The 70,099-nt window shown below is 41.6% G+C and overlaps 7 protein-coding genes and 2 pseudogenes across 19 annotated transcripts; 3 read left to right on the top strand and 6 right to left on the bottom strand.

Moving 5' to 3' along the window:
- Nucleotides 1-7,675: 7,675 nt before the first annotated feature.
- Nucleotides 7,676-10,093, bottom strand: LOC133906754 (transcription factor WRKY45-2-like). Of its 2 annotated transcripts, none has more exons than XM_062348744.1 (3): nt 9,486-10,093; nt 9,148-9,252; nt 7,676-8,396 (listed from the first exon to the last, which is right to left on the bottom strand). In XM_062348744.1, exons 1-3 carry the CDS (start codon nt 9,824-9,826, stop codon nt 7,823-7,825), a joined length of 1,020 nt encoding a protein of 339 aa, XP_062204728.1. In that variant the 5' UTR covers nt 9,827-10,093; the 3' UTR covers nt 7,676-7,822. The 2 variants fall into 2 exon arrangements, with proteins under 2 accessions (XP_062204728.1, XP_062204727.1); XM_062348743.1 differs by having other exon boundaries at nt 9,148-9,255; nt 9,486-10,091.
- A 6,394-nt stretch (nt 10,094-16,487) lies between these two features.
- LOC133906833 (protein CHLORORESPIRATORY REDUCTION 6, chloroplastic-like) lies at nt 16,488-19,904 on the top strand (annotated as a pseudogene).
- On the bottom strand, nt 19,340-27,740 carry LOC133906434 (mannan endo-1,4-beta-mannosidase 8-like). 11 transcript variants are annotated; one of them, XM_062348336.1, is made up of 10 exons: nt 27,341-27,740; nt 27,000-27,194; nt 26,715-26,837; nt 26,414-26,625; nt 24,784-26,337; nt 22,131-24,446; nt 21,379-21,600; nt 21,223-21,262; nt 20,349-20,502; nt 19,340-19,906 (listed from the first exon to the last, which is right to left on the bottom strand). In XM_062348336.1, the coding sequence occupies exons 1-5, from the start codon at nt 27,713-27,715 to the stop codon at nt 25,989-25,991; spliced, it is 1,254 nt and encodes a 417-aa protein (XP_062204320.1). In that variant the 5' UTR covers nt 27,716-27,740; the 3' UTR covers nt 19,340-19,906; nt 20,349-20,502; nt 21,223-21,262; nt 21,379-21,600; nt 22,131-24,446; nt 24,784-25,988. The 11 variants fall into 11 exon arrangements, with proteins under 11 accessions (XP_062204320.1, XP_062204322.1, XP_062204318.1 ...); XM_062348334.1 differs by lacking the exons at nt 19,340-19,906; nt 20,349-20,502 and having other exon boundaries at nt 20,525-21,262; nt 22,131-22,238; nt 22,336-24,446; XM_062348342.1 differs by lacking the exons at nt 19,340-19,906; nt 20,349-20,502 and having other exon boundaries at nt 20,525-21,262; nt 21,379-21,597; nt 22,131-22,238; nt 22,336-24,446.
- Nucleotides 21,522-22,504, top strand: LOC133906832 (methylesterase 17-like). Its single transcript, XM_062348843.1, has 3 exons — nt 21,522-21,554; nt 22,124-22,262; nt 22,353-22,504. The coding sequence occupies exons 1-3, from the start codon at nt 21,522-21,524 to the stop codon at nt 22,502-22,504; spliced, it is 324 nt and encodes a 107-aa protein (XP_062204827.1).
- Nucleotides 23,087-25,054, top strand: LOC133906436 (methylesterase 17-like). Its single transcript, XM_062348345.1, has 4 exons — nt 23,087-23,311; nt 23,726-23,866; nt 24,326-24,454; nt 24,791-25,054. The coding sequence occupies exons 1-4, from the start codon at nt 23,087-23,089 to the stop codon at nt 25,052-25,054; spliced, it is 759 nt and encodes a 252-aa protein (XP_062204329.1).
- A 6,327-nt stretch (nt 27,741-34,067) lies between the features above and the next one.
- Nucleotides 34,068-38,178, bottom strand: LOC133905766 (putative BTB/POZ domain-containing protein At3g08660; annotated as a pseudogene).
- Nucleotides 38,179-46,827: 8,649 nt separating this feature from the next.
- LOC133905685 (uncharacterized) lies at nt 46,828-49,723 on the bottom strand. Its single transcript, XM_062347448.1, has 2 exons — nt 47,847-49,723; nt 46,828-47,414 (listed from the first exon to the last, which is right to left on the bottom strand). The coding sequence occupies exon 1, from the start codon at nt 49,162-49,164 to the stop codon at nt 48,208-48,210; it is 957 nt and encodes a 318-aa protein (XP_062203432.1). The 5' UTR covers nt 49,165-49,723; the 3' UTR covers nt 46,828-47,414; nt 47,847-48,207.
- An 11,091-nt stretch (nt 49,724-60,814) lies between these two features.
- Nucleotides 60,815-64,173, bottom strand: LOC133905716 (cyclin-dependent kinase B1-1-like). The gene is made up of 7 exons (XM_062347478.1): nt 63,627-64,173; nt 63,147-63,208; nt 62,926-63,037; nt 62,725-62,818; nt 62,187-62,256; nt 61,578-61,716; nt 60,815-61,219 (listed from the first exon to the last, which is right to left on the bottom strand). Exons 1-7 carry the CDS (start codon nt 63,966-63,968, stop codon nt 61,127-61,129), a joined length of 912 nt encoding a protein of 303 aa, XP_062203462.1. The 5' UTR covers nt 63,969-64,173; the 3' UTR covers nt 60,815-61,126.
- Nucleotides 64,174-65,366: 1,193 nt separating this feature from the next.
- Nucleotides 65,367-69,058, bottom strand: LOC133905796 (uncharacterized). Of its 2 annotated transcripts, none has more exons than XM_062347561.1 (4): nt 67,800-69,058; nt 66,615-66,830; nt 66,436-66,527; nt 65,367-66,334 (listed from the first exon to the last, which is right to left on the bottom strand). In XM_062347561.1, exons 1-4 carry the CDS (start codon nt 68,901-68,903, stop codon nt 65,632-65,634), a joined length of 2,115 nt encoding a protein of 704 aa, XP_062203545.1. In that variant the 5' UTR covers nt 68,904-69,058; the 3' UTR covers nt 65,367-65,631. The 2 variants fall into 2 exon arrangements, with proteins under 2 accessions (XP_062203545.1, XP_062203546.1); XM_062347562.1 differs by having other exon boundaries at nt 67,830-69,058.
- Between the last annotated feature and the right edge of the window lie 1,041 nt (nt 69,059-70,099).

Below are 70,099 nucleotides of genomic sequence, written 5' to 3'. Positions count from 1 at the left end.
TTAAAAATCGGTACTAAAAAGGACTATCAATGCCGGTTCGTGACTGGAAACGATACCGGAGTATTAGTGCCGATTCCAGCCAAAAACCGGCACTAATAGTCCTTTTCAGTGCTGCTTGGAGCCACCAACCGGCACTGATATGTTCGAACGTGAATTTGGTCTTCAATACAATTTTGGCTCCGTCAACTCGATCCTCGCATCCAGAACCTTATCTCTTTGCTCATGAGTCACATCCAAAGAGCGAGCCTTATCTCTTCCTCACCGATCAATCCCATCCTCTCTCTCCCCCCCCCCCTCTCTCTCTCTCTCTGTCGATCTGGCAGGCTTCGTGAGCATCGACTGCGGTAGGTCTGCAAACTACACGGACGAGCTCAGGCTGGTGTGGACAGGCAACGCTGACTGGTTCCCCTTTGGCGCCACGGCTACCATCTCGGTGCCGTCGGAGAAGCGCACGCAGTACTCCATGGTGTGCTACTTCCCCTAGACGGCGGACGGCGGCACCAACAAGTACTGCTACATGCTGGGCATCAAGACGAGGACCCGCTACCTGATCCGAGCCAGCTTCCTGTACGCAACTTCGACAGCAGCAACGTCTTCCTAGAATTCAACCTTTACCTGGGGGCCTCCCGCTAGTCCACCATTATCATCTACGACGAGACCAAGGTGGTCATCAGAGAGCTGGTCATGCTGGCCTCATCGCCCACCCTCAGCGTCTGCCTCTCCAACGCCACCACGAGCTAGCCCTTCATCTCCATGCGTGAGATCCGCCAGCTCAACGGCTCCCTCTACTACATCGATTATGAGGCCGACACAACAGAGTGACGGCGGCAGTGGCGGCGGAGCGACGGTGGCTGTGGCGGCAGTGGACGCGACTGAGCACCGACGGTAGTGGCAGCGGTAGAGCGACGGCGGCAGGGGAGCGGCGGCGGGGCAGCGGTGGCAGGGGAGCGGCGGTTAGCCAGCTCGAATGCACGCTCTCAAATACGTATACGTACGTACGCATATATATATATATATATATATATATAATATATATATATATATATATATACTATATAGCTATACATGTATATATATACATACATATATTATATACGTATATATACATACATATGTAATTTTTTTTTCAAAAATTCTAGAAAAATATTGAAATAAATATTAGTTACATTAATAAATCAGCTAAAAAATCTAAAATGCAAAGAAAAATATCTAAAACTCAAAAAACTATGAAACAATTTTTTGAGGTTATATATGTATACGTATACATGTATACATATATATACATGTATATACATATATATACATACATATGTAATTTTCTTTTCCAAAAAATTCTAGAATATTGAAATGAATATTAGTTACATTAATAAATCAGCTGAAAAAATCTAAAATGCAAAGAAAAATATCTAAAACTCAAAAAAATATGAAACAAATTTTTTTTTGGTTAGTATTACTTTCACCTACATGTTAAAACTATGTACATGCATAAAAGTACTATTGTTTTCTCTATAATTAATTTAATGTGTTTAACATTAATAATTTTATAAATAAATATTAAAATGTACAAAATTTGTGAACTTAATTTTTTAGTCTTCTTTTGTCGTGCTCTACACAGTAAAATAAAAATGAGCGCGGCATACATGTGCCAATCAGACTAGTAGTCCATATGAATGGTAACTTATGTGATTTATGGTAGATTGAAAATAGCAATTTTAATCTTATTAAAATACTATTAACCCGAATGATAACTGTCATATTACTATATGATTGAAACACTTGTTTAATCGCATTAAAAAGATAAGGATAATTGACCAATTGGCTACTATATACATGTCACAAGTCACCGATTTTCACACGTAAAATATGCAAAATGCGCGCGTGTATAGTCAAAGTCTCTCTCTTCTTCTCATATATTTTCATTTTAATAAGAAAGAGAGCTAACTATTTAAACATATCCAACTCTCCTTAGACTAGTAATATAGATTAAACTGTGTGTGCTTTAAAATTTCATTAATGTGCCATATATGAACCAATTCCAACACACGGTTGGTCTAACGGATCTTGCCAAAATAGTAAATCTCAGCACAACACCATTTGAGCTCAAATGATGAAAAATCCATCAAACGATATCTAGAATTCCATATCACATGAAATTTGAATCATAGCCTAATCTTGACATGGTGAACCTAATCAAATAGAAAGCGCACAAAAATATTAAAAAACAATTGAGCTTTATTTTTTCAAACTTGATGATTCGAAGACAAACCACCGAAAACATGATATTTTGGGGAGCTCATGGGAGGGACGAAAGTACTAGATCTCATAAGACATATATGTTCTCACTGATCGTGGCGCCAAAAATCATAGAAAAAACACCAAGAAAATCAAGAGAACAAGATAAGTCAACAAACCAACACAGAGAAGGCGAAACTGGCCAAACAAGGGAAAAACAACAAACTAAATGACTACGTCAGCACCAACTACTATGCATACGGATGGCAAATCACCAGCAAGACAACACAATGCAAAAACACAAAGAGACACACGGTGTCGAGAACTATAAGATCAGATTGGTAGCGAATCGATCTCAAGCTTCATGCAACTCAATTAGCTACACTACTAAAAAAATCGTAATCACTGCCGGTTTTAAACTGTCATCACTTCCGGTTTTGCTTCCAGCAGTAAATACTCGTGTAAGGATCGATGACGTCCTAAGAGAAATGGGTGAATTAGGACACTTAAAACTATTTTGGCTCTAAAAACAATACAAGATAAACCTATATCAATTTCTATCTAAATATGCTCTAGTTTTATCTAGTGTGTCTACTATATCGATTAAATCGCTTCCAACATATCTAAGAAGGTAAATTGCAAGTAAGTAAATGCGGAAACGTAAATAAGGTAGAGAGAATAAACTCAGCACAAAGATTTTTTCCCGTGGTATCGATGGCATGAATGTCACCCCTAGCCTACGTTGGAGCTCCACAAAGGATATGCTCCCGATCGACACCCGGTCACGACTTTTGAGCCACCAAATTACAAAGATAAGGCCTCCACCCGGATAAGCCATCAAGCCTCCAAGACAAGTTCTTACCATTAGCCTCTCTTCCGGTTTCTTTCCGTCGTGATCACTTCAGAGCTTGAGCCACAAAGGCAAGGGTCTTCGCGTCCCTGCACAATCGCTGTCGGTGATATGGGATCCGGGGGTTCCCGAGGCCAGGACAGCAAAGTGCCACGTGGCGCCTTCCCTCAGAGACCACCTCCCTGAGGACCCGAGGAAAGCAAGGTCCGGGAGTGGGTTCTCGGGGACGAGGACAGTTGGTCCCCGAGTACCCCGAAAGCCCTGAGGACCCGAGGGAAGCCAGGTCCGGGAGTGGGTGCTCGGGGCCAAGAACAGTTAGTCCCCGAGTATCCAAAAAGCCTCGAGGAAAACAAGGTCCGGGAGTGGGCGCTCGGGGCCAAGAACAGTTGGTCCCCGAGCACCCAGAAAGCCCCAAGCACCCATCAAGCCCCATGCCGGTGAACCCCGCAGGGACTCCACGATGAGGTGTCGGTCGGTGGGAGGCCCGATGTCGCATTTAATGGGGAGCGTGGACGGTCACATCCATCCACTTTCCCCCCACGCCTGCCGTACTGAATACGCTAGTCCCTGCTGCCGCCTAGTAGGAAGACGTGGGCACAATTAATGCGGCGGGTCTCATCGCATGTCCCCTCGCGGGGCCCATGAAGGAAGACGGTTTGAAGATATCTTTGATGGGTACGAGGCTTATCACCCTGTCACATCAAACCGCAACAGACCTTCTCTTCCCAAACGGGCATGAGAGAGTACTCAGAGGCTGGACGGTGGGCGCCCCTGCGCCTGCTAAAGCTGGAACACGAAGACCAATGAAATCGTCCGAGAGATATTTTTTCAAACCTTTGTAATATCAACTATAGACCAATGATGATCACTTTCCATTTATGTTTATGGGAACTTATGCCCTCGTTCTGGGCACTTCCTGAAGGGCCACCCCCCTTAAGATAAAAGCAGGGGAGGGAGCACCTTGTAACAGGATCCAGATCGACATCCACGGCCGATAGAACAGCCGAAGCTAGAGATAGAAAAAAGGATCCGGAGATCGATAGAGATCCAGAGAAAGGCATTCGAAGAGCATTGATAACATACTAGACACACGGGAGTAGGGTATTACGCCTCCGTGCGGTCTAAACCTGTCTAAACCCTTGGTGCATTTATTTCCACTAACAGCTGACGATCCATTCCGCCTAAGTCCCATACACTCGTATTAACCCCACGTACGAGGTAGTTCCAGGACCAGCCCCCTGGTCGAATCTCGAAAGGTATCCCTCAGGATCCCTGTTCGCGGTGTTCATCCACCGACAATCGCCTTGCCGCCGCTCCACACCAAGTTAGAGGGTCAACAAGCTTGCCGGTGAGTCACCAAGACTCCAAGGTGTCAGCATACCAAGAGGTACACTGTTGGATCACTCCTTATTCCACTCTCTAGGCAGCAATCACCTAACAACTCACTCTCTAGGCCTATAAGCACTAATCACTCACTAATCTTGTGCTTAATCGCCTTGGATGATCACTTTAAGCACTTTAGTGGCTTGGATGTCTTCTCAGGTGTACATGAACTTCTCTGGACTTCAGCACACTCAAGTGACTGAGTTGAGGAGTATTTATAGCCTCAAACTCGCGCACTAGCCGTTAACCTAACGGTTCTAAAAAGCTGTTAACACCGAATGATCCGGTGAGAACAGTAGTACTATCACCAGACCATCCCGTGAGTACATCCTTAAAAACTAGCCATTGAAACCCCACTCAAACTTCTGTGAACACTGAATACTCCGGTGTATACTCCACCTTCATCACCGGATTTTCCGGTGAGTATACCTTAGCTATCCAAGCCAACATCTTCTCTGTGTAAATTGCTCCGGTGTATTCTTCGGTGCACATAACTTCATCACCGGACTATCCGGTGGGTTAATCTTCCTTCTTTAGCACTTGAAACCTTCTCGACTCAAATTACTCCGGTGTGTATCTCCTCTGGTCACCGGACCATCCGGTGGGTTCAACTTTCTCTGTTCTGCTGCAAAGCTCACCGAACTATGAACAGTGCCAAACATCGGACTATACGGTGAGTTCATCTTCATTTTCCAGCACTTGAATTCTTCTCTGCATGAATTAGTCTGGTGAGCACATTTGCTTATCACTGGACCATCTGGTGAGGTCTTCAACCCTCTGCCCCCCTTTATTAGAAATGCTCTGGTGAGTTCAACACAGTGAACACCGGACCATCCGGTAAAGTTATTTTTCCTGGGACTTCTTCAATTCAACCAAACTTTTTCCCAGCTTCGATGGCTTCTTTATGTATTGCATCCACGAGACCTACTAATATATATGCTTGATAAACATGTTAGTCCCATCGACTATATTGTCATTAATCACCAAAATCACAATCATACCCCCTGATCCAGCCGTCGTCACTGCTCATGGATCCAGCCACCGCCGCCCAAGGATCCCCCCACGCCAGATAGTGGCGAAGCCACAAACGGGGGAGCCCGAGAGGATGGCGGCTCCGGCCCCCTCTGCACATGGTGAAGGGGACGGTGGCTTTGGCCTCCTCTACTCATGGTGAAGGGGACAGCAGCTCCAACCTCCGGCCTCCTCACGATGAAGGGGACGAGGCTGGTGGGGAGGTCGAGGCGGAGGAGGATCTCGCGAGGACATGGTGGCCAACGGCAGCAGTGGGGAAGCCTTGTGGAGGACATGGCGGCCAGTGGCGGTGTCGGATCCGGCCTCCTGTGGAAGCCTCGCTAGATCACCGTGCTCCTCGACCTCCACACGCCGTCGTCACAAAGAAAGAGAGGGCAGCGGCTGTGAGGAGGGTAGTGAGGACAGCGGTCGTGAGGAGGTTGCCGAGGACGAGGCTGGTGGGGAGACCGAGTAGGAGGAGGATCTCGTGAACATGGCAGTCGGTAGTGGGCGGTGGGGTTGGGACCGAGAGGGAGGAGAAGGAGAGAGAGAGAAAGAGAGAGAGAGAGAGAGAGAGAGAGAGAGAGAGGATCGAAGAACACCTTATCTCTTGCGTCGTACTTAGAAAAAGTCAGTCGGATCCCGAGGGTTGCGACAAAAAAACCAATTGAATACTCCCTCCGTTCCGCAATGTTTGTCCATGACCTCGGGAGTATCTATCTTAAATTGTTTATCCATTGCGGTAACCAAGGATGTTTTATAGTTTATTTTCCTGCTATACCCTTGAGTGCATGTATGCGTTTATTCCAACACTAGTGAGTTACTTGCTCTCATCCTTGCATTGATTAGGATAGCATGATCATCTCACTGCATTATTTCACTCGATTTCAGTATTCCTTGATTTGTACATAATGGTGGACGTGGACAAACATTATTGCGAAACAGAGGGAGTAGAAATTTTGGGTCAGGGCTTACCTTTAGTGGCGGTTTGTACCTGAAACCGGCAACAATACTGACTATTAGTGCCGGTTTGTAACACGAACCAGTATTGATAGTCGGTCTCAATGCCGATTCTTAACGGCTCAATCACTGTTTAGGTGCGAGAGGTTAAGAACCGGCAGTGATATATTTTCAGTGACGGTTTTTATACAACCAGTACTGATGAGCCGCTATTTATAACATGTTCTGTAATGGTGCTAGAGCAAACAGTATGATACTCCAAAGCTTTACTTGTTATCTATTTGTCGTATGGAGTCCATTTTACTACTCAGAACAATTCATGACTTTGTTCGTTTGACCCACTCCCCCCCCCCCCCCCCTCCAAAAAAAACAAAAAATTGACTCATTTTACCCCTAATGAAAATAGGTGCCATGAGAGATAGCATGTATGCATCAACGAGCAAGTGGTAGCTCTTGCGGTACGCTGCAGACGGCAACCGGGTGACGTCGCGGAGGTGATGTCATGGGCAAGATCGTGCAACTCGTGTGAGCTAAGATGGACCACCTGATGATCAAGTTGACTGGAATTAATTAGCTACATTGGCACATTATTCCGGATTTACTCCCTCGGTCACAAATACTTAATGTTTTAGATAAGATTACCGTCAAATTTATAAAACTTCAACTATCAACAACGTTTAAATTTCTTGTTTGGAAACATGAAAACCCTATATGTATATTTGTCTTAAAATATATTTTCACAATAAAAATATATTTTAATAGAAAATAGTGGTTGCAGTAAAAACTATGTCGTTATCTAACCCATTAAGTATTTGTGACTTGAGGAAGTAGCTATAGGTGATCGAGAGAGAGAGAGAGTGATGCATGCATGAAATTAAAGGTGAGGCCACTGGTGGTGGTATTTTGTTTAGTTTGATCATTAGGGTTGTTTAGTTGGGCTGAGGTTTTTTCAAAATCTATTTATAGAAAAGCTATTTTAAAATTGAAAATTAACAGGCGGCCAATAATAATTTCCTCCAACAATAGCATAAAAACATCTGTCAGTTGTAATTAACATGCGGCCATCCCATTTGAGGGTTTTTTTACCGGTAAGTAAACTTACCAGATGTCATCGGTAAACATGATTTATCGGATATATCGAATAAAATTTAAGTAGATTTAAATAAAATATTAGTAAATATGATAATTTTTTTATCAGATCCACCGGTAGACCTAGTAAACCGGCTATATCAGATATACTGGGCTAAAAAAAAAATTCCCTTACTTATGGTTAACGAAGGCTCTTGTGAGTCGTTGTGACTCAGTTTGATCAGTAGCAGTTGGCGTTGATCTGATCAGAGCCACGGTACTGTACTGAGAACTCATCACAATGTACACACCATGTAGCTAGAAAGAGAAACCGGCTGAGAAATGGCTAATAGGCTCATTAGCGAGGTGCCGGTAGTGATCCATCGTCCAACCACCAGCCGCGATGTGCACCGGTGACCGGATTGGTCCGGTGAAGTCCTCCATCTCCTGGAGCAACGACGCAGCCGGTGTCACGACCCAGCAGCTGTCATGGACGGCGAACAACCCGCTGTAGTCATCGACGTGCCCGCCGGTACTGCTCCATGTGATTTCCGAGGTCGTCGGAGATTCTGTCCCGGTAGTCAGAGTGATAGGACTAGAGCTAGATGCTGGAGCGTCGTCGGCGTCATGACGAGCCGCATGCATGAATGCTGCTGCAATACTGTTATTTGTATCATAGTCATCAGGTCGCCTGGTGCTAGGGACGACGGCGGTGGTCTCGAGGATGACCGGCGCCTCGAGGGAATCGTTGGCCTTGCAAGTGTGCTCCGCCATGTACACCACCGTGTACTTCGGGGCATCACTGCCGTCGTCGCCGCCGTCGTCGCTGCGTTGCACCGTGCGCTTGGCGGGGCACCCTTGCTCTGCACTTCGTGTACACCTGTAGTAGCTCCTGCATGTGGGGTCCGAATTAGTCAGTGCAAGTTTTTTCTCTGGAGCAGAACTTAGGTATGTTTGTTTGAGACTGTTTCTGTTTTTGTTTCTGTCAAAAGCTAGAAGATAAAAGCTCAAATAAATGAGTTTATTACAAAGTGATTTCTGTATAAGTCAAAAGTCTATTTTTAAAGAAATAAAATAAAAGCTGAGAAGCTAATTAAGAGTAGTTTTTTTAAATTAGTGTACTGAGAAGTTAAAAAATTATTGTAAAATTCAATAGGTAAAATTCAAAAACAGTTTTTTCAAAAAACCAAAAATACACCTTTTCAGAAGTCAGAATAAAAACTCAAACAAACATGCTAGTAACAGTAAACACTAAGCAGCTTCACTAATAATTCTGCAAGCTTGATTGTCTCGATCAATCACTCGTGTCTACATGCGATCGATGTGACAGCGCCCAACGTGTATCACGACAGACTTAATTTGTAAGGACACGCACTAACACTAGCTAGTGTCACTGTCCAAATATTGATGGAGCACCTGCAAATCCTAGATCGAGAGAGGGTGCGAATTGTCTGGATACGATGACGAAATGGCATCCTATATATAGGGCAGCCTTTTTTTTTCTACATCTCTTTTCTAAGTCGAGAAACGCACGCATCAGTACAAGTGAACTACAGGTGGATCAATCAGTTAACTGAAAGTCTGAAACGTAGCTTATAGACCGATCTATCTATTATATGGAGTATTATCGAGCATTGAATTACCTGAGGTACATGGCACCCTCAATATGCTTTTGGCCATACTTCCTCCATTGGTACCCGTCGAAATCGGGCACTGATGTTACAAGTGACGTGGTTCCTTGCTTCATCCTGCTGTTTAAGCGAGATCAGTACGTTAAAATCATGACACAAATCAGTGCGTGCACGCCAAATTAATCTAATTGACTAAGCCAAGGTCATCACTCGTCATAACAAAATGTATAGACATATATACTACATAGCTAGGATCGTGAAAGATCGATCGGTCGAGGGGAGTCCATCGAGGGAGGAATCATGCTGCATATTGCTTGGACCATAAAAATCGAAGCGGGAAATTGAAGTACCTTATTTTCCTGTAATGAGGCTGTGCATTTGCGCCAGCCGATTCATCGTGTTGTTCATCCTTGGCCTTGTCATCCCGGGCTCTCTTGCTCCCCCGGCGGCGGCGCGTCCCGCTCCCGCCGCACACCGCGTCGGCCGTAGTCGACGCACGGGCGGCATGGCTGGTGTTCGGCACTCCGCCGGAGTACTCCCCCTTAAACGAGCATTCTTCGACGCTGCCGACCGGCTCGGCAACGATACTCCACGGCCATGCACCGTCGTCGCTCCGATTCGGAGTCGAGGGTGACGGCAGTAGAAGCTCGTGGAGCTGCGCTACGAGCTCCTGTTCCCGCCCAAACGTCATCGCCGCCGAGCTAGCTAGCTGGCTTGTATACTAGCTAGTGTGTGTGCCTGAGTGACTCCGGCTGCTTCTAAAGATCGATGTCAAGCTTGTCTCTGGAGGAGATCGCAGCTCGCTTGTTTATAAAGGCCAGCAGCTCTCTCAGCTATGGTAGGGCAAATCAAACCTCTAGCACTGACGCCTCCTCCGATCCAGCGAGCATGCACACATCACACGGCATGGTCCACACACGCTCACGTCGCAACCTTTCCACGGTATGGAATTGACTAAACCAAGGTCATCACTCATCACAACAAAATGTATAGATCTGTGGTGTAGGCCTGCGGCTCGCCAATAAGAATTGTGTCGCCAGGAATCTTGGATGAATGGTGGTCCACATTCAAGTAAGCTTGTGTACGTGTTGCACGTGGACCTTTATATATACACTTTATTCTCGATCACCTCAAAAGAAAATATATGCCTATATATAGAGATATATATATATATCACTTTGATAGTTTCATTATTAATTCTACCTGACTATATATATGCCCCATAGATATGTGAGCAAAGGAAAGGTGAGCTTTTAATTCAGTGGTTAACCATGGGGACGATTACATATATTGTTCTTGACGGTTTTCAGCTGTTAGTAAAATTCGTGATTCGGGTGGTGGTAGCGGGAGAGAAAGAATGGTATATATACAAGGTGTCCATAACTAGAACTTGCTTTTACTATGGACATGCACAATTTTTATGTTTTCTCTATTAGCATCTGTTAAGGGGGGAAATGGCAATACATATACCCGCGATGTCTATTGGAAAACTAATTAATTAATATAAGATATTTTAGAGCGTCTGCAATAAATCTTCTCCGAGTTTGAAAATGTTACTGTTAGCTCCATCCTGGAAAAAAATTCGACTCATTTTTTCCAAAATGATATTCATATTGTTGTACTAAATGTATTTTTAAGGTGAAGCCATCTAAACTAAGTAAAACCGTGGAACTGATAATATCCAAGGCGTCACATATTTTTCGGTACAGAGAGGATGAGATCTGCATATATATGAACATCATGCATAGCACTAGTTATGCTTCCCTAGTGTGTTATGACTTATGAGTAGGTGTCCTATAATAAATATTTGGTACTCCCTCAAATTATAAATACATGTTATTGGATAAGACATGACCTCTAATACATAGCTTTAACCACTAATTTTATTATAATATATTTATAAAATTTATTGAATTTGTGATATTATGAAAGTATTTTTCAAGAAAAATCCACACATATGATTTTAATTTTCCTAACTAAATATTTACAAAACTATTATTAATTAAAATTTGAAAATTTAACCAAATATTTTTTTAAATAATATATTTTTATGACCGAGGATTACGTCCAGAATTACGTCCACATCATGTGACCTCAGCACCATGACGTAAGCTAAGCTAGTCGTCTAGATGACACCACTAGTACTAGCTACATTAATTCTGTTCACATCATATCGATCGCCGTCCCCACTGTGGATCGGCCCGACGCAGATGGGGATCGATCTGGGTTTCCTCGTTCACTAAAGTGCCGTTGCAACTAGGGGTAAAAACGAATCGAATGTGTACGGATATTATTTATCTCATATTCTATCTTATATTTTTTTATTCAGATTGTATACGGATAGTGTTCAACAGTATTAAATTTTATTATATTTTCTTCGAATCCCTTCCGGGTAGTCGGATGGCCGAATAGATAGAAATTTAACAATATCAGTCATTCCATATTCACTTTATTTGCATCCTCATATCTAACAGTATAGGGGTATAATAAAAGTGAGCACAGCGAGAAAGTGATCGGTGAGGTATGAAAATAAGAGCATTCAATATTATCTGTATACATATGTGTGATAATCTACATATATATTATCATGTTTTTAAGTGAAATCATAATAGGTTTTCTCGTAACACCTAACATTTGGATACTTCAGATACTTTGAAAACAGTGTCGTATCGGATCGGATACGGACGGATAGTTTTGAACAGTGTCGGATATAGATATTGGACATCCTATATTCAAACAGTGTCGGATTCGGGCGGATTGGATTCGGGAAATATCCGCCCCGTTTTCACCCCTAGTTGCAACCTACAAATTTCAGCTCGCATGCACTGCGATGTGTCGACGTCATAGAGCGAGGATGGAAAATATGTGTGAAAAATTCACCTAGGAATCTAGAGAACTAAAAATGGGAGTATATATATGATTGTGTGAAAAAATTTCACCTAGGAATCCAGAGAACTAAAAACGGGAGTATATATGATAAAGACATTTGTTTTCCGTATTCACAGCTTTACATAACAATGTATTCGTTAATATATATAGTCACCTATGATATAATATTTTGTTTTCTTTTTTTAGTTTGTCTTCGGACTCTACATAGTACCTAAATTAATGTTTAGGGGGAAACCCTATCAAACGTAGCAAGATTGTGATATTTTGAGTTCATTTTGTTATAATAGTAAATGTGAGTAATTTTTAGTTTTGGTTAGTTTTTTCATAATGATAGAGGTAGGTAATTTAGAATCAGGTATTGGGTACTTTTGGTTATTTTTTTCATAATGATAGATATGTGTAATTTAAAAGTATGAATTAGGAGTACTTCGAGTTAATTTTTCATAATAACAAATGTGGATGATTTAGATACATATTAGATCCAATGACTATTGTTGTCATGATGATTAATCCAACGAATCGATTGTGAGATGCTTTACTTTTTTGTGAATTTTTAGGATGTCTTTGTTTTCTAACACGTCATATCTGAGAATTAACCTGAAAGCTCTAAAAGAAATCGCCAATTAATAACAGGAAGATAAGATCGTGGGCGATCGGAGCATCCGCGGAATCCACAAGTCTAGTCCCACGTACCTACGCCTGCATTATTTGCTGTTCACTCATTTTCCTCCAAAATCTCCAAGTTGATGAGGGTGTCGATCAGAGTCCATGTGTCCGAGTAAAGGCAGCGACAGTGTACTAACCCTTCACATGTGCTGCATATATTGACTCACGAGTCACGACTGGGCATGCATGACTCACGACTCATCGATCGAGTTGACTAGCTAGCTAGCAACTACTAAGCATACTGGTCGGATTTTTTAATATTATTTTTTACGAAAATTACAAAAATATTGTATAAATTTGAAAAATTACAAAAATAACCTACAGATGTCACGAGATGGTTCTGCGAAAACTAGTTTTCGCACTATCAAAAAGCGAAAACTAGGTTTTTGCTCATTCAATGCACGAAAACTTGAATTTTTCTAATTGAAATATAGAAATTGTTTTCTATAATTGAAAGAGCGAAAATATTTTTCGCACAGTGAAAATTGAAAATTAATTTTTTTCACTAATTGGTCATGCGAAAAAAATTCTTTTGCCTTTTTTAGTACAGAAAATACGAAAATGAGTTTAATTTTTTATGCATGCAAAAAATATTTGTAGTGACGGGTTCCGCAAAAAATGTTTGCTTTTCAAATAGTTATTCAAACGGCAATACAGAGTGGTTCATGTTTTTCTTAATATTTGGTTTGATATAATTTTATTGACATTTCTTAATTTATTTGATGTAAAATTGTGTGAGTAATTTTTTAAGTGAAATAACCTTGAGACGATACAAAATATATTTTTTCAAACAATAGTAGTTGCAAAGCATAATTATCATAGAATCCGACATAGAGGTTATATACGCTGATAAATATTACATAAAACCTGGGGTTTTTTGTCGTAGCGTGAATGGACCCTAAGCTAGAAATAACGATAACAAACATTAGTATGTACGGTACATCTAAAGACTAATCTAATAATGTGCCGATGTTAAACTTAACATATCTTAGAGAATTAAAATAGTCCTTTCACTCCCTTTCTCTATCAGCTTCGCGTGCTTCTTAGGGCCACACGTGGCCTGTAACAGGCCGCGGTGATGATGGTCCAAAGAACTATCCAAAAGCTCGTACGATGGCTTCATCCCTGCAAAAGAGGTAGCACATATGTTACACAAAGGAGGTTACACAGATAATGTATAATGGGGAAAACACATTTAGAAACTACAAATACCGAACACAACTAGTACACATATTATAACACATAATTCTTACAACAGGGACAAATAATACACAAATAGTATCATATAGTTCTTAATAAATAATACACAAATGTTACCACATAGTTCTTACATCGGTTTACATAAATCATATACAAATAAATATATAAACACATAATTCCTAGATAGCATATCCCTCCTAGTATGCCCCAATCCCGTGCATTGCTTGTCCTACACGAACACCTCTCCCACGCCGACTACTGATGGATGGTCCTGCTCCAGCATCGTTGCGGTTAGATTGTGGGCAATTCTTTGCGTTATGACAAAACTCATCACATCCACTGCACCTCCTCACAGGCCCCCGCCAACTTTAACTTCATCCATATCGTTACGAATACGCCTAGTCTGCGACCGACCACCCTTCCCATAGCTATATCTAAGTAATATCATAGGGGGCAGATATATTGGCATATGTCTGTCATAAACTGTGAAGTCATCTTGCACACTGAATCCATAGAACTCCCCTTTCCAGATCTGCACCATATTTTTCTTAAAGTAAAATGGTGACACATATAATGAGGTTCACACTCCCACTTGGATAATGCAGCCAACACATGAGAACATGGGATATATAAAATCTTCGATTTGTTGCAGCTTCATTCACACTATCCATTCAAAACTTGTCCTAGGTTCACCTCATGAGTAACAATTCTGGTATCGCTACCCACTCCTCTTTTGATCTCAGGGTTATCTCGAAACGGTACTCATTGATGCTCATGCTATAAACCATGTGTTCTACTGCTTTCTCTTTCTTCTTTTGCAAGTGTTTCATCATTCGGCAAGGTGCAACTGAAAATATTAGGTGAACCACATTATCATCTTTTCATCCTTGTACCATCAAGATTTGGGTGCTCAAGGATGGTAAATAAAAAATTGCTCAAATCAACATCAGATGGATCGTTCCAGATTTGATCATTTCTATAGAAAACTCTAAGACTTATAGGGTTTGATATAACTGTGACATAAAAAATATATCAAACAAATTATCAACTTATTTTTCTATTAATAAAAAAATTCTTAACGTACTACTCAAGTAAAAATTTATGGACCTCTAATTTCTATACCATAAATAAATCTTGGTAACCTAAAATATATCCTAAAATTAATCTTTCTAATCTCTAATCTTACATACATATTAAACCTACAATTAATATTTTTCAATGTGTAAACCTAAAATATAACATACAATTAATCTTTCTAATGCCTAATCTTACTTACATATTAAACCAGCATAACCTAAATTCTTTTTTTAATCTATAATTAAAGCTTACATATATGTATAACTAGATAATACTAAAATTATCTAAATCTAAAAAAATTACAATATAAAACATAACTAAAAACTATAACTAATATCTCAAATTTATTTGTACATCTATATGATAAAAAAAAACTAAATATATATAATTTGTTACCCTACTCATGTATCCTAAAATAAATATTGCATATGTCTAATGTGTATAACCTAATTTAAATTATTTATACATAGATCAAAAAGTATCTAATTCACAACGAAATTGTAATATCTAATTTCTATATATCTAAAAGTATATAACATAAACAATAACAAAACTAACAAAAAAAATACTACAACAAAAAAATTACCTTTTCCTTCTTCTCCCTTCTCCCTTCTCCTCTTTCTCCCTCCTCTCCCTTCCTCCTCCTTCCTTCTCTTCTTCCTTCTCCCTCCTTCTTTCTTCTTCCTCTCCCTCCTTCTCCCTTCTGTTCTTCCTCTTCTCTTGCAACCAATTGACTGAGCGAATGCGGGGAGGCGATCGACAGTGCACACTGGCAAATAAAAGAGACGATGGCACGCACGGGGGGAATAGTGCGGGGAGTTTTCACAGATTGAATGTACGAAAACAGTTTTCGCACAATGATTGTGTGAAAACTCTATTTTCGTACAATCATCCTACGAATCATCCTGCGAAAACTATTTTCGCACAACCGTATCGCTAAAACTTTATTTTCGCACATCCATCTCGTGAAAATTTGCGGTTTTTGCGAAACCATCCCGTGAAAATGTTTTCGCGCTTCCAAATTTTGAAAACTCCAGTTTTCGCTTTTTGATTGTGTTAAAACTAGTTTTCGCATAACCATCTCACGGAAGTGGATTGCTTTTGTAATTTTTTTAATTTAAGCAATATTTTTGAAATTTCCATAAAAAATAATAATAATAAATTCCATACTGGTCACCCAAACCCAGTGTCGGATTATAGGGGCTCATCTCCTTCTTCCTCTCTCAACCCCTTTTCTTCTTCCTTTTTCTTTTTATTTTTCTATCTCTAGTTCTTCTCCACGGAGGACTAGAGGGTAAGGAGGCTTAGCACCTCGCGCCCCAGCTCAAACCAAAACCAAAGGTCTTTTTTTTTAACTTAGGTAAGAGGATGTCTCAAAAAATTATATAGCAGGAGAGTAAAAGAGTTGGTTACATAGTAAATAGCCCCGCAATACTGAGCAAGAGGAAATTACATCGTATCAACGATAAACACAACTAGCCCGTGTCTAATTACAAAGAAAGCCACAGGTCTCAGCTGGAATGGCAGAAAGCCAAAGGTCTCAGCTGGAATGGCAAGCAACCACATGGTGGCAGCAGGTCGCGTCATTCGGCTAGTTATGCTTGATTTTCAAGGACAACGTCGACACAAAAGGGACGTGTGCTTTGATGTTCCCTCGGTCCCTCGTGCCTCACGCTGTCCAAACACATTTTCACTAACATACACCAATATATATATATATATATATATATAAAGTGTTGGATTTAATCTCAGCTACGTAACTAACATATATCCTAACAGAACCAAAAAAAGAAGAAGGAGTTCATCCCAGTACACATAAATAGGGTTCCCGTGAGGTTTAAGGGCAACGACAAGGAACCCCAAACCCTATTGATCCATATACACATAAATAGGGGTACATATAAATATATCGTCCTTTCAACGGATGACATGTTAAAAATCAAAAAATATTGTGTTATATTACTCTCAAAATTCAAAATACTATCGAAATAGTCATGAAAAATTTTGAAAAAATATATGTGGTAGAGAATACTATAATCTAACTCTAAAAAATTCAAACATAAATGTGATTTGTACGATGAGAAATAAAAAAGATAAATTTTATTGTGCATAGTTTGTTAATTGTGTACAATGAAATTTGTCTTTTTTGTTTTTCATTGTAAAAGAAATTATTTGAATTGAATTTTTTTTAAGATGGATTATAGCATCCACTACAATATACTCTTTTTTCAGAATTTTTCATGACTGTTTCGATAATGTTTTGAATTTTGAGAGCAATAAAATGTACGTAGTGTTTTTTAACCTGGCACCTGATGGAAAATCATCCTTCAACAGGCGATAATAACCTATTTTTATTTTTATTTTTTCAAATGGATGTCTATTTTTATAATTTTTTCCAAATGGGCGACAAGAGGAAGAGCTATGTAGTATCAATCAAATGTCTAGAATTCTCATTTCTCAGTCTGATTTCAAGTTGTAGTAGTCATATCTAGATGTTGGTACACATTCAAGTTGTAGAATTAACAGGCCAGTTTGAAGTCCATAGTCTGTTAGTATGACATTTTGCAACAATTAGTGAAAAAATTCTCTATGGCACAGACTGCAAAATACTTGGATCTTTGGATGCAACGAGCTTCTGCAATCATGTTGTTGTCGCTCACTCCGGCCGGCCACTAATCCAATACCGACCTTTTTTCAAAGATGACCCAACATCTCTGCTACTTAAATAATACGTAGTATTTTTCACACCAACCAGAACGTCCTACCCATGTTCTAACAGGTGGTCCCTCCTTCGCCTCTCTCGCTGCCTCCACCACCTCCTCCTCCGACCCCAGACCCCTCGCCTCCCTCATCCCCCGATCTCCACCCACCCCTGCTTCCTCTCCTCCTCCTCACCCACCTCCGGGGTCTCGGGATGGGCCACCTACGACCCCCTCACCGATAGCCTCACGCCCGCCGCGGCGATCCCTTCCGCCTCCGCCTCTGCCTCTGACTCCGAGACCCCCGCCAACAAGATGAGACTTACGAGCAGCCACTGCTCCGCTCCATCTCACCCCATGACACTGGCAGCCACTCACGCGCCCTACATGGCCATAGCCGCCGCCCACTACCCCCTTCCTATCAGCTCGCACCGGTTTGCCTTGGCGTGACATGGCAGCTGCAGCCCACCGGTGATTCATCCGGCCTCCCGTGTGACATAGCTGCCCACCCGGTTCCAGGCAACCGTGGAACCATCGGCGGCGGCAGCGGAGAGGGTGACCGGGTTCACCACACACGTGGCGTTCAACCCCTCCAGCAACTCCGATCTCCCTCTCTATGGACCAAGACGGTGATTTTTTCTTCTACTAATTAAAAATCAACACTAAATTGATGTTCTAAATGTCTCAACGCTAAATTGATGCTCTGAATGATGTGAACAAAGCGACTGCAATTAGAGAAAATAACTCATCAATCAACTGAAATTAATCAAATACTCAAAGAGCTAATGGGCTGGTTCGTGGATTTTAGTGTCCTAAGAGCTCAACAATAGTTTTATTCAGATTTCTATGCTCAGCTATGTAGATCATGATTTAGGAGCAGCTGAAACAAGTCATAAAACACTTCTTATGCTTTAATGTGTATGTTGTCATAAGTCTCATCTTGTGCCGGCCCGACAGCCATTCACCATTCGACACAGAGGGTCTGTATTGTCCAAACAAGAGCAGCAGTCTTTTACTTCCTGATTGTTTCCAAGTTTGCCACTTTCTGATTTTGAAGATCCTTTTTAACTAATATGCCTATTAGAATACCAAAGGTCTGGAAGAATAAATTAACATAGAAATATGGCTTCAAAGTATATGCAAACTGTTTAATGGCAAATAGCAATTCGTCCATTGATGTTGTGAGCACCAGTATTGCACCACTCTCTTGATTTATTATTATCAGTGGTTCGCCATCGTCTCAAGGAACTGCAATTGAGCCTGTGCATTCATGCATACCAGAGGTACCTCTCGTTCTTGCTCAATAGTATATAGTTTCATTTGGTTGTCTCTACACTTCACGTCTTGACACCATAGTTTTCTTGAAATTTCTAGCATCATCCTCATCTCCAAATTTAGTTCTTTGATTAGTGAGTAAATTTGAGTTTTTCTGCAGAGACCCCATAAGTCCAACCTCCACCGTTGCCTACAGAAGGGAGCTTTGAAATTGTTATTAATAACGATACCATCCGAACGCTCGATCTATCACCTGTTAAAGAAGCACTTGGTGACTTGAGTTCATTAACGCCAGATTCACAATCATATCCAGAACAACAAGTCATTGCAATTGTCATTCACCAATTTCATGTTCTGACAAGAAGTTTATGTATAATATTCAGCTGACTCGAGAAATATTTTGGATCGAACTGTTGGGTTCACCATAAACTACGAGAGAGAGGATCAATACGACACGTGGGAGCTGTCAGAGCTCCCTAACATATGGCTCTGGTTCGTGAGGCTTGATTCTGCTTACCCTTGGTTTCCGGTTATGCTTGACTGGAGAGCTGGCGAGCTTGCCAAATATGCTGCAATGCTGGTCCCTCACCAGGTACTTAATGAGAGAAATGGTTTCAAATTTTTTTTTTTGAATTCAACACATGTACATCTTGGCACACCTCATGATTCTTCAGTGTCTTTTAGCTAGTTCTTTATGCATCTTCTCAAAAAATTTACTGTATGCAAACCTATGTGGATGAAGCGCACATGAGCATGTGACTCTGTCGTCTTCAACCCAGAGGCGCTGGAGCTCTTTGTGATGAAGAAAGTGTTTGTTGTGAAATTGTGGCTGAAGCAGCAGAACCAACCCAAGCCGTGGTTGAAGACGACAGACATGGCCAGGATGCTTGGCTTGGCATAGGAGATGAGCTGTTCGACTTGATCGAGAAGTACCCTGTTCATCCTTCATGATAAAATCTATAAAACTGAAAATGGAAGCAGTTTAAGGATCATCCCAGGGAATCAATTGTAGTTCATCACAGTCATCTAATCGGTGCTACTTGTATACAGGAATATCAAGGTGCAAAATTCTACAGAAATTTACTTTTGTTGGAGGAGCTTCTGATTCTGTCAGGTTGCTCATGGCCTGTGTTGTTGTTGTGTTTAAGCAGCAGCAGGGTGTATGCAAACGAGGGCAAATTATTGTATGATAGACTTTGCATTATGTTAACTATTTCAGGGAAGCCTTCATTGATTTCTAGGTGAATAGCAATTTGATGAGCATGGATAGTGCAACCCAAGTATTCACAATTTTGAAGCAATAGAATCGGAATTACCTCACAAAGATATCTCTTGTTTACCAGAAAATTATACAGTGAAAGACTCCAGAAATGGATTTAGGAGGATTTTAAACCGGTTGTTAGAGACCTTTTGGACAACGGCTTGATGCCTCCCCTTGATCATTGTTGGTAGCACGGTAGCACATGGGGTTCTAGCAGCTCAAAAATTCTTGGCTTGGTTGGCCTGTTCAGGTTATCCATACATCTTTGTCGTTCCTCCACAGCTTGAGGTTCTTCTTCTCCTTCAGTATCATTCAAACGCCATCAACGGGTAACAGATGATTGCTAAATAGGATCAAACTACACTGACATAATGCTATAGGAAGGAATCAAGTCCGTGATTACATACAAAGTTATTAACCTACAAGTTTTATTATACTGATAGACGTATATTACAACTACACTGACATAATGCGTTTTTGAGTTAAGGAGATGTTTCTATTTAGCACCTAGTAACAATATGCATATATTAATCATTCAGTTTTGTGTACTCACAAACAAAGAAGTTATAATTTTCATTGACCTTTTTATAGTCTTTATAAACCCTTTCAATCTATCTTCTATGAAAAATACAAATATGCACCGTCAATTAATCCTCTTCATTGATTTCTATTTAAGACTGATTCATAATTGTTTATGAATATTCTACATCTAAAATTATAATCGTTGCTGTGCTAATTAAGCTAATGGTGACACATGTTGCAGTGTTAAAATAGAGCCCCCGTTGCCACGCACGAGCACAACACTAGTCAATGTATAAAATCCAATCTAAACTATGATGTTGAATACAAGTCCAAAACATGGTTAGGCCCAACTAGTTACGTTCAAATTTAAATGTTTGGCCCAAATATTGGACACCCAACAAGGCCTATCTGCCTGAAATTTCCAGTTAAATGCTTTCGCTCTTTCTGCCCCTTAAGTTCTGTGTGTGCCTTTGTTTCTTGGAATTATTTTCAGGGCACCTTTGTATCTTAATCTTGGAATGGATCTTCTTCTCAGTACCTGAGACATAAAAACATAACAAGAATCGTATGTTTTTATCTCATTGACAAGGTCTAACATGCTTTGGACATAAACAAGGTCCAAGTTATACAATCTAGCGATGAAAAGATCCACACCTTGAATCCTTCCTCGTCTGTTGTGCCTTGCTCCAGGGCTCCGGCCACCTTGTCTCCTGCATCGACCTCGCTGGAGCCGCCGGCAGCCGCGTCTACCCCAACGTCCGGTCGTTCGATGAGTATGACGCGCTGTTCATCAACTCATGGCGGCCTTGCCGGACGGCGACGAGGTGATCGTATCTTACGCATCCATTTGCAACTTTATGCACGGCATCATCTCTTCTACAAAAGTGAACCAGTATAATTTAGCTTCATGTTCTCTTCTATCATTGCACCGTATCATAGATTCATTGCATGAAGTACAGTGCACGCCTGAAGCATAAACATATAGTTATAGTTAAATTCAGACTACTGACCTGTATATAGACCTAGTTCAGTTCAGACTAATGCTCTGTCATGGAACTAAATTGATGCACTTTAGGTAACTAAATAGATGTTTCTGTTACTGATTGATGACATTCAAATCCAATGTTGCCATTCTTTCTCAGGTAATTTTGGTAGGAGACAGCGCAGGAGGGCTAAGCCTGACCAACGCAATGCATTTGTTCGCAGACAGGATTAAACAAGCCATCTTCATAGCAGCAACCATGCTACCGTTTGGCTACCTAACAGAACAAGACATCAAAGATGTCATTCGGTTTCCCCTGTGCCTGACTGCCCTCTTGTTACAACTTTATTCAAGTATCCCTCTTATATCCGGTAACAACAGTAACATTTTCTAAAACTTTCATTTGAAAATCAACAGGGTGTACCTGATTTACCCGAGGTTGGGGATGTGTATGGCCTGAAATTTGGTCTGTGGCAAGACCATCCATCCACCTACAAGCGTGGCACTGAGAAAGGAGTATCAGAATGCAATCCTGTATCAAAAGAGCCCGCAGGAGGTACACAATTACAACATAAGTTAATGAATTGCCGCAGCGAATCATTTGTGGATCATATTTCGAGAACCCTTACTGTTAACATTTGTTCAGGACGCCACATTTGTTCAGGATCATATTTTGAGCAGCAGGAGGCTATGATCCGCAGGTGGCCACCCAGTGAGGTGACGGTTATGGACACAGATCACAACCCTTTCTTCTCTGCACCAGAGCATCTCCTCGAGCTGATCCTCAAGTCCTTGTGAGAGCTAGTGTATCATATTCCCAATCCCAGCGGATACTTCAACTGTTCATTGTTTGATGCTATATACCAATTAAGTAATCATTTACCAATAGGGTGTTGTTATTTCTCCAACAAGGAAAAAACAGAAGTTGAAATGCAAATCAGATTAGTACACATCACGGTGAAATGTTATAAGCGCATGTCTACATCATCTGTTTGCAGTAGAACTTTTGTAATGAATGCATTATGTTTGAGCTCTGGATACGCCAACCAGCAATGAAGCAAGATAGCAATAAATCAAAAGTAGAAATCCATCAAGTAAGACGGCCAAAAGCCACACACAATGCAAGGAGAGAAACTTGCTCATCCACACGCTACATCCTGCATGATATACCATTTTCAGCCATTTTGCATGCCAGAAATGTAGGCATCTCCTAAGACCCCCTATTTAAAATAGAATTAACTGGATATCTGCTCGGTTTGACATTTGGGCTTGGCCACGCAAATGCAGTCGCAAATGCAGTCCCCCCTGCTGGATGTCCATCAGGTAGTTATATTCCATCCATGGTAGCAAATTTAGATTGATAGCCAGAGGTCAGACTAAATGGGCATGGCAAGGGAGCACTTTGTGCTTGTTCACGGTGAAGGTCATGGAGGCTGGTGCTGGTTCAAGCTCCGCTGGCTTCTTGAGGGCTCCGGCTACCGTGTCACATGCATTGATCTTGCCGGAGGTGGCGTTGACCCTACCGACCCCAACATCGTTCGGTCATTCAAGCAGTACGACAAGCCGCTCATAGACCTCATCTCGGACTTGCCAGAGGGGGAAAAGGTACATGCATAGGCTCATCTCTTCCTCCTTTCTGTCCAGTGATTTGTATTAAGCAACATCTTGGCTCAACCTATAATGTCAGTACTATGTCTTGCAATGGAAATGACCAGCAGAAAAATACCTTATGCTATTGTGAATAAAAAGTGTGAAATCAGATTACATGAAAGTAGTTGAAACTTGTTTAAAACAATCTGAAGTGCAATTAAGTTATGATCTTTGTATCCAGATTAACACCTGAGCTAACAACTTACGCCATGGCTGTGTAGTATGAACAAATTTAAGAAATTATAGCTCCAACAAAAATTCTGAAGGTAGTTAACAAGCTATTTATGAACAATGTTCAAAATTGTGAAGAATATGGACATACGAAAGGAGATTTGGTCTACGTGTTAAGTCATTTCATTCTAATTTCAGATGATTCTAGTCGGACATGGTGCTGGAGGACTGAGTGTGATTCATGCAATGCATGAATTTGTTGACAGGATCAGGCAAGCATTTTTTGTGGCAGCTACAATGCTACCATTTGGATTTCAAACTGATGAAGATAAGAAAGATGTAATGTTTTTAAGCTTCTCTTTCTTCTCTTCATATAGCATAAGCCACCTAGCAACTGATGAGAATATAACTGACAAACTATACAGCAAATAAACATATACATACACTACAAATATAAAGAATGTAACCATTAATATTTTCTTTGAAAAAATGTAATAACTGATCTTTAGTAGCTAAAATGTGTATGATAAAAAGTAGGGTAAATATGGTGGATAATGTCAAACAGGCACCTAATACTTCCTAAAGAAGAAAAAAACTGGCTTGTTCTCAGTATAGCCATTTGTATTTTAGACATGAAACAGAAAGTACAGGGAATTTGGAAGAGCTCTAGAATAATTATTATGTCAACTTTCCTTAATTCACGATATATTTTTAACCTTCTGTTATTTATTTCATCATTATAGACTTGTAATACTATGTATGACTAACTACATCCTCTGCAATGTTAATGTATAACAGGGGTTACCAACTTTGCCCCTAAACGAGGTTGAGTTGACACTCGGTGCAGGAGCAGATGATCCTCCAACATCTGTTGCCTTAAGACCAGAATTCCAGCGTGATCGACTATCCCAACAAAGCCCTGAAGAGGTATAATACATTTATATTGTATGAAATGTGCCCTGGAATTGAGAAACATTGAAGCAAGAATGGAAAACCATCTCACAGTGCAACCATGCATAGTTTACATATGTGGGCATGTGCTCACCAAATCCACTCTCTTTATTAGACTGTATTGATTATATCACCTAAATTTGAACATCGTATTATTGTAGTCCATTATATAACTTCCAAAAGGATATTGTTTATTATTTCCCATTCATATTTCTTGACCAATTATGTCCTGAATAACTAAACATCATGCTCCAATCAAGAAGCAAATAATTATGCAAAATTTACTTATGCATACTTATTTTTACCTGGTAGGAATCGGTCCTTGCTTCAATGTTGATGCGTCCGTGGCCTGCAACCGCTATCAGCACTGCAAGCTTCGATGGAGATGACGAGAGACTGAATCGAATCAAACGGGTTTTCATAAAGACAGAGCGTGACCACATGTTGAGCCCTCAACAGCAAGATTCCATGGTCAAGAAGTGGCCACCCAGTGAGGTTTTGGTCATAGACACAGATCACAGCCCCTTCTTTTCAGCACCAGAAGAGCTCTTTAAATTGATAGTCAAATCTCTATGATGTCTATGCACAAAGCTACAAAGTGGGCTTGCCCAAATTCTTGTAATCACGCACACACAATAATCATCACCAGATTTAGGATCTCAGCTTCGGTTAAACATGCTTCTCAGTGAATCTTCAAGGTACATCATCATAAATGGTTTAAGGGTGCAAGTAAAAGTTCAGTGGTAACACTTCCCTTCAATTTTTTGAACAAGTAACTCAAGTCAGAGCCTTTTATAATTTCCATTTTAGTTACACTTACATGCCATCCGGAAAAAGAGAAGAATATAGATGGCACTTCGGGTTTGACTGCAGTACTGCACAGAGGATTGAGGTCTACATAAGTTTGGCCAGTCCTTATTTATATAATAGAGGCTTTTTAAGAGTTCCTTTTTTCATAAAGTACAAAAGTAGTAAGGAAGCAAACTTCTGACATCACTAAGTACTTGTTTTCCATAAACTACATAAGTGGTAAGGAAGAACATATTTCTCCATTTTATTTGATAACAACAATCACATGAGAGAACTATTGGACATCTCTTACCTGTAATGTTCTCAGATGATGGACAATAGAATTTTCATTTCAAACAATTTCATGCTAGACAACCAACTCATGGTATATAAAGGAACAAACATCAGTTTATGTGCAAACAAGAAAGTACTTCAGTTGTATAAGGATATTGTTGAAATGAAATTAGGTAGGTGCATGATGGAAGGACGGAACTTCATTTCACAATTTAATATTTACCCTTTTGTTTAGCAGCACATTGTTTTTTAGGGCCAGAGATCAGCATGCATTATTGTGCATCATACTCGCACGTGTCACCACTAGGGCCTTACAATTTACACATTGAACATTCAGCTTCTCAGAAATGTTTTTGGCTTGAAAAAAAAAACTTGTAACATGGACTGTGTCATATACTCATATAAGAAGCAGGGAGGCAGTACATTCTCAACATTCCAGACTCCTCGAGTGATTTGCAAGCAAGTTTAATGAGGATGGTGCTTTTGCAAAAATAATTGCATAACCATCATCCATGTGCTCTGCGCTTTCAGGGAAGAGCTGCCAAACAAGGCAGCCTCCTCCAATCACTCCAGTCTTCCAAGAGCTCAAGAAAATGCTGTAAACTGTCTGCATGAAAGCTTCACGGAACTCATTGCCAAATTTCCCATCCTTAAGTGATATCCCAAACTCCCCGATCAGAATTGGCATCCCAAGCAAGTTGGCCGCATCATCGATATGTTGTTGCATCCAAGTTTTCACGAACTCGAGGTGATTTTCCTCTACAGAGTTAGGCAACCTAGCAAAAGGATCAGCCCTGTCAAGGTAATCAATTCCATTTCTAAATTCACATAGAATTGAACATGAGAAATTACCAAGTGTCAGAATAAATATGAACTGAAGCCAAATCAATTCCTAGTGCACGATGGTTCCTAATGAAGTCTGTTCCAGCATTTCCTGAATAATCATCTGGGTTCACACGCAAGAATTCCGGAGTAGATGGACCATAAAACCCTTCAACACCGATCTCTAAAAGGTGCAGTGGGTCTTTAGTTTTCACATAAGATGCCATCTCTTCTATCCATGCCTACAAGGAATCGTAGTGTTAAACAATGTGTAATGATCAAAATTAAAAGGAAAACGCAAACTGCACCAAAGTAAAATTAAAATAAGGACCTGCAGTGTGTCGCCTGATGGATCTGAAGGGCAGTGTGGCTCATTAATCAGCTCCCAGGCAAGAATTGTGGGATCATCTTTGTAGGCCACATTTGTGATTGTGTTTATTCTTGTCAAAATAGCCTAAGAAGTGGAAATGTAATTGCAACTGTAAGGCATGACAAAAGGGTGACAAAACAGAAAACTGAATTAAAAACTGGCTGTTCTTAACAATCCAATTCATGATGCTATGAATATGATGAGGTCTATTTCTCCCATTTTGAGCCATAGAAGCAGAAAGTCTACCTTAGCAAAAGCTTTGTAGTAGCTCTTAATTGTTGGATCAGAGAAGAAGTCATCATCAGAAGTAAGATTTAGGCCAGCCTCCTTTCCCCACCTTACATACTGTGCCTTCCCTCCATAATCTTCCCAGTTATTGCACAGTGACAGTATCAACCTCATCTTATGCTTTCTTGCCTCGCTGATCACGAAATCCAATGCCTGACAAAATTGGAATGCTAGGCTCAGTTATCAGCACTAACAAAAAGGGACAAGGCAAATCGAAGAAACCGTTTGATGAAACAAGGCACTGGGCCACGCATTTCATCAAACAGGCGCCGTGCACGTGGCAATGAGCGCGCGCTCACCTGGAAGACCTCCTCGTCGTAGGAGAAGGGCTTGATCTGCAGCGCGCGGTGGCCCCCGTCGTTGAACGCCCAGGTGCGGCACACGTTGAGGCCCGCGGCTGCGGCCTCGGCGATGGCGGCGGTGACCGCCGGGCGCGTGGCGTGGTCGGCAGCGAAGTACATGAGCCAGTAGGTGTTGAACCCGTGGACGACGAAGGGCCGCCCCGACGCCCACAGGTGGGGGCCCCGGCGCTCCACCACTGCCCAGTCGTCAGCGTCCGGCGGCATGACGGAGAGGGAGGCGAGGAGGAGACAGTGGAGGAGTGACACGCGAGGCGTTACCTGAAGCGGTGGCTCTGCGAGGCGAGGACACGCCAAATTCCTCGCCGATTCCATGGTGGTCAACGCAACGCAGCGGCTTCTCGAGTCTGCTCTTATGTATTTCATATAAAGTTTATCGTTCATATTTATAATTTTCGTATGAAAATTATCTTCATCCGAAATCATATAAAAAATTATAATTTTTTTTTAAATATCATCTATGAATATAGATGATAAGAGACCTTAGAACATCCTTAACCATATTTTTTTTATTTCATTCTCTTTCTGATTCTCTTCTTCATTTTCAATTCTTTTATTTTCTCTCATCTGTAACAGTTTTACTTTGAACGGATTCGTGAAGGGAAAGAAAGAGATGATCACCTCCCGAAAGAGAAATTGTTAAAACGCTGAAAGAAACAAGAATCATTTCGCGAACATATTCTCGTCCGCGAAAGAACTCCCTGGAAATGGTCTTAGAAATTAATTATTGGCACATCGAATATCCATAGACACATATATCTGCATTTTCTTAGTTTAACTTATATTTCTACAAATCTTTAATAAAATAATATTATTTAAAAAAATCATTTTTGCATTCGTCACCAGAGTCGCGACGGCGCGCATGGCGACTGTGGCGCTGCGCTGCTTCCCCGGCTCCGCTACCGTTAGTGGCTTCGTCAAGCCCTACTCCAGGCGGCGCCAGCCTCGTGGATATCTTCTGTGATATCTTCTGAAGAAAGTCAGTACAGGTATACAGTATCTATTGTGATATAAGTTCTTGACAATATGGCACAATAATACAGTCATCTGCTGTTACAATGATGGCAATGGCTAATATTTCCTCGGATGGCCTTTAATCAGAATCATACATTCACAAATACTGCATAGCAAATCGTTTAGAAGTTTCTAATCAAAACATTGGTTCTGCTTACCTCCGCAGCTAATGCTTTGGTATATAATTTTATTATGTCCTTCTTGACATAGCTACCTTGAATATTACATGATAGTGACCTTGAGTATATTTTCTTAAAAGATTTGAGGCTGGAACTCCTGCGATTGGAGAAGCTATAGGATTGGGAGCAGCTATAGACTATTTCTCATGCATTGGCATGGAGCAGATACATGAATATGAGGTCAATATAAGTTCTGCATCTTTGTTTTATATTGTTTTCCTCCTTTTTTTAGTCAAAGTTTATATCCTTTTTCCTGAAACATTCTTTTGCAGTTTTTGTGTTCATTGTTAGGCTGGGCTTGTTGTGCTTTCTAGATAGAGTTATCAAGCTGTTACTGCGATAGTAGTCTCATTTTTATTAATTTTTGTTGTCCAGAAAGAGTTGGGGACATATCTCTATGAAAGCCTTCTTTCTGTTCCGAACGTCCGAATATATGGTCCGGTACCTTCCCAAACTGATTACCGTGCTCCTTTACATTCTTTCAATGTTGAGAATGTTCATCCTGCAGATTTTGCAGAAATTCTTGATCTCCAGATATGTTTCAGCCGCTTGATTTATACGTAATAATAGTTTTGATTTTTATTGATAATTGTGTACTGCTCTCATACTTGCTCTGATCTTCATGATTCGGATTGCGTTAATATCACTTTTTCTGACAACTTCATAACTCCACTGTGTTCCTGTTAGCTATTGCTGACATTTCTAGATTCTAGAATCTGATTTTGCTATTATTGCATTGCTTAACTTTGACTGCAACCTGAGAGCAGGTATTGACTTTTAGGATCCAGTGTAGTATTATGTGATGTAGTTTCTCTCATTTGTTGTTTGTCTCTCTCATATGCATGCTGTCTACTTGCACCAAAATAACTGCTCCTAATACATGATGTTTGGGTTAAATGTAACAACCCAGGGACCTCCATAAGTCTGAAGCGCTACTAACCAACCTACTGACCTGCTGAATAAGAAAATTTCGGTAACACCTCTCCTAAAACTAGAGGTATAATTAGCCAAACATCGCAGAACAAGAGATAAATATAACATCATACTAACCGAAGTAAGCATCATAGTAAGAGGAACCTATCTCAAATGTACAACTATGCCATAACGAGACAAACGAACATCAGAACATGTATAAGCTGTGCTGCTACCCCTCTCGAATGCTCGACATCACCTCATGGCTCACCTAGAAAGATAGCAAGGGTGCGATTTGGAAATCTCAGCAATTGAATTACTTTAACAAGTTATTGAGCTATAGTTGATTAAACATTCATCTTTAACAAAAAAATATATTAAGTTGAATAGGTAACATTATCTGAAAACATAAATAAACCTAACAATACAACATCCACATGCTATCATCCACTAGCTAAGACTTCACCTTAGCAGTATCATTCAAAACGATATTAAAGACTTTCTACCAACATAAGATTGATATTGATGCAATTAAAGTAAAGATATCCATATGAATGCATATGTATACACATGTCATGCTCTTTTTCACCCTTACCGTTCCATGGGCAACGCAAGAGTGTGCAACATATCCCTTCTCGGGTAACCTACGGTATTGTACCGGTACGATCGCGAACGAGCGACATATCTTCCAATGCATGAGACGGATATATATATATATATATATATATATATATATATATATATATGTGGCATTCTTCATGCATAAGCAAAAAACATAATTTCAAATGTATGAGACGGATATATATATATATATATGGCATGCTTCATGCATAAGAAAAACATAACTTTCAAGATAAAATACTTTCATGAAAATGCATACGGATGCACATGCTATATTCTTCCTCACCCTTACCCCTTCTCGGGTAACATAAGGGTATGCACCGTACCCCTTCTTAGATAACATACGATGTTGTACCGTTATGATCGCGGCTAAGTGCGGTGATAAAACTTCCGGTGCAAGATGACGTACTTATGATATGTTTCATGCATAAACGAAAGATATAACTCTTGTCATATGAATATACTTCAGGTATTGCATACGAAGAGTATGAATATCTGCAAATACATAACATATCCCACTTCTTTTACCTTATAATCCATGAAATCGTCAAATCTTCATAAGGTAGACAGAAGTAATATGCTCACATTCAATTTAATAGATTATTAGAGAGTACGACAATTAAAAGATTGATGTAACCAAATAACAAATTATAGTATAACGCAATCACTACATTCACTTACCTTCACAGGCGATGAAGACGGCCACTAACTGCGTCTCGAGGCGACACCACCTGGACAAGCGCACACTTAGCTCAACAAAAACACACAAAAATAAATAAATACTTTCTACACCCGAAGACCCTGCAAACATAACATCTGAAGTTTAGGGCGGGGGGCATCTACCACTACGCTTAAATGACATCGAGCATGTCGAGCGAGAACCCCCTCTAACGAGGTCAAAGACCAAAAGGGCAAACACATTGCGTGGGTTAACCCTCGACAAAAGACACCATAGATTCAACGATTACTCCTAATCCGCTCAACCGAAAAGAACAAAACCATGCCATCAAAAAGATAACAACAAGACCTACCACTTTGTTTTAACCAAAATGTCGAATCCAACATCAAGCCTCAAAATCAAATTAAATCGTTGCGCGCTAAATGGATTATCAAAACACTAAACCGACGACGGAATCGATCATTCCCACACACAACTACAAGCTTCTAAGGACTACAAAGAGGTCACCTTTAGAGCGAGATTGTGAATCGATGATGAAATCCGATGAATTCACGCAAATTCCCCCTTCTTCTTCTTCTTCTTCTTCTTCTTCTTCTTCTTCTTCTTCTTCTTCTTCTTCTTCTTTCCTTACTGTCAGCCGGCCCCCTCCCTCTCTACATAGGCTGCAAGCGCCCTTCGGCCCCTTGGCTAGCTGGCAGCACACCAGCGATGCACGACGCCTATGGTGGCCGGGCGCGACGGCGGCGGACGCTAGTGGCGGCCAGGGCAGCGCCGCTAGCGGTCGGGTGTGGGTGGCCTACATGGGGAGGGGCGGCGAGTGGCAGCTGGCGGGGTGGCGCTGCAGGGGGTGACCAGCGAGCGGCAATCGGCAGGGCGGTGTCGGTCGGCACCTAGGGTTTTGATGCGGGTCGGTAGGGAAGTCGGGCTGCTCAAAGTGGGGATCGGGGTGACGGCAGATCCCACCCAAACTTTTTTTCTTTTCAACCAACAACCTAGATTTATTGGGCTCGCTACGGCTTATTCGAGTGTTTAAACGGGACGTTTGATAGCAAAACGAAATCTTCTCAACAAGATCTACGCATCCGCGATCTCCAATAGTCCATCCGAGAAACTATCCAAAAGGCCAAAGTTTCACACTCCTTGTGGGTCCCGCAGTCAACATTTGAATATAGTATTTTTGAGTATTACATTAAATTATTTGTTATGATGATGCATTTTGCTTACTTCCATCAAATGACTCCATACAAGCACTAGTAATTTGTATTGATCTGCTGACTCCACACAAACACATTAAATTATTTGTAATTTGTTTCAGCATGGTGTAGCAATTCGGTCAGGGCATCATTGTGCATAGATTTTGCATCGGATCCTTGGTATCAAGGCAAGTGCTCGTGCAAGTCTTCACTTTTACAATACAAAAGAGGAGGTTAACTCTTTGCTGATTTACAGAGAAAGTAGTCCCAATTCAAACGAAAATGTTTTTTTCTGAGCGCACGCTTCTTAGGAAGTCGTGCGTGACTCCGACAACGGCACATGGCCCAAGTGTGCGGCGTGAGGCTGACGCGCTATATGTGGCCGGTGGGAGCCTAGCGAGGCGGGCAGAGCGCGAAGCTAGCGCGCTGCGAGCCGGTCCACTCGAGCGCACGTGATGACCCATGGCAGCCCACGAGTCAAAATCGTGTGTAACGTTTTTCTCACAAGTTTTTGAGCTAAACTTGTTCTCAAAAGTTTGGGCTAAATTTTTTTCTCAAAAATTTTGATATAAAGTTTGTTTACAAAAGTTTCTAAAAATGGGAAGTCGTTGGAAGGGAAAATTTTCCCAAAAGAAAAGTTAGGGGCTGTCGGGAACAGGACGCGAGTTCACAACTCGCACGCGTGAGAATTAGCCAGGTAAAATTACCGAAATTCCATTTCTACACGCTCGTGCGACTTCCCAAGTCGTGGCCTAGAGACGGCCCAAATCTGCTATAAAGTTTTTCTCAAAAGTTTTTCTCTGTAACTTTTTCTCAAAACTTTTTTCAGTAATTTTTTCTTAAAATTTTTTTTCGATAACTTTTCTCATCCTCAAAACTTTTTCTCGATAACTTTTTCTCATTCTCAAAACTTATTTGTAAGAGTTACATCAAAAACTTTCATTGCTATGGTAACTTTTCCTTAAAACTTTTTGTCTAACTTTTCTCATTCTCAAAAAAAATTCTCGATAACTTTTTCTCATTCTCAAAACTTATTTGTAAGAGTTATATCAAAAACTTTCGTTGCTAAAGTTATGTCGAAAAAGCTATGTGTTCATCTTGTTTTTGGAAAAGTTTGATCATTTTTTTAGAAAACCTTTGTTTGAAAAAGTTCATTACATATCTTTCTTCTGATAAGTCATCGCTTAAATCTTTTTTATCATCTTTTATGAAAAAAGTTTTACAGTACAAGTTTTATGGATAAGTTTTCTAAAAATATATTTCTATATAAGTCTAAAAACTTTTGTTGATAAAGTTATCTTGAAAAGTTTTTAAGATAACAAATTTTGTCCCAGATGTTTGTCAGGAAACTTTTCCTTTTTTTCTTCAGATTAGTATTTTGTTATGGTCTCTTACAGTTTGTGGAGTAATATGATTTTTACCTTTTATTTGTACTATTTTACTGGATATAAATCTTATTAGTCAAAATGATTGAAAATAATTGAAACTGATTGAAAGTAGATATTTAATTACTGCTAATTAACTCTCCTCCTTTTATTACCCCTATTTCCCTCACGTCCCGAAATGGTTCGCGCTTTGCACGGAAAATGGAAAACGATGCGCGCCGGTTGCTGCTAAAAAAGAATTAATTAGTGCTAATCACAGCTACCGCACTAAAAGAGAAATGGGACACGAGAAGAGCTAGCAATAAACGCATTTGTCGGAGCGCCCGCGAATTAGCCTCGTCCCAATTCAAATTCAAAGCAGCTGCCGTCAACGGGTCCTCCGTTTTTGTTGGTTCATTGTGAGCACCTTTGGGACCTTTGGGTTAACTGTTATATTAACATACTTGACTAGACACATACTATTTCTATATTGCATCGATTGGGTGAGATATCAACATGCTCAAAAGATTAGCAACTCCGGGATGCAATATGTCTGTAGGATGCAACAGAGGGCGCGCAAACAAGATTAGCAACTGATCACTAATCATATCTCCGAGACAGATTGAGAAACTGGATGCCTGATATTCCTAAGTTGGCCGGCACCGGCAGACACTGAAATAGTACAACACCAAACCTAGCTCTGTATATGATGATCTATATATCATGTGCGTGCTACTTTTCTTCTTCTTCTTCCAGCTACTTGAAATCTTACCAGCTTACACCAAACCTAGCTCTATCTGCCATGGCACTCACTCCATGTTCTAGTCCCTCTTCCTATCATTCCTAACTCTGCTCAAACAAGTGAGCAACCCTTTCCCTCAGCCTTCACCAGCACCTGAAAATGCAGCTAGCTTCTGCCACAGCAGTGAGCTCACACTCACTATCAGTGTCCAGTTTACCTGCTGATTTCAACCTTGAAGCAGCTAGTCATATGCGAAGGATGCCTTCTGCCTTCTGCCGCCTCCGGCTCTTCCCTTCCGAGCACTGCGAGCTCCTCGAGCTCTTCTTCCTCCTCTTCCTCCTCTCCGCTGCTGCCGGCCCGCCGAACATCGTTATCCGTCCAATGCCCCTCGACAACGACGCCAAGAACGCCCTGCCATGCTCCCCCGGGCGGCCGTCTCGCATCCCCTGCTGCTTCATCAGCCCCTGCTCCCGCTCCAGCTCCGTCAGCCGCACCCGCACCCGCGATATCTCCAGCTTCAGCTCCCGGTTCTCCCGCCTCAGCGACGCGTAGTTGTCGCGCTGCGGGGACACGCACGAGCTCGGCACGCCGCTGCTGCAGACGAACCGTTGGGAGAAGGAGCCGTCGCCCCCGCCGGAGCCGCCCGAGAAGGAGGACTTGAGGCGGAGCTGCTCGAAGTAGAGCACGCGCACCACCATCTGGATCGGGAGCCGGTCGTTCTGCGCGGCGTGGCTGGACGCGTCCTGGGACAGCTTCTGGCAGTCGATCAGCTTGCAGAGCTTCTTGCACTCTGATTCCGTAAGAGAAGGGTGTGCCTGATGACAAGCACAGGATATGGTCAGGCAAATTTTAGTGAAGCAAAGTCTGGTGATCAGCTAGATTTGTTCTACAATTTGACTGTGCAAATATCACATTTTCATGAAAAATTAATAATGTTGTCAGGGCTGATGCATCAGTTGGTTAGTAAATATTCATAACCAAACTATGAAATTCATTTCACCGAAACCTTCACGTTTGTGTGAATAACATTAAAAATGTGACATCATAATCTAACGCACTAGCTTTACCTTCAGGTATATGTCAATGGCTCGATAGAGTCCATCATCCACGATTCGCGCATAATCTGGCAATAGTTCGATAAGAGCCATGAACTTGTGCAGCTTCAGATATGGATCTGGTGCTATTTCTGCGAGATAACCATCCATCAATCTTCCGACCTTCAGGATTGAACTGTGGCTTGGAGACTTTAGTCCATCGGAATCATATCCACAAGGTGACAAGTCTCCTGAATCATCTTCATCAATCCTTTGCAAGAAGCTTGCCAATATGCGATGGACAGTGTCAACATCAAACATTGAGTCACTTGTTTGCATTGAGGGGATGAGAAGATCGTCAAGTGATGCCATCTCAAGCTGGAGGCCAACCCTTTTCTCAATTTCGATCCTATATTTTAGACCTGTACCAACTTCTACTGCCATTCTGAGCATGCCGAACAAGAATGACAAAGTAACTGTTGTGATATTTTCAGTTGCCAACAGATCAATTATTGTTTCCACAATCACTCTTTGGCTGTCACCAACAAGGGGACCGGAGTTCCATACATGCCGTCTTTCGATAGCTTTAAGAGATGTTTGAGCATAGTGCACAATAGAGGTGCCAATACTCTCTGGCCTCACCCCATTTCTTCTCATTGCAGCAATCACACGCCGATAGTAGTCGATTCTCAGTGCAGAAAGGTCTTCAACCCACCAATCCTGGCAATGCATACGCAACTTTCCAGATCCGGCATCACATTCCAAGTGAGCCAAGCCTGAAACCAGCTGCTCCTTGCTTGCATTCATTGCAATTGCATCAACACATCTATCTACAAGCCCGACTTCCTCCACCGTGGGATCCAATCCATCACACGCACAAAGTACTTCTAGTGATTTATCAAGGTTCTTGAGCACAATCTCATTCAAGTATGCCTCCGTCCGAACAATGAGGTTCTCGTCTTGGTAGTCTTCCGTCATTTCCAAGTATTCTGCAACGCACCGGAGGTGGGCCACATTTGTGGCGGTTATTTCGAAATTACTCCCGTAACAAAACTTCGCAGCAAGTTCAAATGCTGAAGCTCCCCCTGGTACATTGACAAGCTCCAGCTTTGAGAGATCTGGATCCTTGGAGTCCACTACCATTTTTCGTACTCGCCCACACCGAGATACTAAAGGGAACTGCAAAACAAGTACAAGTATAGGGTATGATGGAACTTATTCCAGAAAGCTTACAACTTTATCTTAGTTTATACATCCTAGCTTACAACTTCATGGATTATGCAGAGAGATGTGCCAATAACATTATCTTAGTTTATACATCCTTCCGCTTATACTTTAATTTTTGTGCAAGTTTTTTAAAAGTGGTGTACTCAAGCGCTTTAAAAGAAATATATAAAAGTGGATTCCATTATTTTCTCAATAATTAGTTGCTTTTCAGCCTTTAGAATGATCAAAAATATCTGCCAGACTAAACTGTAGTATACATTCAAGTTGATATGTGATACGTATTATTTGCAAAGTCATTACATCTATGAAGTTATGTGAAGTGAAGCACTAATCACACTACACAAGAATTATGTGGTCATAAATTGACTGACAAAGGACCACTAATCACTGTTGGTTCTTTGTCAAGCAATTTATTGAGAAGTAGCGTGCCCATGGAGTATTGGTTTAAAAATGGCTTCTAACATGGCATTCAACTTCATGCAAAGAAAAATGCAACCGCCTAACTGAATATTTGCCTAAACAATCACTTTGACATGCTGATGACTGAATATAAATTCATATGAAAAACAGAGTAAATAAAATTTTGTACTAAAAAAGGAACAGAATAAAAAAAGATGACGACTAAGGACTTTGAAAGACTGTTGAAATGAATTATACACCTTGTGCAGTAGAAAAGATTGGCCGTCTACCGATATTGTTACATCCTCTGCAACATCTGAAAATATCCTGCACAACAGGTAATGTTCCAAAAAAATTAGATACCAAGATTTTTATTTAAATTTGCAATGTCTAATAATGAAACATAGTGCTTTCAATACCACTTCAGTGCACACTCCCAAGAACATGGAAGGTTGAAAATAGGTTCCCCTTTTCTGAGAAAGTTAATAACGTGGCTGAAGCAACTATTTTATTTGGAGAACCTGGTGAAGCAACTATTTTGACAGAAAAAAATAGGATCATGTTTGACGAAAAGTGCAAACTGTCTAATTCCACTGAAACATATATTCAGGTTTTGATTCCAAACCAATAACTGATGAAACATCTATAGCCAGAAGAAAAATGAATTGCTGACGAATCAAGTAATGGAGAGAAATCATTTGAGTCAATGCTGCTAGCACGTGAAGTATGCTTAACCAAACAATTCCTGATGAATTTCTATATAAATTACTGAAGTGATAAAAAGGGTTGTCCTAGAGACCTGAACCTAGATAAACCTTGTGACGTTCAAAGAGGCATACACATTTAACTATTATCTGATGGTCTCTGAGGAGCAAAAACATTTTCAGAGTTGCTTCGATGCTTCCTTCCAAAACGTGCGAGTGATTTATCTTTCATTTGGGCTGAAAAACCTGGAAATGGCATTTGCACCCACCCAATCAATGGCGTCCATCCTTCCAGCAAAAGAAAGAGGAAAAAGAAACAAGCATTGGCGCTGGGGCGGTGTCCAAATCAATGCAAACTTGAGCCGCCGCAGCAAGAGTTCAGTTGATCTGAGAACACCATGGTATTGCAAATTGTTTCCCCAAGTATGAAAAAAACCGATCGAGCTCAGAAAAAACGGGGGAAAAAGATCAAGAAATGGGAGCCATCACCTCCTGCTGCTGATGGGCTTGCAGAAGCGCGGGGACGTTGTGGTGAAGGGAAACGCAGTGTTGTCGTTGCCCACCCCCATTGCTCCACCTCCTCCTCTTGCTACCCCTCTCCCTCTGGGGTGAGCAAATGGAGGAGATGACGGGCCGGAGGAAAAGACGGAAGCAAAGAATAACGGCAGAGAGTGGTGGAAGGCTGTCGCTGAAGAAATGATTTTGATGCTTTGTTGTTGTTGGTTGGGCTGGCTGTGGCTGCCTTGCCTGTCCACCGAGTGTGAGTCAGTGAACAGCGGTGGCTTTTTGCCCTTTCACTTTAGCAGAGAAGAGAGCTTTGCTTTGGCCCACCGCCAGAAAAGCACAAGAGTGGCTGGCCATTGTCGATTCATTGCTGACAAAATCCAAGCAAGCTCGTGACTGACCAGTGATCATTCCCTTCACATAATCTTGTTGGAATTGGCCCATACATGACTCATTTATAAAATTCCAAAGCATGCACAATTTAGTCATATATTGTTAGTTCAAGAAGAATTAGGCATGTTTAAATAGCAGTCTCTCCTTTGTCTAAAGTGGAATCTCATGGAAAGGAGAGAGAGACTTCGACTATACACGCGCGTGCATTCACGTAGTTTACATGTGAAATTCATGTGACTTGTTTCTTGCGACGAGCACTACGTATGCAGGTAGAAACACTACTACAGAACTAATCTTTTATATCGGTCTATCACTGTCGGCTTCTAATAGGCCGGTAGTGATGGAGCATCATTAGCGGTTCATAAGTCGCGCAGGAAGAATTAGTCATCGTGGCTTATGAATCGGCAATGATAAGGGTCATCACTATCGGTCGATGGCTTGAGCCAGCAGTGATGTCCAGCTTCCTCATCACTATTGGCTTAAGCCACTGTCCGGCAGTTATAACAGGGCATCACTCTGGTTATATGAGCCGACAGTTATGTCTCGGCTATATAAAAGTCGCTCTCTTCTTCTTCAAGCTCGAGCACAACAGAGAAGCTCTATTCTTGCTCGATGGCGGCCACTTTTGGTCACCAAGTTCTTGGTGGCTTCAAAATTTTGAGAATCCTCATATCTTAGGTGTTCCAAAATATGTAACTTTATTTTCAATTCATTCCTAGTTAAATTTTATTTGCTAAATTGCTCTAGATTTTGAAATGATAAAGATGAACATATGACTAAGATGTTTTGAGACTATGTAGATGCAATTATACCTCATTTATTATATGGAAGCTTCAATTAGTAGCTTATGTGGAAACTGTCTTTATTATTGATTTGCATTAGCTATATGTATGAGCATATTTATTTTTGTTTTTTGGTGAATTAAAAAATTAGCTATGATATTTAGGTATATAGCAAACTCTAATTATATTTTTTCTATTTTAATTAATTAGTAAGCTCTAATATAGAAACTTTAGGTATGAGTATATTATTGTTGATTTTTAATGAATTAGAAAAATTAGCTATGATATTTAGGTATGTAGCAAGCTCCAATTATATATTTTTATATTTTAATTAATTAGCATGCTCCAATATAAAAACTTTAGGTATGAGCGTATTTATTTTGATTTTTAATGAATTAGAAAATTTTGTCATGATATTTAGGTATGTAGCAAGATACAATTATATTTTTTATGTTCAGTCTCTATTTCTGTTTCGGTAGAAAATTGCTTGTCCTTTTCAGAATCTATACTATCTGATTTGGTATAGCAGCACCATCCATGATGATATTATGTGATTTTTTTAGAATCATGTCCAGGTTCTAATAACTAGATGAGAACTTCTTAAATTGTACAGTCGTTAATGTACTATCGAATAATTAGAGGACAGGACCTTGATTGTCCTGTGGTCAATTGTTATTTATTTTTTAAGAGCATTTTTATACACCTACTGTCTGGTTCTTAATGTACACATGTCATCGAAAATTCTTGATTACGCATTGCAATTATTTCTTATTATCGCATTATTATTTACAACACTTGCACCTTGGCTTTATTAGGTTTACATAATAGTTGAAGAAGAAGGATTTGTCCAAAATATGGTCAATGTCCTTCACCTTCCCTATTATGTGCGCCTAATAAGACCATTTGCTATAGCCACTGAGATCGTATTTTTTTTACTCGTGTTACGTGTTGTATTAAAAATTACACTGTTTTCATATTTATTTTTCTTTTTACAAATGATAAAATTAGAGATCATACGTATGACTGCAAAGCTCGACTGAAATAGTTATTACACATGCACCTTACACGACTTTTCACTATCCTAGTTGAGCTTGCAGTCAGATATAATTATCTCCATAATCTGATAATAATGTTGTTTTTATACTTGTTTTACATATTTTTTGGTGTTAGTGTGGTTTATAGTATATCATTTTTTAGAGTTAATGAATTGAAAGGAGCATATTATAAAGGATACAAGTTCAAACAGGAAGCTATTGCGGTATACAACAGTCAAGTTATCCAGTCCAAACTAAAATTGGCTACATTTGAAAATAAGGAGAAGAAATTTGACTTCACGTGTAAAAATATTGTATCATAGTTCTTGTTGTAGTCATTATTTTACTATGTAAGATAATATGACTTGTAAGGTCAATGAGTCACTTGTTAGTACCTTTATGCATATTTTGCTACATAAGATGTGGCTTTTTTTTGTTAAATGTGGTCATAATGTACTTAAATATAATGTTTTATATGTATGCATTCTATATATCGACTCATTTATGGTTATCTCACTCTTTCGATAGCTTCTCTCACTCCATAGTCGGCTTTATCACTATCTTCTTCCTTCATCAACTCTCTATATGTAGAATACTCAATCGCTCGTCGTCGTCATATATAGAACTCACAGAAAAGGATGCCACCACCAACCGCCAAATCTGACTTAAGTGCCAGTAGGAGAGATCGAGGAGAGAGAAAGAGGGAGGATAGAGAGGAGAGAGACGGAGGGAGGACATAGAAGATAGGGAGGAAAGGCAAAATACTATTGGCTGAAAACTTTAGCCGAAAATGATGCTCTAAACATCCCTGCCAGTCGAAACCACCAACCGACAGTGATACTACAGGCATCACTACCGGCTGGTGATTTCAGCCGGTAGTGATAACCCCTTTCACTGGTAGTTTACCCAGCCGGTAGTGATAGTCCGAGACTATCACTGTCCGTTACTTATTGTCAGCTCTAAAATCGGCAATGAATGGGTTTTGAAGCCGGCAATAATGTACTATTCTGTAGTAGTGAAATGACATCAATTGTGCAATTATCTTTTCCTTTATTCTTTTTAATGTGATTAATCAGGCGTTTGAATTATGTAGTAATCTGTCAGTTATTTTTCGGGTTGATGACATTTTAATGAGATTAAAATTGGCATTTTCAACCTACCAAAATCGTGTTAGTTTCCATTCTTAATGGATCATTATTGGTGCATTCTACCTATTTGAGAGCCTTGGTTGGTTGGCTCCTTGATTTTTTGTCTCCTCATTTTTTTTCCAATCCTCTTCTCTATCACGTTCATTGCACTGTTTTGTTTTGTTGCCTAGTCTTATCATCCTTTTCGATCGGCTTGCACTAAGGAAAAAGGAGAGTAAGATCTCTAAAACCAGTGATGCATGAGTCCTGCACGGGATGGTAATCAGGTTTTTGGTTCATAAAATTTATCTCTTATTCCCATATCATGATAAGTTCCTGTTAAATTGCTGCTTTTCAAATAGGGCCGACCTTACACTCGGAAACACAAGTTTGCCGGCGCCCATGTTTAGAATACCAGGAGGGTGGATGAAACCTGGCATGATGCATGATAATCAATATGGCATCTCGTAATGAAATACGTGCATTGTGTGTTCTCGAAAAACAATAATCAATACGGCGTTGGTTTGTATCACATCCGTCCGACTATATATTCTTTTAGACCAAAGACCTTGGCCCCGTTTTATTTAAGTGTATATTTGTTGCGCTCAAGCTCCAATTAGTAGCTCGGAGTCGGAACTGCATGTGCATGTAGGTATATATCTGTCTCCTTTTGATGCATGCATGGGAGGTATTACCAGTATTTTTGCTTTAGCACTTTTGATCTTTTCCTGGTCGGTCAAGAATCGATCCTCAAGTTGCCAGACTTCGGAGACTTCATTTTATAGCTCGGAATCCAAGAACGGCAACAAGAACCTTTTTCTCTTCTCTTTTTTGGAAACCCAAAAAGAAGAAGGAAGAAAGTTGTAAGCCATGTCCTTAAAGCTCACGTAGTTCACAGACTTTTAAGGGCGTCTTCAACTATTTATATCAGCTAGATATAAAGATGTTTATATAATATTTTTATTTATTTGAAGGATAGCTAATACGAGGAGAGAGAAAAGCTACATACTAACATGTAGTCAGTCTATAGTATATTTCAAAATACATACATATTTTTAATACCTTATTACATATTGACCCCTATTAAATTAAAAGAAAATGATATAACTAGTTTATTAGAAAAATTATCTATTATGTTATCTATACATGACATACTGTTAGAGATGCTCTCAAAAGGTTACCCTACTGTACTCTTGAGTGGCATTGTGCTCCCCCACGGCCCACAAGCTCCCATCAAGTGGAATTCTTATTAGGAAGAAGTCTATTTTACCTCTTTTAACTATTGTTCGGGTTCAATTTTTCTTCGTGAACTAGAAAACCAGATAACCTTCGACCCTCTCAACTATTGAAACTGATTAAATTAACTCCTTGAACCTATTCAAGGGTGGTTTTTATCTGAGTGGTGCTAAGGTGGCAGTGAAGTCCACCGGTCAGACTACACCTCACCCTTCATCTTTTGTTATGTCGCCATTTTCTGTTTCAAGATGCTCAGGAACACGGCGCCCTTTGCTTGACTGATGAGGATATTGCTCCTTCGGATACAGAGAACATTGCAAATAATCCTCAAATCGTAAAATAGCCAATTACAAGAACACGTGTGCGATACTTAAACCAACAGGTGAACTCATTTCTAATTGTGCATGCCTTCTTGGATAGATCACTACTAAATTTGTATGATATTTTATAGATTAGGAATATAGAAGAGGCATCATAAGCTCACCTGAACATAATTACTCGAGTATCAAGTTTACTCGGACAACAAGTCAAGCTCAAGTCGGACTCCAAATTTGGCTTGAAATCTCAAGACAACACGTCAGTAAAATGGACGTAATTCTCACATACGAAATCCGATTGAGACAACCTTGGACTTGCTAGAAAACTTATGACGAGTCCTTTCCAATGGATCTGTGCTTAACCAAATATTTCTTATTTTAGTCAGAGTCAAAGAAATAATTTGTTGTATCACCGTTTTAGACCTTGTCGGGTTATGTAATCATGTCAGGATCAGAGTCAAGGTTGTGTACACCTCTTCTCGGATCCACATAACCCTAGGATGAGCTCTTCATGCCCCCCTATATATATATATATATATATATATATAGTAGGTGTCGGAGTTTAGGCTTGTGTTTTACTTAGATTATTCTGTTTTAGACTGTTTCGTTGTTTATCGGTTTGTAGAAGCCCAAACTCGAGCATTTTATTAGTAATTAGCAATATTCAGATTACAGCTACCTATTCTTGCGTATATTCTCGATTTCTCGTAGGAAAAGCCTTCTTGGCGAGATCAACCGTGTCTTGACACGATTGATAACCACGGAGTAGTGGTGTGGTGATCGCGTGAATTCTAAATCTATTCTGGTCAGAGCCTTTGGATCATCAACGTCGAAACTCCATCAAATTCACTTATCATATTACCTTAGAAAGATCAGGCAAACCAACATCATTGATCACATCGTCCTCCTCAACGACAACAACTTTCTCCATCATACTGGCTTCATACATGATGTGTACTTCAGCAGACGGACTCTTAACAAGTGGTAGTTGTGATATATATGCGACTATAGCAGATGATCAAAACGCTCTTAGCTAGATGTGGATGGGATTCTAGCCTTCGAATCATGAGCTCATCATAATAATAATGTCAGTTTTGAGTTGTCCCATCAAAGGATTCCTGTTTTTTTATTTTGTTTATCATGTTCCTACTTGTCTCGGGCTGTGTACATTATAGTGGTGCAAAAACCGAAAATTATTTTTTATATAGTTATATCTCCTTGTTATATTAATAGCAATAAATCTTTCTTTTATTGAAACAATGCTTCCACTCCTCTCTTTGCCGTCTCTCTTCCTCGCACTCAGGCGAGCGATGCCACCTCCAATCAAGAAGCAAGAGCTAATAGCTGTCGAATCTGAATCACCATCCAATGTGCTGCTCGAACAAGAATCAAGCGGCGAGTCGACGAGCTCTTCCGCGGCTTCCACCGTTCCACGTCGCCACCGTCGACGGAGCACCCACACGCCGCCGCCGCCCATGCCTCCACTCCTCGAGTCGGCGAGGTGGCGATGCTATCGAGGTCCTCCCTGAGAGGCGCGCGCTCCGGCTGCTCGCCGAGCACGCGGCGTCCAAGCGGCACAGCTCCTAGAAAGCCGCGAGTCGGCAGCGCCTCCACAGGCCGGCGTTCTGGCAAGCACTTCGCGGCTCAAATGCATCCTTGGTGGCGACAGCCCAGTTGTAAAAGAGAAGGAAAAGCGGCACGGCCCAACTTCTTCAATCTCAAGCATCAAGCATGGAACTGGACATCTCAATCAACAAAAAAAAGGGAGCTGTTCAAAGAGAAGCCTACAATTAATAAATTAATTAATTGCCTGATTCCTCTAGTTGCTGCAAAATCAAATCATTTAGCCAATATCATCCCTCTTGACAGAACAAGGAGCAGGATCCGAATGTCGTGCTGTCCATCCTCACTCTGTCTTGCAGAGTTCCGAGCTAGCCTGCGAATGTCACATAGGCTTTGTGTAATTACTTCCATGTAATGATGTAAGCGTGTACATGCATCAGCGTGTTATACTAAGGTTTCTAAAAAAATGCCACATCGATGGATTTACGCCGCCGCCGGTCACTCCACTCATATGCTCCGTTCTAGTCTGTCTTACCTGGACACCGGTATCTTTTTTTTTTGTCAAATCGGACAACTGAATTTAAGTCGAATTCCGGCACTCATATTAGATTTCGAGTTGTATTTTGCATGTCTAAATCTTTTTATCAAATTAGATATCCGAATTCAAGTTGGATTCTGATATCTATATCCATGTTCAGAAAACACTGGTCCTGGCCGGTTAAATGCATGGCTTCTTCTACGTGAGTTATTGACACTTGGTTCACTGCATCATGCACTCACTGTCCGTGTCCACCGACCTCTTGTTGTTCAAGTTTGCAGCCGCCAATTCAGCTACGTCTCCGTTCAAACACCACCCAGTATACCAACTAATCCTGCCTGTACTATGTTTCGAAATCTGGGGCTCTTCATTAAATAATTGATTAAACAACTTGTAGTACCTCACTGCCTCCCTGCATTTGCCACTAGATAAATACATACATAGATACCTCTCCCATGGATCACCGCCGGTGACACAGACACCGTCCATTTCTCTTGTGGTATTCAAGTTTCAAATCTCAACTTAATTTCAGCTCAAGGGTATTCATCTGCCAAGTAAATTATAGAAGAAGTAGTTTTATATGCTATGCATGTACCGCTATTAGATCATCTCCAAGGGATTTCTGTTAGAAAACAAAATCTCTTCATGAAAGGATTTTCGTTCCCTTTCGCGATCTAACGATTTTACTTCATGATTTCCGTCACAAATGGATTTCTAAAATTATTTTTTTCAGGATGAGATTCTCTCTCCTTTCCCTTTAGAAATCCTTTTAAAGAAAAACTATTGGAGATGAGAGAAAATAAAGAAAATGAGAATAAAAAGAGAAATCGGGAAAGAAACGAAATAAAAAGAATATAGTTGGAGATGATCTTATGCTCCCGAGTTACCTGTCACACAGTAAGTAATCAGCTGAAAACAAACTACATAGTCCAACAACAACACTTAATTTAACCCTGGCTCCAGTACACTAGAGCACTACTAGAATACAGCAGCAGCTGCACCATTCACAACTCACATTTGAAAACAAACAAACATACAGTCCAGAGCTAGCAAATAGGCCGGCCAGGCCAGCGCACATGAGCTGTGATCTGAGAGTTCGTGCAGTGACAGCACAGACTCTGCAACAATGCCAAAGGCGCCAGCAGCAGCTTCAAAAAGCTGTGTGCCTGCCAACACCAAAACTACCAAAGTAACTCCATTTCCTCAGCTCACGCCTTCTTTTCCTTCACCATGCAACATGCGAGGAAAGGCAACCCAGAGCATCTCATCTGCTGTGAGCTAGCTTCTGTTTGTTCCACCCACTCTCCATTTCATCCGTTTCATAGCTTGGCTAGCATACTCGGTCTCATCTCATCTGTCCAGGGGCCACTGTAGGATGCAAGATACCACTCACTTGTGTGCAGGTCTAGCTAGTTAACTGCAGCAACTGCAACTCCTAGACACACATGCTTGTGACTGCAGCAACTGCTACTAATTTACTACTCAAGAGTCAAGATTGGCTCTCACTTCAGCACTGTACTAGCATATCATCTTAAACAAAGTGCGTACCTAATTTGAACTGCCAATCACATTTCTCCACTACTTGATGAACCACAAGTAACAATCAGTTCTCAGGTTCCTCTTGCTTGCATGATTTCAACATGAAACTGAACATGCAGATGCAGAGTGTAGCCCAAACGAACTCTGCATGCTCAGAAAGTGAGTGGCGTAAAGCTGTGGCCACTGGCCAGCTCTCATATCCATATGATAGATTGTTCATGCTATCTCCTGATGTGATTGTTCAGAGAATCGGAGTACACATGTTAAATTAACTTGTAAATGCAAAAGAAACAGAATGGGGCACCACAGGTTCCCCATTCATGATTCAATATTGGTTGGGCCACGAACAGTAATAAGCACAGAAAATTTCGTAACAAATAGTATCAATATACAAATGAATGCATCTTCTTTTCTTCGTTGATCGTCTAGAACCCCACCGACAGCTCTACAAGAAACATATAATATCTCTATCTAACTTGACAATGGAAGACCAAGCTAGAATACTACCAGAGAAAAAAAAAATTGAAACTCCGGAATTTTTTTTTCTAACAGCGCATTCTTGAATCCCTTTGTTCAATTCATATTCATTTTGCCGACTGGTCATACTTACATTAACATCCCTTCTTTAGGGCTCCTTTGGAACCAACGAAAAATGGAGGAATTTCCAAGGAATTGAATCCTATGGGAAAATTTCTTATGAAGCCCTTGGAACAAGGGAATGAACCTCAAGAATTCATATGGAATATGGCTTGTTCCATAGGAATTTTGGAGGATTTCTAACATGAGGTCCAACCACTCGCAAAAATTCCTTTGTGCCTATCTCTCTCATCTGATTTCAGTGTTTTTCCTGCGCTCCATCCACACGGTCATTCGTTTTCATTCCATAGGATTCAGGAGATAGAGCACTCTAATCCTGCATTTTTGCTATTCCTGCTATTTGAGAATCCTCCGCTTACATTTAAAAAGTGGAATGTCACTCAGCATCAACAAAAACTAGAATTTGTAGTGCTAACAATGATAGTGGTAAACTAAAGTGCTGTATTACTATGGAGACAAATAGTGATAACAGACTATAAAAAAAATTCACAATTCGAAATTAAGTTGTTTCCCCGAAGACAATGGAAACTTCATTGACAAAATACAGAGCGGATGCAAAAACATATGGCCATTAAATCCAAATTATCAGAATCAGACTAATTACCAAAACACTAAATAAGTTAACATGTACATCATCTTAACATTTGTCTAAACATGACAAGCAAAATGGAGAAAAAATGAAACTGAATCGAAACTTGATGAATGAATTTCACAGACACAGCACCGTGCAATGTGCAATGAATATTACCTCAGCTTTATTGCCAAACCCATTTTCTTTTGGACACAGCAACCCAAAAAAATAATTGAGGAATCCAAATCTGATATGTCAAACATTTCTCCTCCATTGTTTGCTTGGAGATGAAAGGAACTCCCCACATATGAACATGAACAATAGCAATCTCTTGTACTACAAAACCTAAGCTTGCAAAGGAACCCACCAAAAGAATGTGCTGAACCCTCATGGAGCAGAATCTGAGCTCTGAATTTAGCAGCTAGCATAGCCCTCATTGATATGGAAAACTCGCTGCCCCAACCGATGGACAATCCTGTCTCTAACTATCACCATCGAGTCTTGTTACCAGAACTATGCATAAACCTCTAAATATATACTATGCAGCATACTCGTTCTCAATCATCGGTTGTGTCCGTGTCCCCAATGCCACAGGTGCCTGCGTCCGCCCAACCGGCGCCATCCGCAATGTCTCCCCAACCTCTGCATTCCGTTCCATCTGCTGAAGCATCTTATCCCTTTTATACCTCACCAAGCACAGCAAAAGTGAAGCCAACAGCCCCAACACTATGGCAGCCCCAACCGTACCGACAGCAATCTTCCATGCCTTCGAGCTGCCCTTCGAACGACCCCCCGGGGATGGTCTTGGCGGAGCAACTATGCCGGATGGAGCTGGAGCTGGAGCAGGAGCAGGAGCAGGAGCAGGAGCAATCTCACTGGAGTTCACCACTATGGATAAGTGCCCTCGGCGAAACGTCGCGCACACATTGGTTGCCTCCGGGTCCTGGAACTGCGGCACACCATCCAAATCAAACCACACACACCGCGGCGCTGAAGCCCCTGGCGGCACCAGCCTGACATTGCTGAAATTTACAGAAATCGGACTCCCTGACGCGACAATGCTCAACTCCTGCAATCCCACGGCCGACAAGTTGGCCGCGTCATAGACCAGCAGCCCCAGCAGTGGTGTGAGGTAGGTGTACCCGGGGAGGGGGTAATAGTAGTCGGACCAGTTGCCCAGATTCTGGTACACGAGCACCACCCGCTCCACGTACGGCTGCACGATGATGCCGGTGGGCAGCCCGAACTCGAAGTAGTCAGCGACGCCTTTCCGCCGGAGGCTGCCGCTGCGCAGGCGGAGCGCAGAGACCGCAATGCCGGTGAGGTTGCCCGGCAGGGTGGCGTTGTAGACAATGCCAGTGCGCGGGCGCACGAACGCCCGGTACGCGTAGTCCTGCAGCGTTGCGTCGAGGATCCTGGCCGGCGACTGTGCCGCCACTCGAGGAGAGCCCAAGAAGAGTAGCTGGAGGAGGCAGGCACAGATCAAGAAGCCCATACCAGTAGGTCTCAGGAGCAGAGCAGCCGGAGAACCTGCCCAAGAAGTATCAGAACGGCCTCCTCATCTATGGCTACAAGGATCAGAGCGTGTCCAAGAACCTTCCCCTGCTCTTAATTGGGGAAAACAAGGACGAGATTTGGAGCGGAGAAGCTCGGGATCCTCTGCACTGACGGGCATTTACGCCCGGCAGGGACGAGCCCCGAATCGGTCCAAAGAAGCAGGCGGCGCGAGCAGGGAGAGGGAGGCAATGGCGACAGAAGCGAGGAGGACAGGTGGGTAGGACCGAGTCCAGCAAGTGGTGGGAGACGACGAGGACGACAAATCGGGAAGAAGCAACGCGACCAAGATGGCAACACAGAAGAATCTGCGAGGAGCGGAGCAGGAGAAGGAGGAGGTGATTACTCAATCTTGAAGAAACCCTGGTGGGGAGGGAGACTGGATGCCACAGAATCCGGGGAGGGATCACAGCGCGCTCCCCCACGAATGATTGCGACACGAAGGAGAGTGAGGAGGGTTTTGGGGATTGGATTGACGAAGTGAGCGAGGGAGAGAGATTTCATGGAGAGAGAGAGGAGAAGTCAGATCTTTGTGCGCTGTTAGATCGTAAAACAACGGATCAGATTTTGATACTACGACACACTATAAACAGTAAATATCTAAGTGTTGCTACAGTACCATCGCCACAGTGATTATCCCGTATTAGAGTATTATTTATTCTCTCATATTTTAGTGTTCATCCGTGACTTACACCTAAAAACTAGGGGATCCGGATCCGAAAGAAAGAGATATTTGAAGAGGGTTTCACTAGGAATAATAATGCATGCTGTCTGAAATAAGTGTTATCTATCCGTTTTTAAAATACACATTTGACTATAATTTTTATTGTAATATATTTCTTTGATTATAAATACTTATTATTTTTTATTTTTACGATTTTTCACGTATAATTTTATTAAAATATATTTATAATATTTAATAAAAATATAATATTATGAAAATATTTTCAAGATAAATCTACATCTATATTTTTATGTTTCTAATCTAAATTTAGAAGTTATTGATGGTCAACTTTTTTAAAATTTTGATCTGATCTTAATAAAAACGACAAGTATTTATATTGGATGAAGTGTTGATAAAACATAATAAAAGTATATAATTATTAAAGTATTTTTTGAGATAAATCTATCTCTATTATTTTCAAGTATTCAAATTTAATATATAAAAAATAATTTGTGATTAAAATTTTAAAAAATTGATTACACGTAATTAAAATAATATTTATTTTGAATAGGAAGGAGTACTATTTTTCAGCGGTTTAGCTGGAAACATTTTAAAGTAATTTCCCGGGAGCAAAAGACGCGGGCTTACAGTTGGCGCACCACGTGAAGTTACTGATTTGCCCCTCGACCGCTGATCCGCGTCAAGTTTACCGTTCGTGCTCGCTGGGAAGTGAGTCCTGACATGAAGGGGCCCACTGTCAGTGAGGGGGGTGCGTGCCCTTTGCCGCTTTTGGCTGTCATGTTCCTTTTGCTGACGTTTGGATTCTTCCCAGGGGCTTTTGTGCAAGTGAAGCTTCTCTTCCTTTCCTCTCTCTCAAATATTTGACTACTGTATTTATTTCTAAATACTTGGCAGTTCACGTTTCCTAAAATATAATTTCCCATTTTATCCACATAAAATATCTAGTATCTTCTACCCACTTGGACAAGCCATGTCTTTTTTGAGGGCATTTTCGTCATTTTGTGCCTTGGTAAACGTGCTGTCTTGATCAACAGTGCCAAGTATTCGGCAGGGAGTATATTCTAATATGGAAAAGGGGCTTGGTGCAAAATCATGCACTCACTAAGTTGAGCCACTGACCAGTGGGGCCACATGCGTGCCAGCTCCAACGTCCAGCGACACCTTTTGTGACAAGCGACATCTCTCACAACGAGTGCGAGTGACTGACGAGTGGGACCACTCAGCTGTGATCTACCTGTCAGTAAGCACTGATAACCAGCTTTCTCAACGTATGGATTCCAGACTAGGAGTGATCAGAATATCAAATGACTTAGTAGATTTCCTGGAGGGGAAAACCCTTGGATAGTTTCTGGGTTTTGTTAAAAGTATTGCTACAAACTTCTTCATTAGCTCTTCCTTATCAAAATTTACAGCACAATTTTTTCGATTGGATGAACCGAAATGTAGCCATTTCAAACCAAGAGATGAAAATCCAAATAATTGCAAGCTTTTCAATTTGAATTCATGATCAGCAACTTGTAACCCTACAAACTCCCTCAAGTCCAGCTGAAACACCCCTAGATTGATTAATTGTCCCTGGTCCCATTGAAACCTGTTAAATCAAATAATACAAGATTGGATCCGCCTCCATGAACGCCTCCTTTCCATCCCATTGCCATTGTTGTGTTGCCACCCGTGTTTGCAAACTGGCTACATGGCCGTGTACACGGCATGTAAACGCTACATGATGACCGACCGTGTTCACCTAAATGGTCGTGTAGTCTGACTAATCGGTGTGTAGTTCGATTAATCGGCCGTGTAGGTCTGACTATTAGCTAAACGATGGTTGATCGCCCGTGTAGGAAAACGCTGGTTGCCAGCGTCATCATCCCAAACACTAGTTGTTAGCAAGTTGGTGCAAAGTGAGTATAGCTTAGTTGGTTAGGGTTTTTATGGTGAAATTTGTTCACTCAGCTCGAGTCTTAGACTCGGCACGGGTGCTCGTATTTTATTGGGATTAAAACCTAAGAGAAATATTACATGTGTATATAGGTGTGTTCAGTGGTTAAAACATGTGAGGGCACATGAGGACAGAGCGTGCAAACAAGCAGGGTGCCACATTAATTTGATTAATGAACTAGGATATGTTGTGGCACATAAGCGCCATGTCCTGCAATAAACAACCACAAGAAGTTTTCTCCTTGGGTGGATATAAATTAAGGAATATGCGCGTGTGTTACGGTCTGTTTGGTAGAGCTCTTCCTGATTCAAATTCTCTACGAAGAGTGATTTTCTGGGGGAAGTGATTCTGTGGCTGAAAATGATTCTCTAGAATAAACTATATGGAGAAAGTGATTTTGTGCGGGAAGTGAATCAAGGAAAGCTGTTTTTTTTCAGCTCCCTGGCTTCTAGTCATTTCAGATAATCACTCTCACAGATTCCCCTCAGTGAGCTAAAATCTGAAAGCTGCTGTTTGGCAGAGCTCCCCCTGATTTTAATCGAAAAGCTGCTCTAGAAGCTCTGTCAAACAGGCCCTTAGATTTTCAAGAAAAAAAATCGAAGCGCTTGTACTTTAAGACAACTGATCTAGGCCGTTGGTTTTTGATCATGATGCCTTCAGCCCACCTCAGCGTGTGTCGATATCCCGCTGAATACCGCATGCTCTTTTGTAGGCACTTTTGAATTCGCTGAAGAGTGAGGCTAGGTTGTGTATAGTTAGCTCATCATCAAAACGTATAGTATTGGCGTACGAGATGATGCTTTAGCTTTGATCGTGCGCAATAATCAAGTTGGCATTATGTTTTTCTTGCAGTATTATATCCCTTTACCTTTCTCCTTTTCATCATCCATACTCTCTTGGTGTTCAAGGGATAAAAGGGAGCACCAGTTAGAAGAAATGAAAGGGCGCATATGTAACGATGATGGGAATCAGGACCATGTTCCATTTGGCTTCCACGCATGAATCGTTCATCATAACCACATGATCAAGAAGTCTATCCTGCGTGTTATATGTTAAAAAGATGATCAAGTCAAACCGGCCAATGCACAAAAAATAAACGTTAATGGCCACCATAAAATATTCCCCATCTCCATAACGTCTGAAAATATAAGGCATGGCCGACTGTTAATTTTCTTGTAACATATTTTTGTGTGAACAAAATCATGATCATATTAAAGTACTTTTAAATATGAATCCATTGATACCATTTTTTATCACAAATTCTACATATATATTTTAAGCCATTTTTTAACCAAGGATCACAAAGTTTGAATATTATTGAAATTTGTGTGCCCCTTTAAAAATGAAAAGGAGAGACTAGTTGACAATCAATATATTCTAGTGCTTCTAAATTAATATAATACATATGGTCCTCCACCAGGGTTTGTGGGGGATTTAATATGGTCAATGCCATTACTAAAACCACCAATTATTGTAGTATACCGAACCTAAACTAAAAAAAAAATCTTAATGAAAATGACAGTTCAATAAAAGGAAGTGGTCCTATATGTGAGACAAAATCAAAGGAAAACATCAGGTCCTACTTTTGCCATCTCAGCTGAATACCACATAAATAACAAAAGGATATGATGGTGGTGTACATGTAGTTCATACATGAATTTGATTTTTTATCTTAGTATTATTTGGGTATATAAGTGTAATTTTGCATACAACTGTTTACATGAAGCTGAGAAGCTCCTGGATTTTATTTGTGAAATGCACTCATCAAGTAGTGCCTTTAATTTTCTTAATCCAACGTTCAATAGGCATTTACGAACAATATAATGGACAGTAAATATATGTTCCAAGCGATGCATGTATGAATCAAAGTTTGTACTCCTGGGTGCAGCATGAATCGAAGTTTGTACACCTGCAACATGAATCGAAGTTTGTTAGTGCCATTAATATAATGTACAGGGGCGGAGCTAAGATTGGACAATAGGAGAGGCCGAGAAGAGACAAATTTGAATTGGTTTAATAAAGCTATTGAATTATACTTGGCGATATTTTAAAAAAATATAATACTTAAAATATAGATAATAAATAAAAATGAGTTTGTATGTTAATGAGTTCTTTTTCCTTTGTTTTTGCCAGTTGATGCAAAATATATTTATATTTTAGTATAAATTTGTAAGGATCTCTTGATCCTTAATTAATTGGATTATTCTTTTGAGAATTAAACAACACTACAATTCCTGATTACGCAAGCAATGAAGACCCCTGATTGTTGCTTCAGTAGATGTATGTCTAGGCTGGCACTAGTTATCCTATGATCATCTAATAAGTACTAAAAAACATAGATGAATGCATGATGAAAAAGAGTACATGCATAGGGAACGCCGGTACACGCATGCTGCTGTACATGCTTGCATGATGCATAGGGCCCCTGTCTCCGCCCCTGATAATGTGCAAATGAATGGGCATGGATCCACAGTACGTAGCTGCAATCATGCGGTGTAGGCTCGCTAACACACTGGCAAGACCATGGGTCTCGTGGATTCTTCCAAGAAGGGCCATAAACTGACGGCTGGGGTATAACCGAAGCCTACCCAAATACCACAGTTTATTGCGACTTCAGTCGACTGAGCTTTTGAACGCCCGCCGGGCGAGCTTTTGGGGGCTCAATGCTCCCCGTGCCTACAGTGATGCCTGGGGCAGCAGACCGGCTCGGTGGTGGTGGGTGCAGGGGCACAGTGGTGAGGCGGTGGGGATGTCGTTGACCGTGGGTGGTGGAGAATTGTTGATTGGACGGTGCCAGGATGGGGTGAGCGGAAACAGTTAAGTTAGCGTGAGATGGCTATCAGCGGTGAATCCGATAGCGGGACACCACCTACCGGGAAGGAGACGGGTGGGGGTGGTGGAACGTGTGCCGGCATGGACACATGGTGGAGAAGAGAGAGATTTGGCCGAAGGAAGAAGAAAGCACGAGATCTGTTAGATCGAGATCAGACAAACCAAATTTATCGATCGAGAAAAATTGAAACAATAGTCACTAAAAAATTGCATCTCCCCAAAATATATATCGCCAACAGTTTCAGATGGACGTAAGACGTTTCTTGGCAACAGCTTTTTGCTCAAGTATAGGGTCCAAGTCTGGGGCAAAAGATAGCGGTTGTTTAAGGGGAGAATGGTCCAAGAAGTCTCATTATATTTCTCTCTTGCAAATCTCATTAGCTTTCTGATAAGACCCCTTAATAGCCTTCATTCTTAATTAATATACCACTAATGATTTCAGAATCGGGTCATCAACAAAATCAATTAATTTTAAGTTTTTCTTCGTATCCCTAATTACTGAAAGTTCAATGAAGTAAAATTTTATCTAACTGATAAGTGGCGGACACAGGGAAGCCATAGAGAAAGATTGATCTTCTTCTTCTCTTGAAAAAAAAAGAAGTAAAAGAGAGCCTTGAAGGGGCTTTAAGAGAGTGTTACTTGTACGTCACCCGGCCTCTCACGTGTAGAGTAGAGCCTCTGCACTACACTGTACCGAATGAACTCCATCCTTAATTTTGCCTTCAGAACAAAACAAAACGGTTAATTTTCTTTATCCCTGTACGAGCCCGAAGCTAGGTAGCAAAACACACAACACGACAGGCGGTCAGTTCACCTGCAGACGTCAGTTTTGATGGAGGATTGAGGCAGATAATGCCATTTGTGTTTGTCAGAACTGATTTGTGACAAATTCTCATTTGTCGCATAAACAATCATTTTCGTAGCAAGAAGATCCAAAAGAGTATTATCGGAGGATTAACTGCTGTCGTAGAGATCTCGAGAGACCCTTTTTAGATATTCGGTCGGGGGATGATCCTGAACAGGTTCGTCGGAGAAATAAATAGGAATGAATGCAACGGCCGGTGGTGGGGGTGTTGACCTAGTACAATAAGAAGTAAATGCACCGGAATTTAGATATGTTCGGACTGCACGGGGGCGTAATACCCTACTCCTGTATGGATGCTATAACTGTCCTGAGGAAGTCCCTCAAGGATGTTACTGGTTACAAGAATATTGGTCTATCTAAGAGCTTGGAGCTCCTTGTTCTTCGGCTGGAACTGGGCTCAGCCTTCCTCACCGTGTTTCTCTTGCGCTGTGTTCTTCGTGTCTACTCTTGGTCTCTGTTTCGCTATTCTTCGGCTCTTGCTCTCTTGCTTCTTTCTCGTCCTCTCTTGCTTCTGTGCCGCCGGCTGTTTTAAGTACTCGCCGGCCACGACATGCCCCGAACGGGAGGAGGGGGCTCGAGTTCCGAGGCGCCATAAATGGAAATGGCGTCATAATTTCTTTTGGGCGAAGTGACCGGGGGTGGAAAATACGTCGCACGCCCGGTCGCCCATCACCATAAATGCCCTGGCAATGGGCGCCGTGGAGAGGGCCCACCGGGCAGCCACAGAGCAACCCGGCGTGCTCGCCTTGTCTTGTTCCCCTGCCACAGCAGCGCGGCAGACGGAACGCCTTAATCCTTACGACGTTATCCCGAGACAAGCCGGATGGCACGGGACGGGACCTGTGCAATTAATGACCCCACGCCTCTCTGCCAAAACATGGCAGGAACTGACGCTGAGCGCAGCGGGAGCAGTTGGAGGTGTCAGGCCACGCACGCTCATTAAATGCGGCATCGGGCCTCTGACTGGTTGACACCTCATCGGTAGGCCCCTCGGGGGTCTTTCTGGGTCGTCGGGGGTACCGAGTGCTCGGGGGTACTGTTTACATCCCCGAGCACTCTCTCCCGAGAATGCCTTTCCTTGTCCTCGAGGAGTCGAGTGCTCAGGGGTACTGTTCACCTCCCCGAACACTTTCTCCCGAGCACTCTTGCACGGACCCTCGGGGAACCGAGTGCTCGGGGGCTGCCGCGTGCAGCCCCGAGCACTCTTGTACGGATCCTCGGGGAACCGAGTGCTCGGGAGCTGCCGCACGTAGCCCCGAGCACTTTCTCCCGGAACTTAGCTCTTCTGATCGTCGGGGGACTAGGGTGCTCGGGGGTGACCGTACACCTCTCCGAGCACTTTCTTCCCAGTACTTGGATTCCGTGGATCATCGGGGAACTGGGGTACTCGGGGGCCACCGACCGTGGCCCCGAGCACCTTCTCCCGGGACTTGACATTTTCTCATCCTACAGGAGAGACCTCGCGGGATGGCGCCACGTGGCGGATAGCTGATCTGGCCTCGAGATTCGGGGACCCCTGGTTCCTGATACACCGATAAATACCTTGCTACCTGCATAGTTTTTTCTTGCAAAAAGAATTGTGTAGGTCTCTGGTACAATATTTCAATTTCATTTTACAATTTTTTATGTTTTGAAGAACAAAGCAGTTCTGCTAATTCAGTGTAAGCAGAGAAAATAGACTAGAGTGCCAACCAGATGGTCACAATATTTATATTCGATTACACAAGAAATGGTAGGACGACATTAGGCAAATTCAACGGGTATCTGTGTCAATTCTCAATCACACTAATAGCCATTAGACCCATAACCAAGAACTTACAACTCAGTAAAGGGCAATGGAACTAGAAATATCTGTCAGCAGAAAAACAAATATCCATATGTTTTCCTTCATTTATACTGAGAATTAATGTTGTACACAAGTCACGAAATTAGAAAGCCTAAACTTAGATGTTGAACTGACAATAGAAGGACCACCAAATGTTGCAAGTATTTCCCATGTAAGAGAAACTCTAGTTTCTCTACGTAGATATTTCGATAATCAAGAGGTAAAATAACATAAAGATATAAGCATGTGGCACCTTACATCGCGAGAAGCTTTCAATTGAGTCTCTTGGGCTGCAGATTTAGCTTGATCCAATGAGAGATTAGGAGGGGTAAGTGTATCTAATTTGTATTTTCTTTGTTTCCTCAATAATATTGGATGTCTTATTGTCCACAATTATGATAACAACAAGATACTTAACAAAAAAAAGGAAACCCCACAAGCATTCAGAGCGACAACAGTGAGGCGAATAGAATTTAGAAATGACGGCAGAGGATTATGCCATTAATAGTGCTACACAAAGAGAGCTGTAGAGAGCTAAGTTAAAAGACATTACTTCCAAAGCATTTCTGATTCTTCCACTAAGCTAATTGACAGAAGCAGAAAGAGCCTCCGGCCTGATTCGAGATGCAGCATCTCCTGTCTTCCAGTGGTTATCAAGTGACCAATGAGGCTGAAGGGCCTGAATTTTGCAAGGGATGTAAATAGAAATGCAGCTTGGAACATTAACAAAGCGATAAGACCATATACCAAAAGTTTGCTTGTGACAATCTGTATACACATGCTGCATTGCTGCCTCACCTGATAGCCCTGATCTCCACTAGATGCACCGGCATTGCTACAGGGCTAGTCTTTCTTATAGTCCTCAAACTTATGCGGCATGCTGTCCTCGTCAAGAACCCCCTTAGCTTTTCTTGCCAAAGTTTGCCACAATCTGAGAATGGGTGACTTCCTTTTCTTTTGATTATTTTGTGAAACTGTAGCATCGCAAGATCAAACAACTAAACTTGATCTGATTCAATCCGGGCAGCAGTAATTTTCAAATTGGTGATCAAGAAACAGTACAGTATTGTACAAACCTATAATCAAGTGACAGAAGAGGCAGGGGCAGAGAATGAGAAGAGAGAGAGGAGGGTGTCCGGGGATAGGATCTCCAGCTATCACCGACAGTGGCACCCTGCTTCCGGCGGTACGCCATGGGGATCGATCGGGGAGGAGGCTGGAGCCTTGTACACACCAGACCACAATCCCGCACGGGCCATCGCCAGAAGAATCTAAAGGAGTGCATGATGCATATAGTTTATAAGTTCATAAGACAAGCTGTTACAACAAAGCGTACATATAGTTTATTCAGCAACAAAATATATACTACCTCCGTTCTCTTTTACTGGTCGTTTAGAACATCGACACGTTCTTCAATAAGCACGTTTGATTATTACTTTTGACAACTAACTTTTAGTAAAAGTTGATAAAAAATAGATAATGTTAAAATATAAATTCATTGTCAAATCTTAATAGTTTTGTGTATATAAGTGATTAAAGTTTCTAAAATTTGACTGCACGTATTCTAGGATGACATATATTTGAGAACGAAAGTAGTATATACTTTGTTCAGTGAATTGCAACAATGCTCACGCTCCATAAACACAAATATGATCCTGGCATGAAAAGGTACGTACGCCCAATTTTACAACCACTAACAATCCGTTAGTAATAACTATGGCCTAGTTGTTGCCTAGATGGCAAGCGAATTTTATGCCTCTAGCAACAAGAAGAATGACCTCATAAGGTACTAAAATTTTAGCTTAAAAACCAAAACGAAAATCAAATCCAAAAATCGAAAAACTTGCAAACTTACAAGGGAACTAATAGAGAAAAACTAGAAGGATGTGAGCAAAAATAACTTCATTGTAGTAGAGGTCAGCACTATTTTAGGCAGATTACAATACTATTTTAGGCAGATTACAAATATTTTTTCTCACAAAGCTCTTACCTAATACATAACCTAAGCACTCCTATTCATCTCCTCTAAAATTCTAGCACAAGGCTCTCATATGGATGGTACAATGGGTTCAAAATAGTTGGATCAAACTCTCCCATAGCCCTACCCTCTATTTATAAGCCTAGAAAACTTAACATATAAGTTTTCTAGATTTTTTCTAAAATACCCCTCTCTTGTAGTACACTTTTACCTACCACTGAGAGTATTTTGGTCTATTTTTTTCTCCATTTATCGGACGACTGTGACGTCTTCACGACTTAACTTCGCCTCGACGCAAGCTTCACGATGGTGCCACGTACTCCTTCAGTCTTCCCACAATTTTAAGGCCAAACCGCGAAACCCTAGCACTCTTCTTATAACGTGACTCACCGCCTTGCTTACACCTTAAGCAAGCGTTTCGATGTCGATACGTGTACTCCGTCTTGCGATCCTGACCGCTAACAAGTCTCTCTCGCTTCCGATCCTTCGAGTCGCCTTATCACTTACACCGGCTTTCCTTTCGCTTGACTTTATCAACACGCTGTCTTCATCCATCTTACTTGCTTTGTTTGACCTCTACGTGTAAAGCTAGGATCACCCTTGACTCCGCCCGGTCTCCTTGATCGTCCAGCACCAAACACTCCACTTGACCCCGATCATCCCGCCGTCGACCGCCAAATTACATCCATCACCTGCATACCATGAGACAAACAAATACATTTCTCCAACTCTAGTTTCAGTTAGTCTATAATCAATATGCTCAAATGAAATCTCAAATCAATTCAAATCACGTCAAAGCTCATACAAAATCAAAAATCATCAAACCAAATAAATATCAATGTCAATCACCCATCACAAGTAAATCAAGATACATTTCAACTTGTTTACTCGCAAAGTTTGCCACAATCCGAGAATGGGTGACTTCCTTTTCTTTTGATTATTTCGTGAAACCGTAGCATCGCAAGATCAAACAACTAAACTTGATCTGATTCAATCCGGGCAGCAGCAATTTTCAAATTGGTGATAAAAAATGGTACGGTACGGTACAAGCCTATAATCAAGTGTGGCATAAGAGGCAGGGAGAGAGAATGAGAAGAGAGAGGGCAGGGTGCCTGGGGATAGGATCTCCGGCTATCGCCGGCGGCGGCGGCCGGCGGTACGCCATGGGGGTCGATCGGGGAGGAGGTTGGAGCCTTGTACACACCAGACCAGAACCCCGCACGGGCCAGCGCCAGAAGAAGAGAATAAAGGGGTGCATGATGCGATGCAGCCTAGCAGATCAAAACGGCATCAATTCCAGCGCTTCAGGCGGCAAAGCATACCTATCGCCTACATCCACCAGGACAAGACACGATAACTACACATACCAATCTATCATCCAAGGATGCAGCTTTGCTTTCTCTACTATGCATACACAACTCTTGCAATGATTAACAGATACTTCTAGGACAAAAGAGAGGATCACAAACATATAACTTCTGTTATACTACATGATAAGTTCATAAGACAAGCTGTTGCAACAAAGCGTACATATAGTTTATTCAGCAACAAAGTATATATATAGTTTGTTCAGTGAATTGCAACAACGCTCACGCTCCATAAACACAAATATGACCCTGGCATGAAAAGGTACGCACGCCCAATTTCACAACCACTAACAAACCGTTAGTAATAACTATGGCCCAGTTGTTGCCTAGATGGCAAGTGAATTTCTTCATAGCTCCATCAGAAAGCGCATTCGCAGAGTAACAGAATGTTCTGAATCACATGGTACAAGGACTAGAACTGGGACTTGTCAAGGCTGTCGAAGTAGGGATGCTCCATCGCGGCTTTAGCTGATATCCTGTTTGCCGGATCAAGCTGAAGCATTTTCTGCAACAGATATATCACTATTAATTCAGATATTGCTTAAAGGGCATCGCAAAACGTCATAAAGTCAGTATTTTTGGAGTTCGTAATCAAATATTGATCCAACTCTCTACAGACAGGTTAGTCAATGTTGCCATGACAAAATAATGGAGGAACTGAAACGAAGCATGTCAACAATCAATCAAGTAATATGCAAAGGTTATCAAGCTATACAGTAAAATCCATTTAAAAAAAAACTAGACACCAAAAGAAAATATGCATAGACCCCTTTCAAATATTAAACGGATAAATGGATCAGCATAAACATAACTTTAAATTTATGGAGTTAAAGAGAACACAGTAAATTAGCCTTTGAACTTACTGACAGCAGGTCGATGCCTTCGGGCTCCAATGTTGGGACAGTAGAGGCCAAGCTCTGGGGCTTCCACTGTGGAAACTCGTGCCAATCCCTCAAGCCATTCACTCCAGGCCACTGCTCCTCAGTAGGAGTTCCCAACAACCTTTTCAGGAATCAGACTTTAGTAAATCCATAGTAAGATATAAACTCATAGAGAAACCCAGACTGAGATAAAATGTAGGAAAATAAAAAGTCCATTTTCAACCTGCAACTATGGCATAAGTTCGATTTTCAACATCCTTTTATAAACCGTCTAAGAACCAACCCTCAAGTATCAAAGCACTTTAAAGCCAACCCTCCCTGAATTCCAAGGCGGTTTCGCGCTGAAGTAATTTATTCATTGGAATAGTGTCTCAAAGAGACGAGTTTAACAACAAAAAGGAAAATTAAACTATCATCACATGTTCACAATTAATAAAACATTCAGATCATGCCAAGCAAGAACTCATGAAATCCAGTAATGTTTGCAGAAAATTGCTAAGTGCCAGCATTCTTTCAACTGCATGAGAGAACAATAACTTAAGGATTCACTGGTTACTAATAACTACATCTGCAAGCAGGAGGGAACAAGACCTGAAAATGTGAAGCAACTGTTGCAACTCTGAGTCACCAGGAAAAAGAGCCTGTCTTCTGACCATTTCAGCTGCGTTAAAAAGTTATAAGCATCAGGGAGAACTTTGATCATAAGTGCAAAGTACTTAAATCATCTCGTAGCCTAAGATGAGCATGGCAGCAACTTGAAGCAGAAGCGTACTATGCTGTATAGTTAGCCATAAATTCAAAGATTGTGAGGACAATGTGGGACATCATTTTAATGTTTATTTTTGTTTGCGGAGAACCTTCTTTCATGAGATAATAGGAGTACAATCATTTCAGTTATATACAAGACACATTGGAGCTTGAGAGTTCCACTTTATTTAAAATGAATTTGACAGGTTGCTCGTTTATTAGATGATGATTTCTGCAGTTAACTAAAATCCTCCTAGCATTTCTGTGACCGTGCATTTGTTAATGCATTTTTGCTCCACACATTGTACATATATTGCATTACCAATTTTCAGTAAAACGACAAGGCACTTGACAAGAAAACTCAAAAGACAAACAGGCGTACCAAAGATACATCCAACGGACCACATATCAACACCAGTTGAGTAATGTGTTGCTCCAAGCAAAACTTCGGGAGCTCTATACCAGAGTGTCACAATCTACACAAACAGGGGATATGAGGGGGCTTACTAGATCATGTTCAGAAACTACGTTAAAGTGTTAAGCATTGTATTTGACTATCCAGTTGCCAGATAAGTGACAGTACCTCATGGGTGTAGCTTTTCATTGGCACAGTAAAAGCTCTACCTAGCCCAAGATCTGCAATTTTCAGTATCCCCTTCTCCTTGTCAACCAACAGGTTTTGTGGCTTTAAATCCCTACAAAATCAAGCAAGAATAAGCATGAATCACATTAGCGACAATTACAAATGCATTGTTCTATTCGCTGATAAGTCCAGAAACATAAATCAGAGAAAAGAAATCCAACCGGTGAAGAACACCATGGCCATGGCAGTGTGCAACTCCTTTGCATAACTGATACAAGAAATTCTAGAAGGAAGCAAAGAAGTACGTCAGTCTGAATTACGAAAGCATCCAATCAAAATGAGAGAAAACTACTGCACCTGCTAAGTAATGATCATCAATTGACTACATATTATGAAACATGAACGAGTAATATGGAAAACAAAGGTTGTATAGAATGCAATCTGGATCCATCGATAGTGTATTAAAGGAATCCATAAAAAAATATCTCATAGTTATGATGTGGACTAAGAAAACTATTTCTAGAATTGCAAATACGGAATTACCAGTTAAGTAGACCAATTTAGGTCCTCTGAAATCTCAATTATCAAAATGAGAGTAAACTCCTACACTTGCTATGCAATATGATCATCGATTGACTACAGATTGTAAAATATAAAGAATAAGTGAAGAGGGAACGAGGCACGTTGATTGATGGCATTACCTTGATGAGGTGGGTGGGGAGCGGCCTCGCGTTGGGGCCCCTGCGGTACGCGTCGAGGAACTTCTTGAGGTCGGTGTCGAGGAACTCGAAGACGAGGTAGAGGAGGGGCTTGCCGTTCTTGGCGGCCTGCTCGACGGCGAGGAGGCGGACGACGTAGATGGAGTGGGAGAGGAGGTTGAGGAGGGAGATCTCGCGGAGCGCGGTGGGCGGGATGCCCTCCTCGTCCATCTCGAGGCGGGTCTTCTTGAGCGCGACGAGCTGGCCCGTGGCCTTGTCCCGCGCCTTGTACACCTTGCCGTAGGTGCCCTCGCCCACCTTCTCCAGCTTCTCGTACTTGTCCATCCTCCTCCTCCTCTTTGCTGTCGCGAGCAGAGGCAACGCCGCAAAGGCGAAACCCTAGTAGGGGAGTGGTGGCTGGCGGATTTTGAAATCGGGGAGAGAGGGAAGCGATGGGAAGGAGAAGAAGAGGAGCGGGTGGGAAAGGAATGCGTCGCCGGGATGGCCGCGTGGGAGAGATGGGTGGGCAACCCTGACTTTGCTTGAGCTGCGTGTCCGTGGGCAACGGTCGGGTCGGCGCGGGCCCCCCTCTGCTCCTTCTCACAACGGTTTGGGGATGCGTTCGGATGGCTGAATTTTCCTGTCCAATGTAATGTATACGTATAATCCCATCTTAAGTAAAAGAGTGTTTTATTATCTGTATTTATTGTTTTAGTTTGATTCGATAGATATAATTAGATTGTGTTCGGTTGAAGAACGAAGATGAGATGGTATGATTACATTTATATATTTGATAATAGATTGATTCTATTCATATATAGATGTTTGTTTGCTAGGTGAGATGTACGAGTCTATTTTATTACTGTGAGCCCACCGTCAGTATCACGTTTGAAGTGGAACAGCTATGTTTCACTATTTTTTTAAATGACTCCGTTCCGAATCTTTAAAGAATATTCTCTGATTCCAAATCATTTCATCCCACTGTTCTCCATCCAAACAGCTCTAAAACAAGATGGATCCGCTCCGTCCTATCCTGTCAAACACTACCTTATACTTCGCAGCCTAGTCCAGCGAATGCAAGCACTGCATCCACTCATGAATAAGAACTTATTTTGTCAACATTACAAAATCATCTTTATACGAGTAACTAATCACAATCTCAACTTTTATATCCACTCATGTGCATTTAAATTCGGTTAAAAAAACTCAGCTAAGTCTAGATAAATATAACCAATCAAATATTTTTCTTTTCAATAAATATACAATTGTTACAACTCTACAAAACCCAATCAGGAGATCCAAACAATCCATTGGTCCTCTTCCTCCCAAATCTCAACCCAAGCGTTCGACAGGCCGAAAAAACTTTCCAAGGCCTAAAGCATGGATCAATTTCATTTCATCCAAACAACCCCTAACCATTGAAGCCGCTTTCAAAAAGTACAAGGCATTTACGAATTCCAAACTGTATTATTGAACTTTCCCTCTTTTCTATATGTTGAACATTCCTTTTTGCATGCAACGCAAATGATATCCCGCACATTTCAGAAGACGTACTGAAACAAAAATATGGAGGTTTCAACAAGAAAAAGATAGTTCGACAGGCAGCAGCATTATATCGGTGAACAAAACACGTAAGGTTGCCTTACGATTTGCAAGGACCCAAACTTACCACAGTCATTACTTACCGGCCAGTGGCCATACAGATACAGCCATAACTCACAACAAAATGCAAAGTGAACCATGAAACAATAATGGCTAGATTATCTTCATAACTGATAAACACGCCAGATTATCTTCATAACTGATAAACACGCAATGCATTCTAAGAACATAAGCGCAAAACAAGGCCTATTCACAGCGCGAAACTAAAGTCATAAATTAGAAAGAAAAAACAAACTACACCAGTACTACAATTGTAGTACACACCTCTTGACTATTGAATTGGGTAACCTTAATCTCGATAAAAAAAAATGATAATAGAAGCCTGGTTTAGAGCATGAAGCATCGCTCAACTCCTTGATAAAACTGAAACTGAGCTCTCGAACGCAGACCCCATGTGATTAATGACAAAGCCATAAATCTTGCGCTTCAAGCACCCAATCTTCTCCTTGGTTCTCTCCTCTTCTGCAGTCTTCACGACTCGATCCAACCAGTCGCTGATTTTCTTGAACTGTGACAGAACCATCGTGATGTGGCTGCTGTGCTTTCCCCTACTTGCAACATTCTGATCTTCAAAAAAGTGGAAGCCCACATCCAATGACTCGTCCACAAAATTCAGGAACCACATATGCATCTCACGCCACAAGGTCTTAGCAAGATCAACTGTCTCATTCATGCCCTCAGTGTTACTCCATGTGTAGCTTGGTGAGGTCTTAGACTGGACCTTTGCACAAGCTCCATGTGATTGCTTCTTGGACAGGCTTGTTCGTGGTGGTTCCACAGAAGGCGCCTTTGGCCTATTGGTGCTCTTCGTTCGAGAGATGGATTCAGTGGCACCATTCAGTAGCTTAAGGACTTCGAGATCAGTGGCTAATGCAGCATCAACCCAATGATTGGTTGATTTCTCCAAGAATGCCTCATCTGCTAGATTGGTCACTACAGACTCAGCAATAGTCTTCCATTTGAGAGTATCTTCATAGACAGCAAGGAAAAGATCGATTGTTGGGAGTGGATTGGAGGTCTTTGACGATGAGGAAATGTCAGAGAACTTGCTGTAGACAGCAATAAACACGATACGAGTACATCAATTTCTGCTGAATGAAATAAACATGATATCACTACATCAATTTCGGCTGAATGAAGAAAATATAACCTTAGATTCCTGATAATTGATTCAGTGATCAATGCCTCCTGCAGAGCGTTAGCTGCTGCAGTTGCTGCTGCATCTCTCCGTTCGATAGCTTCCTGGAAATTCAGTAAAGAAATGGTGATAGAGACTCAAGTCAAGGTCAATGAATGGAGATTGTAAGCCAAGGAATTGAGAGTTCTTACCTTTCCGATCTTTGAGAGTTTATCAGGGAGTGCATCCAATGGAATGCTGCCATCAGTCCATTTAGGATCATGAAGTGCAATTTTTGGAGCTATGGCTTTCGTCTTTACTGAGGTAGAGTCTATCTTCTTACGAGGCTTCGGCCTCTCATCAACAGAGGAATCATCATTACTGGATTGTTCTGTTGTAGCGTCACTTAGTCGCCTTGACATTGCTTCCTGAAGATACAGAAGCAGATCAAAACGTTTACTGAACAAGCACACAACTTTCTATTACAAAGCTAACAGACAGATTGCAATTTGGTGCTCAAACAAGACAGATATCTGGGAATGCTACCCTAATCAAATGCAGAATAAATAACAATTACTCAGAACAGGAAAATGACTATTGACTAGTACACCATTCTTTATGTATGTATCTACATCTACATGTTTAAAGTTTTAAACTAACTGTAATTTGTAATCAATCAATTTACAAAATATGGGACAAAATAATACCATATGGAGTTTTTTCTTTCATTTATACCACATCTTGTAGCCATCACCACATGGGGTACATACATATACCGAAATTGCACATTAATAAAACATTACCCCAGAATAGTTCTCAATATAGATCCATTCGATGTGCCTATTACTGAAAGAATCTTAGTTGACTAGTGCTATGGTCCTATGAATCAAGTATTAAGTTTACAGTCCATTCATACTTCAGATTTTCCATTTTATGTTTTTGTCAACTATCCATCTCTGATCCCATCTAAATGAACTATCCCAGACCTTCCATTTGCATAGCCAAATTCTGACCAGTGCTAAGATCCTATAAATAAATGGGAATTTCCCTTGTATGCTTTTGGCAGTTATCCATTTGTAATCTCATCTGAATGTGCTTTGCAAGACTTTTTATTTGCATAGAAATATAGTATAGCCAAATGTCTACAGTGTACCTTCCAGTTCAACCACAGTTTCAATTTAACATGGTCTTAACTAAACTGCAGAAATTAAATTTTTTACTACTATACTAATTACAATGCAGGCAGTAATAAAATTGTGCTCCTTTAATTCACCAACAGAGTAGTCTTCGCTATGGTTATCTTTAAAAAGAATTACACTAGCACTATTAGCAGCTATAAGGCTAGCAAGCCCAATGTTGTATGTTCCAATTGTAACACAATGTAACAGGATCCTGACCTGAGTCCTCAGAATAGTATCCTTGTCTACCTTGGTCCTGGATTTCATAACGGAACCGGCAGCCGCTGCCGCAAGGGCCATTGTCGGATCGTCCCAGTTCTTCCTTCCTGGCTTCATGGCCGACCCGTTCCCCAAATCTGTCATCTTGGAGATCCCAGCAACCAATACCCCGACCTTCTTCTTGATACTCCCTTCCCCGGACAGCCGCCGCGAACTAGGGGACAGGGATGCCCGCTTCCCACCGACCGCCGGAGACGCCGCACCCCTTCTCCCTCCAGCAGGTGAAGGTTGTCGATACCTTGATGGGACAACTATGGCCGGCTCCCTGGCCTTCCTGCGGTCCTCCTCCTTGGCCGCAACAAGGCTCGGCACTACGCACTTGGATGGAGCCGGCGACGTCGTCCTGGGTGTGCCCCTCACCGCCGGTGAGGACGCTCGGGAGGCGCCCTTCACCGAGGGAGACGACGCCCGTGAGCCGCCTTTCACGGAAGGCGACGGATCTCGATGCTTGGATGGCACCGGGGACGAGAACCGCCGCTTGACGGCCGAGCCGGTCGGCGGCGGTGCGGCCTCGGAGACGGCGTTCTTGGGCCCAAGGACCGTCCTTTTGACGGAATCATTATCATGGATGTTTGAACCGGATGGCATGAGCGGCGGCGCAGCGTCGGAGGGAGACGCGGCGGGCTGGATGACGTAGCCCCGGGCGCATGCGGCGGGGCGGGCGACGAGGGGCTCGGGGTTGCCGACACAGGGTACGACGCGAGAGGAGGGCACTAGGCGGAGTCCGACAGCGCGGGGGACGGGCCTGGCGAAGCGGAGGCGGTCGAGGTGGACGAGGTGTCCGACGAGGTGGGGGCGCGCGGAGAGGAGGAGGCCGTCGGCGTCGGCGGGGGGCAGCTGGACGTAGGTGGAGTGGAGGCCGTCGGAGAGGTTGAGGAGGAAGCCGTTGGAGGGGACGAGGAGGGAGTCGGAGGTGGAGGCGGTAAGGGCGGGGACGACGGCGGTGACCTGGAGCACCGGGGAGCGGTGCTCGCCGGCGACGCGCTCGTCGGTGTGCATCGCCTGCAGGAGCTTGAGCAGCACCCCCGTCGTCACCGTCGCCATGGCTGCCTCCTGGAGTGTGAGATCGAAGCAACTTGGAGATGGAGAGAAGAAATCGGGATTTGGGGATTTGTTTCGCGAGTGAAGTCGGGAGAGATTTGGGGGGCTTGGCTGCGTGCGTGACTCTTGTGAGGGGAGAGAGAGAGAGAGAGAGACGTTGGAGGGTAGCGACGAGGAAGGGAGAGAGAGAGGTTTCAAATTTGAAACGGCCCGCGATAATGGAAAGGGGAGAGCCAGGTGGTGGTGGAGAAAGATCGTACCCTACTCCAAGCATCTGAGAGACAGACAGGTGGGGCCGATATTATTTGGTAGGGCCTCCTGTCAGTTGCAGGAATACCATTCTTGTTGGGCCATGCTGGTAGATGTGTAGAGATTTATTTATTTATTTTTTATTTCGAAAATCAAAAATTGCAAAACTAGATGTTCGTTTGAAAAATTTGCAAAAATAAGCTACTGCCACTTGTTGAAAATTTTGCGACACTTTGTCGTCCTTCCAATGGGTGACAACTTTAAAAAATAAAGATATCATCTTTGTAATAGACGACAGCTTAAAAAAATAAAGATATCACCCTTTCAACGAGATAGATAAAAAAATGTGTTCTAATGCTCTCAAATTAAAAAAAAACTATCGAAATAGTCATGAAAAAATGTATATTATAGAGGGTACTATAATCTAGCTCTTAAAAAAATTAGATAAGAATATAAACTGTATAATGAGAAAAAAAGATAAATTTTATTATATACAGTCTGACAAAAATTTGTCTTTTTGTTTTTTATTGTAAAAGTAATTGTTTGAGTTGGATTTTTTTTTAGATAGATTATAGCACATATTTGTTAAATCCTTCATTATTATGTGTTATCTAACTTTGTTTTATTGCACAACCAATTTGGTTCAGTGTGCAAACCCACCGCACATACCTGGACTTCATTCATCAATTTGACGAGTTGGCGATGCATGATGTCAAGTGGAGGTCATACACGGACAAGAGGGTACTTCTATGTGCCTCGCTTAGACTTTCTGTGCTGTACATATGGAACCGAGAGTACTGGCTGACATGTTGCACTCTCATGTGTGACATCTACATCGAGGAGTGCTTCCCTCATCGCGTGATGTCACAGTTCGATTGGTTCTAGGTGTTCCCGCTCCCGCTCACTAGGATGGTGCCTCTTCAGCTCCGTCATTGTCGATCCATATGCCA

Source organism: Phragmites australis, chromosome 23 (assembly GCF_958298935.1).
Source record: "Phragmites australis chromosome 23, lpPhrAust1.1, whole genome shotgun sequence".
NCBI classification, from domain to species: domain Eukaryota; kingdom Viridiplantae; phylum Streptophyta; class Magnoliopsida; order Poales; family Poaceae; genus Phragmites; species Phragmites australis.
This window is presented reverse-complemented; position numbering and strand designations above follow the sequence as displayed.

Bases quoted from the DNA above. Each gene is read 5' to 3' on its own strand.
- LOC133906754 (XM_062348743.1), bottom strand. From the start codon at position 9,826: ATGACGTTTGGGCGGGAACAGGAGCTCGTAGCGCAGCTCCACGAGCTT. The intron at 9,256-9,485 runs GTACTTCAATTT...TCGCTTAAACAG, and splicing joins CCTCATTACAGGAAAATAAG to CAGGATGAAGCAAGGAACCA. The intron at 8,397-9,147 runs GTAATTCAATGC...CCCCACATGCAG, and splicing joins GAGGGTGCCATGTACCTCAG to GAGCTACTACAGGTGTACAC.
- LOC133906832 (XM_062348843.1), top strand. From the start codon at position 21,522: ATGGCGGCCTTGCCGGACGGCGACGAGGTGATC. The intron at 21,555-22,123 runs GTATCTTACGCA...GAAAATCAACAG, and splicing joins CGGACGGCGACGAGGTGATC to GGTGTACCTGATTTACCCGA. The intron at 22,263-22,352 runs GTACACAATTAC...ACATTTGTTCAG, and splicing joins ATCAAAAGAGCCCGCAGGAG to GACGCCACATTTGTTCAGGA.
- LOC133905716 (XM_062347478.1), bottom strand. From the start codon at position 63,968: ATGGACAAGTACGAGAAGCTGGAGAAGGTGGGCGAGGGCACCTACGGC. The intron at 63,038-63,146 runs GTTGGATTTCTT...TTGATTTTGTAG, and splicing joins GGCCATGGTGTTCTTCACCG to GGATTTAAAGCCACAAAACC. The intron at 62,819-62,925 runs GTACTGTCACTT...CTGTTTGTGTAG, and splicing joins TGAAAAGCTACACCCATGAG to ATTGTGACACTCTGGTATAG.
- LOC133905796 (XM_062347561.1), bottom strand. From the start codon at position 68,903: ATGGCGACGGTGACGACGGGGGTGCTGCTCAAGCTCCTGCAGGCGATG. The intron at 66,831-67,799 runs GTCAGGATCCTG...CTGTATCTTCAG, and splicing joins ATACTATTCTGAGGACTCAG to GAAGCAATGTCAAGGCGACT. The intron at 66,335-66,435 runs GTTATATTTTCT...TGCTGTCTACAG, and splicing joins TCAATTATCAGGAATCTAAG to CAAGTTCTCTGACATTTCCT.
- LOC133906436 (XM_062348345.1), top strand. From the start codon at position 23,087: ATGGGCATGGCAAGGGAGCACTTTGTGCTTGTTCACGGTGAAGGTCAT. The intron at 23,867-24,325 runs GTAATGTTTTTA...AATGTATAACAG, and splicing joins CTGATGAAGATAAGAAAGAT to GGGTTACCAACTTTGCCCCT. The intron at 24,455-24,790 runs GTATAATACATT...TTTACCTGGTAG, and splicing joins CCCAACAAAGCCCTGAAGAG to GAATCGGTCCTTGCTTCAAT.
- LOC133905685 (XM_062347448.1), bottom strand. From the start codon at position 49,164: ATGGGCTTCTTGATCTGTGCCTGCCTCCTCCAGCTACTCTTCTTGGGC.
- LOC133906434 (XM_062348336.1), bottom strand. From the start codon at position 27,715: ATGGAATCGGCGAGGAATTTGGCGTGTCCTCGCCTCGCAGAGCCACCG. The intron at 27,195-27,340 runs GTGAGCGCGCGC...CAATTTTGTCAG, and splicing joins ACGACGAGGAGGTCTTCCAG to GCATTGGATTTCGTGATCAG. The intron at 26,626-26,714 runs GTCCTTATTTTA...GATTCCTTGTAG, and splicing joins CATCAGGCGACACACTGCAG to GCATGGATAGAAGAGATGGC.